This window comes from Apteryx mantelli, chromosome 8, assembly GCF_036417845.1.
Source record: "Apteryx mantelli isolate bAptMan1 chromosome 8, bAptMan1.hap1, whole genome shotgun sequence".
Taxonomy (NCBI): Eukaryota; Metazoa; Chordata; class Aves; order Apterygiformes; family Apterygidae; genus Apteryx; species Apteryx mantelli.
Window position 1 is genome coordinate 11,960,791 of NC_089985.1, and position 60,948 is coordinate 12,021,738.

At 53.1% G+C, this 60,948-nt stretch overlaps 2 protein-coding genes across 2 annotated transcripts; one reads left to right on the forward strand and one right to left on the reverse strand.

Moving 5' to 3' along the window:
• Positions 1 to 22,838: 22,838 nt before the first annotated feature.
• Positions 22,839 to 30,022, reverse strand: GLUL (glutamate-ammonia ligase). Its single transcript, XM_067300618.1, has 7 exons — positions 29,950 to 30,022; positions 28,406 to 28,596; positions 26,927 to 27,088; positions 26,352 to 26,498; positions 25,757 to 25,884; positions 25,378 to 25,577; positions 22,839 to 24,508 (listed from the first exon to the last, which is right to left on the reverse strand). Exons 2-7 carry the CDS (start codon positions 28,569 to 28,571, stop codon positions 24,190 to 24,192), a joined length of 1,122 nt encoding a protein of 373 aa, XP_067156719.1. The 5' UTR covers positions 28,572 to 28,596; positions 29,950 to 30,022; the 3' UTR covers positions 22,839 to 24,189.
• Positions 30,023 to 40,630: 10,608 nt separating this feature from the next.
• Positions 40,631 to 60,344, forward strand: RGSL1 (regulator of G protein signaling like 1). Its single transcript, XM_067300637.1, has 21 exons — positions 40,631 to 40,643; positions 41,457 to 41,539; positions 41,826 to 41,900; positions 42,722 to 42,851; positions 44,166 to 44,270; positions 44,580 to 44,741; positions 44,943 to 45,940; positions 46,571 to 46,633; positions 48,801 to 49,032; positions 49,723 to 49,830; positions 50,267 to 50,375; positions 51,214 to 51,506; positions 51,962 to 52,079; positions 52,601 to 52,697; positions 53,220 to 53,349; positions 54,596 to 54,776; positions 55,525 to 55,663; positions 56,266 to 56,390; positions 56,561 to 56,673; positions 59,802 to 59,921; positions 60,214 to 60,344. Exons 1-21 carry the CDS (start codon positions 40,631 to 40,633, stop codon positions 60,342 to 60,344), a joined length of 3,525 nt encoding a protein of 1,174 aa, XP_067156738.1.
• Positions 60,345 to 60,948: the final 604 nt, after the last annotated feature.

Consider the following 60,948-nt stretch of genomic DNA (forward strand, 5'->3'; position numbering starts at 1 on the left):
CCACCCATCTGTTCTGCCGGACAACACTGTCCCGAGCTGAAATAGCTCTCCTCCCTCTCTGTCGTTCACTCTCCGTGTATTTATAGTGTCCACATCCCTTACTGTGCTAAGCCAGACCCACCACGCTCTTCTGGTCTCCTCGGGCAAGACAGGCTCTCCCAGCCCTCCGTCCGCCCCATCCTCGCCCCTCTCCGCAGCTGCTCTCCTCTGGATCCCTCGACTGCAGACAGGCTCCCAAGTCGGGGCTGGCATTGGAGCTGCCTTTATGAAACCTGGAGAGACATTTTTCGCACTGAGCACTGCTAAAGTTTGCATTTCTGCTCCAAACCCCCTTCCCAGCCCCCAAAACTCCAGCTTTCCCACCACCTCTCGCATTCGCTGGGGACACAGCAACCCTCCGAGCCAGGCGGCCTGCATCGGAGCGGCGGCGGGCTTCCCCTGCGCGAGGCACACCGGCGGCCGGCCCCGCGCCGGCGCGAAGGCGGCCTGGTGGGGAACAGCAGGCGGGCAGCGGGGACGCGGCGCGGAGGGCAAACTTTCCTACGCGCAGCCGTAAACAAGCTGCATCCTCCCAGCGAGGCAGGGGAGGGAAGGGAGGAGGAAAAAAAACCCAAGCACAGCGTATTTTTGAGAGAAAGCAGATTCGGGCCAGCTCCGGGAGCGCTGGCAGCTGGCTGCGGGGAGCCGGCATTGTCCGTGAATGAGCGAGCTGCTACCGGCAGCCCCGCGGCCGGGGCGGGAGGTGGGAAGGGGAGGTCTGGCGCAGGCGGGGAGCCATGCTTGTTCCTCGGCCAAGCGGCTGTTCCTGACTTCAGGAGCCCGCGCGGGCGGCGGGTCGGCCGAGGCCGGGGAGGGTTTCCAAGCAGGGGCCGGTGCGGCGGGAGGGGGCCGGCTGGGAGGTGGCTCCGGTGAGTCACGGCGAGCCGGGCTGCTGCAACGCCGGTGTTTTCCCCATGTTTCACAAGCGCTGGTGCTGGCCGGCAGGGAGACGGCAGCAACGCTCACGAGCTGGTGTTCCACCCGTCCGCGCAGCTCAGCGCCTCGGAGGCACCGCGGCGGTGCCCTGTGCCCAGGCCCTCGGTCCAGCCTCTCCGTGTCCCCCCGTTGGTGCCCAGGGATACGCGACCCCGCTGTCCCGGCCTGACACGCCGGGGTGCGGCGACGTCGTCAGGCTAACGAGATCTCCGGGCAGGGAGCAGCTAATGCAGGGAGCATTCGGTTACGGGCCAGCGATGGTGTCATGTTTACCAGCTCCCTGCCGCAGATCCCGCACTCGGGGGATTCCTGGAAGCGGGCGCCGCTTTCGCGCCCCCTCCCCGCCCCGCGCAAGCGTGCGGAGTATGTGAAAGCAGAGCTCCGCACACGGCTGCGGCCAACACCGCCCAAACGGCTGCAGCGAGCAAGCACCCCCATCCCTCCCTCCTCCTCCTCCTCCTCCTCCTCCTCCTCCCCCAGCTGCATACTTCCTTTTTCCGGGCTCCAGCAAGGGGCTGGGCCCATCTTTTTCTTTTTCTTTTCCTTCTTTTCTTTTCTTAACTCTGTTTAGCTTTTCCCGTCTCTTAATTTAAAGCAGAGGTGGCCCCCCCCCGCCAATGCTTTGAGCAAGCGCCTGACTCCCAGCCCCGCGCAAGCGCTGGGGTTCGGGCTGGCGTCCCCGCCGGGCTGATCGGAGGCAGCCCGTGCCACAGCTGCCAGGTGACACCGAGCCCCGAGCCAGCCACTGCAGAGAGGGCTTTGGCAGAACAGCACCTCTTAAAAAAAGGAACAAGAAAAGAAAACACGGCTCAAAAGGAAGTCTTAACAATCCAGACAAAGCTGTTCACGAACCCTCAGCCCTGTGATGAATAAAGTCCTGGAGTCCAGATTCTCTAAGCAATATATTCATTCCCCCATGCAGGCGCGGTTTAGGGAAACAGGATGCGAGTCAGCAGCCAGCCCTTCCCCTAAGCAGCATTTGCAAACCTGGACACCAGGACAGCAGTCCCAGGCCCCAGGGCCGTGGGGTTTGCATGTCAGAGGATGCTGCAACATGTTCCCTCCGTTCGACAGATCGAGGCAGAGCAGGAAGATTTTGCCGGCATCATTTCCCCTCTCCCCTCAGCCACTACACACCTCCGTGGGGTTGCAGGTCCAGGTCTGGAGAAACCCTAGCAGGTGCAATTTGGTGAGTCACGTAGGAGTTTACACCAGGACGCCAGCGCCCTGGCCACGGCTCCCCCGCCCAGGCTAGCGCACGCTGGGACCCTGCCCCACGCGGTGCGCCTGGGCTGGCTGCCTTCCCGTGCCCCCCCTGGCATTGCATGCTCAGCGCCAGGGCCCGTCCCTCCGTGCTAGCTTGTCCTGCTGCTGCAGGCAGCAATTCAGGCTGCTTCTGCAGCCCCACGATCCCTTCCAACACGTCTTCTCCTCACCAGCGGCTTTTGCAGTGACGGTGGCTTTGCCTTGGCCAGAGCTTACAGTTGCTGGGTCAGGCAGGTCCCACCTCTATTTTTCTTCCATATCTAGGCCAGACGCCTCAGAGGGATGGCAGGGTGCCCCAAGCACTGCTACCCACTTCCTCCCGATGATAACACTTCACCGGGGATCTTGTTCTCACTGACATCCCACTGCAGTGGGATGGAAAGGCTAGGAGTGCACAAATACTTCACTTCTGGGGGGACAGAGGAGCCTGGGAAAAGCAGTCAGTTGGATTTTTCCCAGCCAGCCTTTCCAGCATCCCATTTATCATCCCAGCAACACCCCTGAGAAATGGTTCTGGGAAAGACTGGCCCAGCTGGGAACTGCAGCTTGTGCCTCTGTTTCCTCCGGTCTGACTGCTTAAGGGCATGCGCAGCACCTATCTCCTCTCTAGTCTGCATGCGTTTGCCCGTGTGCCCCTGCGCCCCTGCATGCGTCTCATCGCCAGCAGAGTAGGGGAGAGCAGGATGAGTGCTTACAGCTGCTGTTCAGTATGGTCCTCTGCCTTTATCCCCAGTTTGCAGCGGTAAATCGTTGAGGACAGGGATCACACAAGTAGTGTCAAGCAATAACCAGCTCCACGGTCTGGCACAACCCTGGGTTTACATGTACGCTTCCTCCAGCTTTGGAACAGCATCACCTCCAGCTCATTTGTAATTGCTCCTCCAGGTGAATTACTCTCATCTATCTAACAGAAGCCAAAATAACTTTTTTTTTTTGTCAAAAGCACACACGAGGGCGTTCACACCAATGCAAGAGGAGAGGCCAGAAACGCAGTTTGGACCCAGACTCAGCCCCCCGCGAGCCAAGCCGGGGCGAAGGCAGCTCGCTCGCTCCCACGGGGCGCCGCAGGACCCTCGCCGGGTCGCCGTTCCCAAAGGGCAATGCCTGCAGTTTGCTCCTGCTGCTTCCCAAGAGCGTGGCTGCTACTGCGCTCCCGAGATAAAGAGGTGCCAGCAGGCCGCTGTTTGCTAACGCTCGGTCGCAGAGAGGCCGGGGAAGGGATCTGCACAAAACAGAGCGCTGGCGCCCATGCAGCGGGGAGATAGCAGCAGCGTCACGGCCCTGGGGCAGCTGCAGCCCTGCGCGGCGGCATTGCCCGGGCCACGGGCCCAAAGCAGATTTCGGCCCCTGGAAACCGGAGGGAATGGGCAAGGGGCACAGGAAAGCATCGCTGGCCCCGTTTGGCAGGAGGGGAGCCAATGCCGGGAGACCGAGCAATTGTTGGCGAGCCTGGGGCCAAGCAGGGCGCAAATGAAGCATCTTACATAATTCTGAGAATTTTGTGTGTTTAAATCTTTCTATTTTCATGCAAGATTTCTTTTGTTTAAGATGAGCTGGAAACTGTCGTGAGTTTGCCACCAGGACGCGAGTCCCCCTCAGATATACTTACACGTTCAGGAAGACAAACTGCGAGATCTAATCTCACAAGGGCTCCTGCACACGTTTGACTTGAGACACCTGCACCGTTCCTTTAAGTCAAGTGAAACAACTGCAAGCTGAGAGTTAACCTCCACCTAACGATTGTTTCTGCAATGTGCATTTTTCCCTTGTAAACAAAGAACCAAGCACACTTTTACTACCTAATGACAAAACCTTCAGTGCAGACAAAAAAAGCTTTGAAAATAAATGGTCAGCTTTGCGAGGTGTCACCACAGCCCAGTTGGGTGGACTCTGGGGCCAAGGGCAGTAGGTACATAGAAACAAGGGGAAAAGAGAGGGAAAGGGAAGGGTGCAAAAAGGAAGAAGAGGCTCTGAAGCATTGCCGTACACATACTGCAATGAATGAATCGGGGAGCCCCCAGTCCCCCTGCAAACTCCACTCACATCTGCGTGCTTTTGTCCCCTTCCTCCACCAAATCTCCCTCCCACCTTCCTTTAATTATGAATGTACATGTACGCCCCGGCCACATCCCCATTAGCAGCCAGACTCCTGTCAGCACCTTTTATCTCCACGTGTTAACCACGTTCTTAGCAAACCACTTAAAAATAAAGGCAGAAAGACATTGCCCATAAGCAAGAATTTTCCGCACGGTAGGTACGGCCAGCCCGGGTCATGCAAAGCGCTCCACCTCGGAGCCGCGTCCCCGCTGAGGGACACGGGGCCAATGCAGGTGCAGAGGGCCAGGGAGGGCATCAGCCCTTGGCTGTATTTGGGAGCAAAAGGCGAGCGTGCGGAGCGGGGCAGGGAGAGGTGGAGGGCATGCGAGCGCTCATCCGCCAATGAGAAGCACGCGCGGTGAGATTTCCAAGTGTGGTGGCATCGCTGTGTAACTTGCACAAGTGCCATGAACGATAGCCGTGCCCCAAGGGGGGTCCATTTCTGTGCAAAGAGGTGACACGTGAATTCCTCTGCCCAGGACATTGCCCAAGAAAGGCACCTTTTGCAGGCCAGTCTAACCCGAAACATCCTCTGGCCTTGTCCCAGCGGTGCAGGCTCCAGCAAAGCCAAGCACAGCTGGCTCCAATCTCCAAATTCATCCCATGCAGCCACTAACTCACTTCAGACTCAAAAAGGCCTGATGACTCCAGCTAGAGATTTTTACTAAAAAGGGAGCAGCCCCAGCATGTCCTTTGAGTAAGGACCAACCTGCAAGTGGGATAAAGGCACCAGGGTCCCTATAATGACAGTATTGGACTGCGAGGGCCCTAACAGTCAGCACTTTGGAGATGGGACCACTGTTTGCCTTCAGAGAGACAGTTTGTCCCACGTGTGTGCAGATGTCCATTGGATAGTCAGCCTTTGGCTGAGCTCCTGGAGAAAGCTCCCAAACCATCTCTGTCTTAGCACTCTCCAGCCCCACCACAATCCAGCGGCTCCGGGAAGGTTGCAGTCAGCCTCATGCTGGACCCAACATGCTAAATCCAGGCTGTGTAGGGCAGAAGAGGAGCCCAGGGCAAGACCTTGCCATGACACTTAGTTGTGCATAAGCTGGTTTTATGTGGATCCCTTTCCTTGAGACCCTGCACCAGGGACTGAGCGGAGTGATGGGTGTCTCTGACCCATAAAGTTACCTACAGGGGTTTTAATGCCTGTCCTACAGAGTTCAGGCCTAGTGATGTTGCTCAGGAGAGGAAGATGGGTACCAAGAGCTGCTTAAGGAGGAAGAAGCGTGTTTGGGAGGGAAGGCATCGTCACCTTTGCCTGAGGGACACTTCCTTGCTGCAGCACAGAAAGAGCCAGCGCAGCTATTGCAACACAGCTAAATAGCTGTCAGGGCAGCCCAAACCGCTTCCCCAGACCACGCGCAGTGAGATCCAAAGGGTTTCCAGAGGAAAATTCCACCGCCCGCTTCCCACGCCGCCAGCCCTCTTCCTGGCCGTCGCCAGGCTGCCTCTGGCTTCCTCCGGGGCTCCTGCCACAGGCACCGAGTTAAAGAGTTGCGCTCCCGGACAGCGAACCGGTTCCCCACCACTTAACATCTGGAAGGGAAGTGTCAGGAAGAGGCATGCTGGGCACTTCCCTCCTGCACATCTGGGAATTGAGATCATTGCTTTATTGTGCTAGGGCAGAAGAGGGTTTTACTGGTATTATTATTCCAAAACGGGCCTGGAGTCCATGCGAAACAAAAGCTTCTTCCCTGCCAAAGGGAGGGCTGGCTAGAGGCAGCCACGGGAGACAAGGGCTGGGCTATTTTTCTGGGCTTTTAAATGCTACATTTTGGTGTTTAAATTTAGACCTAACTTGAAATTTTGCAGACATGAGCTTTTCTGGTTAGCTAGCAGTGTGGCCAGCATCTGCCATGCGGCACGCCGGGCAAGCACCCTTGCTTCCCCGCAAGCCTGAGCCCTGAGTCCTCCAGCCCCAGCAGCGACACGCTTCATGGTGCAGACCCCAATCACTCATCGGCAAAGAAACCCCCCCCCAAAAATGTTCCCGAGAGCAGCGATGGCTGGACAGGTCAGTGGGTTAGAACAACAAGCCTGTTGGTGTCTGACCATCGAGTTCACATTGAGACAAGGGAAGATACTTGCAAATTTTTATCCTCTCTTTAGGCAGCTAACCAACTTGACTACAGAAAACTGTCCAGAAGCACTGGAGATGTCAGGAATTCAAGGCACTGGCAATGCCCTGTATCTCCTGCTTTTTTCTTTTGGGGCACAGGAAGCCTTTATGGCTTTTGGTCTCTCGTACTCCAGGCCTTAAGCTTTGGGAGGGCACTCCTTGCCTAGAAAGGGAGCCAAGCTCCAAGCTTATTGTTTTTCGCTGCTATTGTTTTCCATTTTCCTCAACTTACTCCACAGCATAGTAACTGACTTCAAGGAAAAACCTTACTCTCTGCAGCTCTCCACTCTGTATTTAGACCCCCAGATCAGATGGACACTTTTTTCCCCCCAAATACATAATTTACAGGCTCCAGCCACAAGTTGTTTCCACAGTGCTTGAACATACCACCTGGGAAGCTGGGCCCAGTCCATAGCCTGCCAAATTCTGTCACCCCCCCCCGCTGCCGAGCTCCGCGACCACTGCTCGAGTTGGTTATTGGAGTTAAAGCAGGCACGTAAGGAATCAGGAGGAATGCTGTTTATCCACTGGAGTTCTGCAAACAATTAATACGGCCTTGTCCTTTGGATGAACCTGGGTTGATAAGGATCCTATTCATATTCCAATGATTCCTAAGAACTGAAAGTTGAATGCACATGATCAATCCAGTTCTTGTCTGTTTTATGCCTGCAAGGGGAAAACATGCTTGCAGACTTGTGTCCCTGGGGAAAGAGAGATGTTCCAAAGCTTTCAAGGCTTTTTCGCACAAATGCAGTGGTGCGGAGAAGTACCCAATAAACGAGGTGGAATGATCAGGGAACGGTGGGGAGTCACCCCTATATAACATGACACAAGGTCATTTCATACACCAGATTTCCTGCAACTGCTTTCCCCGAAACCTAGTCAAGCACAAATCCAGACCCATCATGCTGAGGGCTGATGTGTGTGACCACTATCATCTGGTTCATAAACACTAGATCAGGATATGGCTGAAGACAGGACCTTACTTTCAAAGGACATATAAGAATTTAAATACTGCAATAGGTCTTCTCTAAAATGAAAGGGCTAGAAGTTGCAGATTGTTTTTATACACTCAAACTAGAGTAATAGAATCATGCAAACAGCCTAATACCCAATTCTGCGGCTTATTACAGTCTGGGAGAAGCTGATCCTCTCTGCACACAGCTCCCTGGAGTGAACTGTATTTCACTGCTCTGTGGCAGGGTTCAGATGCTACAGGGATGCAGAGAAAGCTTTTGAGCACAGCAAGTCTCAAGAAAACACAAAGGTAGCTTTGTCTGGAGTATATCAACCTTCTTTTTCTTAATTAGTAATTTTGACTCAAAGATAAATATATAAATGTACAGAAATACATGTTCCTCTCTAGGAAAGAAACTGTAAAGGCACACTGCCATGCATGAGCTAGAAAGAGCAGAGATGCAGCCTGCTTTGTTTTGAGAACCCCTTCCCATGACAGGGTCAGTATCCACATGCAGAGAGTTAGGTGGATTCAGCGAGTTGCTTAAGCATATGCTTTGCTACACTTGTGGCTCTTCAAGGAACAGGGCTCTAAGGAAGATATTACCTGTTGAATGAGATCACCTTAATGCAAGGACATAATAAAACTTAGTTGCTCTGCTGAAGCTTTGATTGAGACTAAGGATCTGGGGAAGAGAGGTTCACTGTATTTAGATCAACTCAATTACTTCTAAAATATCCATCTTTTCCCTAGAAAATTAGCAACTGCATTTGCTTTTAACCACTCTTATTGCTTCCTTCCTGTGATGACTCCCTGCCATGACAGATTTGGCGATGTCAGAAATGCCCATCTCTTCAGATTAAAACACAATTCTGCTTTGAAAAGTGGCTGTGAAAGTGATGCAGGTGATTTGATCTCAATGACCTGCAGAAATTGAGCCCACAGCTGTATCTGCTTTACAGTACTAGCAAGGAATAAAAGGGGATGCGTGCTACCAAAGTAAGCAGTCCTGACTCAGAATACCCATGGGGAGCAGCTCCAAGTTTTATCTGATGTCTTTTCCCCATAGATGTTTCTCAAGTATGAGTTGTGCTTGGAGATGAACTTGATACTTGAATAGCAAGAATAAATCCAAAAGGAGAATTAACAAGCTATAGGCATAATGAGAACATCTTACAGTCTCAGCCTTTAACGTCCAAGGCACATCTTTGCTTTTGGTTTGCAAGAGGCCCTGTTACTTCTGCAAAGGCTTATTTGATCTCCGCAAATGGGAAATTTTCTTGGACTCTGCACCTTTGGTTTGAAGCTCCTTTAGGTCACACTCTGTTCTTTAGCTGGAAAGTGCTACACCCTCTCACTTCTACACGCTCTTCTACATAGTGATATAGGCATATATGATGGCTTTTTGAGTTTTCACTACCCTTTAATTTCTAATCAGATCTTTATGTGAGCAGTCCTTCCTGGATGCCATATTTCACAAGTACCAGGAATTTTTGTAACAACTCATAGCAATCATGGATATGCATCTTGTGTGATCTTGTATGTATCTATCTTCAACTAAACAAAAAAGAAGTCAGCTGAAAGACTTGGTTAGCAGAGGTGATCTTTTGTGCTTTACATGTTTTGGATGCAGAGAGAGGCAACTGTAACCTCCCTGCACACCTCACTGCAGAAATCACAGTTGCATGAGCACAACAACACAGAAAAAAGCCCCCGAGCTACAGGGTCGGCAGCACACAGGTTTCCGAGCTGCAACCACATGCCTCGAGCTCATCCCTGGGACGAGTGGAAGGGGAGGCAGAAAGGCAGAGCCGGCCTCGACCGTCCGGCGGTGAGGATGCGAGCCCCGGCATGCTGGCTGGCTGGCTGGGAGGACAGCCCAGCAAGGCGCGCTGCCTCCAATCACGCCGCCAGCAGCTTGTTGCTAGGGCTGTCAGGTCTGAACCTTTGGAAATTAGGTAAAAGGTCCAAACATGAAGCTCTTTCCTCCCCCACGCAGTGGTGCCCCTTGCCTAGCACAATCCCTCTTCCTGCTGAGCACTCGGAGGAAAGCAGCCGGGATCAAGAATTAACTCTTGCAGTCCCAGGGGCTTTCAAAATCCAGCATACAACATGGGGAAACAGCGACTGCAACGTGCAACGTGGAGAGACAGCACCGCAAGGAATGGGGGGACGTACGTGCTGATGTCTGAGGAGCACAGAGGTGTGAGCGCAAAGTCAGCCTCCAGGCAGCTTGCTTCCCATTTGCCCTGCTGCAATGAACTGGAGAAAAAGAGCATGCTGCCAAGGATCAGTGAAGCTTCTCTAACCCCAACAGAGTGGTTGGATTTTAAATGGATTTCATGCTGGTGGAAAAAGCTGCTTGGAGATCCCAGGAGATGGGATCATCCCATCCCCTATATGGAATTTGGTGTTTCTATGTCAAGGAGCATCATAGACCTAGAAGGATTCATCACATCTTCTTCTAGAGCAAAAAGTACAGTCCTGACATCTGCTCGCGGTGCCTCTGAGCATGTGGGTCTCTGAGGTTTTCCTTCAGCTGAGTGAGGGGGTGGCTCCGTGCTGGGGGTGCTGGTCTGACACAGGCTGGATCAAGGGCAGATCTGGCTGAGGTCAGCGTGCTGGTGATTAGAGCTAGCACCCAGCTGGGTAGCACGTCCGCACGCTGCCAACCCACGCGCTGACGCTCGCGCTGTTCCCGGAGGCAGTGTACCTGTGCCCACTCGCTCTGCACTGCATGGGCATGTCTACACCCCCTCGGGGCTCAGCCCAGACCTTTCTTGCAGCTCAGTGGCCAAAGCCATGCCTCTCCCCAGCAGGACCTCAGTCCTGCCGCAGGGGTGACCCTATCCGAGCCCCTTTCTTCTGCTGCTGGGAAGGAGGCTGCATCTCCAGGGGAAAGAGCAGCTACCACCAAACTGAGGTCTGGGAACCTCTCAGCTGTTTAGGCAACCACCCCCAAACATCTCGCCTAGATAGCGAGCCAGGTATCTTGCTGGCATGGCTTCAGGAAGCCCTGCAGAAAAGTGCAACAAAAGGATCTTTGTTGCTCCCGTCTGCTGCTGTTTTATCCCAGCCCTGCCGCAACATCTACTAGGTGGAGTCACTTTTTCACAGTAAGGCTCAAGCAGCGTTTCCGGGATGCTCCGTCACGGCGGTGGGGCCGAGTTTACTCTGGAGGGTGCTGAGTGCCAGGAAACGCCAGCCCTTCCACAGGCACCACCCCAGGAGCGGAGCCGGGAGCAGCCGCAGAGCCGGCAGAGCTCAAGGCAGGATTCAGTGTCCATGCACTCGCCGGGGAGCCCAGCGCTATCGGCTCAGCCAGATGTTTTCATTTCTCCTTCCTGGCACAGACGTCTGCCCTCATCTCTGCCTGTCTCCCCAGGGGCCAGGTTTGCCTCCCACATCATACACCCCTTTCCCAGGGCTGGAGAATTTAAAGCTGTGAAAGCTCCCTAGAAACTTTTTCTTCTCTCCTTAAGTCTTGTTTACACAGGAAAGTTAAGATGAATAAACTGTAAATGTCAAGTACTAAAAGTTTGTAGGGAGAGGACTTATCTCCTAGAGAGATAGCTAGGGAAAGCCTCAAAGAGCTTCTGACACAAATATTTCTTCAGGTCTGAAATAGAGCGACAAATCTTCAAACCAAGTATGGATCAGGATCAGGAGTTAGTCCAAATACCTAGTTTGAAGTTGGCCATGTCTCTGCTTACGCGTTTCTTGTTCTCTTACAGCCCTGAAGGCCTTTGTGCCAGTGGGTCACCTGTTCTTCTTACAGCTATCTGCTGTGACTAAATCAAAGTATTACCTCAACTGACAGTCTCCAACTTGCCCATAGCCTTAAACCAGCAGAGCAGTCACAACAACACTACTACTGCTCCTAAAGCACAGTCAGTCTTCCTGTGGATGATCTCATTGAGAAATAAATCTTTGTTTGCTACAGTGGCTAGATTTAGCTGCATCAAAATAAGACCACTTTTATATTATCATCACGCTCTTTGTTTGCTCTCTTAGCTCTCTGCCTGGAAAAGCCCACCCTGGAATAAATGCCCCTGGTTATTAAACATCTCCAACTCCTATAAGACATCAGCTGGGGGCATTAGAAAGGAAAGTAAATGCCCATCGGTGGAGGACTTTTTGCTGCTCAAGTCTTGTTTGGCTGCTCTCAGTGCTGTCAGAGAGCTTGTAAAGCGTGAGCTGGGCTTGATCAGGAGTTCATGCCTCCTCAGCCAGAACAAGCTCCCGAGACAGCCCTGCTCACAGCTGTCCCCCCGGAGAGCAGCAGGAGCCCAGGAGGACCCAGGGGGATCACGCAGCTTGTGGCTGTTCGGATCCCAGGCTGTGTTGGCACACCGGGTAGGTAGCAATAACCATCATTTTCCTTGCAAACTCCCTTTCATCTCAATGTATTTGGGATGTTAAAAAAACCGTGGACCTTCTGTTCCCCTTTTGTTTTTAATACAGAGCTTCTTTGCAGAGCAGTGCTCTGCTGTATTATCTACAGAAACAGTGCTTGCTCCAGCAGTGGGCGAGAGACTTCTTCCAGGCAGCCACACTTCCCAACCTCCCCATGAAGTTAATCATTGCATCACTCCCGGTGATGACACGCTGAAGGAGCACGCTTGCTCCTTGCCCAGCCTGCTTACTCGGTGCTTCCCGATCCTCTTCTTCCTCCTGGAGGCTCCCTGCACCCAGCTGCCCTTGCAGCGACCCGCAGCCACCATAGCTGGCCCCTGCCAGCAAGCGAGGGTCCCGCAAGCCCAGGAACCCAAGGCAGGCAGGCAGGCCAGCTAAACTGGGAACCACTGGTTCAACAACACACCTTGCCCGAATGCCCCAGTACTTCCATCAGCACAGCAGCCTCAACACAGGCCAAACTCGAATTCAGGATGCACCCTCCTGCCCGAAGTGTCATGTAGTCGCAGCCAAGCACAGCCTCCTTTAGCTCCCGACCGCAACAGTCATTATTAAACAGCATCTCATTTCGCCCTAGGGTGAGCAAAACAATATTCCTCCTTGTCTTTGCAAGAGGAAAGAGATGGGAAGGATGCAGGATGGAATAAAAATTAATGAGGTGTCTCGCCCTCCTTCAGTTCTCTCTTGCCACATAGGGTTTAATGGTTGGAAAGCAATCTGAGATCAGCAGATGTCAACAGCACTGGAAAAGCGCACCCACGCAAATGAATTATGAACCCAGCGTACCCGACCAAACCTAGAGAGGGAGTAGAGACATGTAATGAAATAAACTTTGCGTAGTTTCTAGTAAAGACAAACCAAGTCATGCAGAAGAGCCATCCATGGGCATGATTTATTCAGCGCATTTGTCTCATTTTCAGCTCACAGGGAAGGCATGCTTGTGAAAGCGCACAAGCTGCTGTTCACCTTCACAGGACGAGGAGGGGCAGTTATTCCTGCCATCTTCACCCTGGCTGGGCATAAGTCACGTGCCGCTATTTCCGCTCCCCGTGCGGCTCAGTGCTGCATCGAGGGCACATCTGCACCACTCCAGAGGAACAGCCCCAGTGCCCACGGACACGGCGAGCTGGAACCAGCAGCACAGGTATCGCAAATGACACAGCTTGGACAGGGGCATCTGCTTGCTCAACAAGGGCCAGAGGGAAGAGCGAAGCAGGGAAAAGGCTCTGAAAGCAGCAAGGCTAGGGATGCACTGCCTCAGACAGCAACCCCCCCACTCAGAGCCGCAGAGTAAGAACCAAATCTCTGAACATGACAGATGAGGGCTCTGGCAACGGTGTGGATGCACAAGAGAAAAAGAAAGAAAGAAAAAAAAAAAAATCAGAGTTTTCTTACAGAGAAAGGAAGCATATTTCCTCATTACCAGAATCTAAGAAGTGACCTAAATTAAAAAAAACAGAAAAAGAACACTCTTATCTGAGCGTGTTCCTTCTCCCCCCACCCCTGACTCCTTCCAGCCTTCCCCAGTCCCCCATAGCCTCCTCATTGCTTTTCCTGCTCCAGTTTTCCATGCTGAGCTACCCTTTAGCAAACAGAAAGAGCAAAGCAATGCTCTTGGAGGGCAGAGCTGAGCATCAAGAGGAGAAAGTATCTGAGCCCAGGGCACAGAGCAGCTTTGCTGACCAAGACCTTCTGCACACAGGACACAGGAGCCCTTCCTGCACTAGCTGCTGCTGCCAGGAGCTGCCCCTCCCAGAGAGGCCCCAGGACCTGGTGGTCCTGCAGCCCAAGGTGGGCAGCTCCCAGTCCACGGCTCCTTCTGGCTGCAGTGTATGCTCTTGGGTGAGCCTCACCAGCTTGTGGTGGCTCCGTTTTGTTTTCTGCCAGGGCGGTGCTGCCCCTTGGCGAGGACAATCCACCTGGGGCAAAAGGCAGACGTGGTTCCCCACCACCAAGAAGCATCAGTGCTTTAGGGCTAAGCCAAGCGCTGCTGAAGGAGAGGACCCAAGGCCTGCAAAACAGGAATAGCGTCTGCCCGTGCCAGGGTGACGGGTGAGCGGTGCCACGAGCACATCTGCTCCAGCTTTATCTGTTCTCTGTGCTGCCGACATTCAAAACAAGCTGTTCCCAAACCCAGAGGAACGGCTGGCGCCTGCCCTGCGGTACCTGGCAAAAGGCAGCACAGCTTACCCCGTGGGACAAGTACACGGTGCTGCTAACACTTCCCAGAAAGGCTGGATGTTTTGGCAAGGCTGGCATTCTGGTCCTTCTGCATGCACAGGCAGTGCGCAGCAATGCACACACGCACAGCCTCCGGCTGTCCTGTATGCACAGCAGTCTCATACACATTTTTGTTTTGCATGCTTCAGAAGAGGGCTATCTAGCAGCAAGCACTCGGAGGACTCCTCATGCAGCAGAAATCCTCCCAGGCAGCAGCCGCTCTTGCACCGCACAGCCAAGTTCCTCAACTCTCCTGCTCCAGCAGATGCTCTGTTAATAGCGTGCATGACTATCTCACTTGTACCGAGAACATTTCCTCCACAAAATCCCCCAAATCCTTGGCCTTGCCAAACCAGGAGTCCGATTCAAAGCCGATACAAAGCAGCTTAGTGCTGAGGTCAAACAGAATTACACCAATTTCCACCAGCCACAGATCTGGCTAAGAACGCTTGATCTCCTCCCAAAGCACAGTCAGCTGGTTGAAATACAGCTGCTGCTTAAATAGCACACAGAAAAAAAAAGCCTGCCATTATTTACAACAAAGAGGAAAGACAAGTATTGCAGCATTTGCTTTAGATTTCATTTGAGCAGTTTCTACCAGCAGGATAGGAGGGGGAGATGAGCAGGACAAGCCACTGGGTATCCGAGAGCTCTTTGGCCTAGGCTGTTGCCAGCTCCCACCCAAGATGTCCCATGACCCCAGGGCACACACTGTTTGCACGGGTGCTGTGGGAGTGACCAAGCTCAGCTCCAGCCCTTTGGAAACCCATTCACCCTGGACTTGCAGATGCTCTGCAGAGCCCACCTGGGATTGCGACATTTGGCGCATTGGACCTTTCCCCCACCCCATCCGTTTGCCTCAAGATTTTGTTTTACTAAGCTCAGCTCATCCAGCACCAGCACCCACATTTCAAGCTATGTGACCTTCACCAGCACGAGCTCCGCCAGCAAGCCCAGGCTACCTCTTTGCAAGATGCAACATGGACACCAACTGTTGGCTTTTGTTTAGAAAGAGCCATGTAGACTCATGTCTACCCATGTGCAGGCTCCAATTCTGCAGGCGATTCCATCTCAAGCGCTTTGGGGCCATCGTGGGTGGCTTGCAGAAGTGACTCAGAGCACTTCAGCTCCTGCCGTGCCAGCGCCTGGCTCCCCGCACGCAGAGGTGTGCACAGCCGCACAGGCTGTGTTCAACCCCTACCGCCCTCCGTTGCCTGTAGAAACCAAACAGCCTTCTCTGCGGCCCTGGATACTGCCCTTGATCCCTCGGCTTTTCTGAGCTATACTTTCCCCTGTGTGGGGAGGCCAGTATGAGTAGGGTTTATCAGGCACAAGCCCTACAGCTCGCACTTTGAGAATTAGATATCACCGTTACCAACTCTGTTCTCCCTCCCCGTTGGAGCACAGACCTGATGACCAAGATGACACACTTCAGTCTGACCAGGACATTTCCATGACACAGACTCTCAGCATCCCACAAATCTTTAGGATGCTCTTTGGTCCCAAATCACCATCCATGGCGTATCCCCTGGCTCCTACTCTGGTACATGGGGTACGACCTCAGCTCTGAGTAACTTTATTCATCCTGGAGAGACACTACAAAACAAAAACAGAAAAACCCCACAACTTCCATGCCAAAATAATCTCTTCTCTTAATGAAATGCTTCCTCATAGGTCTGCAGCGACAGTTACGGTGTTATTTGCTAATCACTGGCACAGTTATTTGCCAGATGGGAAAGCATCCATGCTACAGTGAAAGCATTTTAAAGAATGGATGAAAAACTTGCCAGGAGAGCCGACCACAAGGAGAGGTGGAAAAAATGGAGCCATTTAACTGCCCTGCATGTGTTATCTGGCTGGGTGGAAAATTGTCTGAAAATATCTTGTGTTTCAGAGCAAGCACATAGCTTGCAGTGATTCAGCCAGCTGAAGCCCTGGCCTCCTAGCTTCAGGGACAAGCTGAGCCCAGCTGTTCCAAGGCAGCCTTTCCTAAACAGGGACAGCATCCTGACAACATCGTCCTGGGCACAGCTCTTCCCATGTCGAACTGGGCTTGCTCGGGATCCCCTAAACAAGGAGAGGGTTGGACAGATCACTTTTTGTGGGTGAAGCAAGTGTTGATCTGAACTCCTAGCATTTTAGGCCACCAGACGCCTGCATGCCATCCTGCTTCCCCGAATCCTACAGGTTCAGCTCAGCAGGGGAGGAGCATCCTATTCTCTTGCTTTCCCAGTATTTTAGGCATTTTGGCCAAGCCCAGGCTCAGGACAGAAGCAGCTGGACAATTCAGCCAGCTGCTCAACATCTCTGCAAGCCACACGGTGTCACACGACTTTGTGATGAGAAGCAAGCAACATAACACTGGATTTAATTAATAATTCTCATTTTAACAGCATGTTTAGCACTGGGGAAAGCTGCCAGCAACAGTTCTGGAGTTTAGTGCCTCATTCACCTACAGGACATGAAAACACATGGCAAGGAATTAGTGCTGGCAACTTCATCTAAAACCTGAACAGGGCGGGAAGAGGACCTCTGCTTCTGAACCTGTGCAGCCCATGAACTCCAAACAGGTCCAGAAGCTCATCAGTCCTGAGTGCAGGGGCTGAAGGCAGGTGGCTCAGGCTGCCAGGGAACCAACAATGTCCTGCCAAGCATTCACTGCTGTCCCATGCCCCACACACAGCCAGGCTGGTGCCACAGGGCCCCCAGGGTTGGGCCCTGGGGCACGGGATCCCCAGGGGCTGCCCCAGATCCTCCAGCTCTCAGGCTCTGGTGTAACAAGGGATGGTGCAGGTCCTGCAGATGGGGCAACCTGGGAGGGCAGTCGATGGTGGGACAGCTTGGGCAAACTGTTAGTTCTGGTCTGTTCTTCTCCAGGCTCTGCAACCTACCTGCTAACCATGCCAGCCTGGCACCCCCTTGTTATTTGGCTTTACTGCTGACTTTTTGCCTACACTTGCAGAAGTCTCCACTTCTGCTTTGCTTGCCCCCTCACCTTTCAGAACAAGCCTAACCTAAGCCATGGGGCACTGAGAGGTCACCAAACAGAGAAGGAGCGGAAGGTCCCTGAGGCATGGTGTGCATGCCTGGGCCAACTCTCCTAACAGCCAGGGAAGGGGCTTGCTAAGAGGAGTCACGGGCACAACCTGTTGACAGAGGAAGGGAGGACTCTGCACAAATGAGCCGGTTCCACCTGGGGCAGGAGATTAAAATCCTCTGCACAGTGCTCCAATTTCTCCCAGCAAACCAGGCAGGGATTAAACCCAGCAAGAGAGGAATGTGGCTCCTTCCCGCTGCGGATTCCAAGTTGGCACCGCATCCCCACTCAAGACACAGGTTACATAATGCAGCTTATGAAAGCAAAATAGCCTGGCTGTGCCAGCCTGTCAGCAGGCCAGGACGGAGGTGGGGGGGGGGAAAACCCACCACCGCCACAGACTAGATTTCTAGCTGTGGTTGTGCTCTGCGGGGTAAAGCTGGAGCAGCCCCTGTGCGCTGCCACCCCAGCACCCTGAGCACTCTTGCACCATCTTGCAGGAGAAGGGAACATCATAGGAAAAGAGAAGTGGTGGGGGAGAAGGCTTAGGAGAGGCAAAATGCCCAGTTCTCCTACAAGATGGTAAAAAGCCTGCACAGGCTGCCGCAGCCCTGGTGTTCTTTCCTAAAGTTGCAAAACATGGCTTTTCCCCAGTTTCCACCTCTTCCCCTGGATTCCTCCACACTCGGGCAGGTTCCCATTGATTTTGCTGGTTAAACCCAAAGCAGGTGGCAGCTTGCTAGATTTCTCTCCAAAGCCAGAGGCTGCACCATTTATTCAACAGAGATGGGGACACCAAAGAAGAGGTGCATGGTGGGCACAACAGGAAGGGTGGGAGCCAAACCCCAACCACCCTGAACAGCTTGGAGCCAGATTCCTCAGTGGAAAGACCAGACTGTTTGTACAAGGCTCAGGGATGAGGGTTTTCAATGGCTGGAATATGTCTGAACTGTGGGCCAGGCTTCTGGGGCAATTACTGACAAAAACAAGTCTGTCCCAGCCCTCTGCCATTTACAAGCACAAAGACCGGACACGCACAGCTGAAACCAAATCCAGGGCGGCAGCAGGAGAGCGGCAGCCAACCTCACCCCCAGCAGTGCAGGTAGAGGCTCTGAGGCTCCCGACCATCGGACATGGGATCGTCAGTCCCCGAAACGCCTCCTGACATGTGTCACCTGCAGCGGCGCATGGGCTGTTCCCCACACCCAGTTTTGGGTCAGTGATCAGGTCTCTGCTGGCCACACCGCGTACCGGCCAGCACATAACTGCTTTGATCAGCTTCTCCAAGAGAACGGTTTATGCTGGCAAATAGCCAAGGCTTATCGCTACAGCCCAGCAAAAGCACCTGCAGAGCATCTCCCACACAGGCAGCTCCTTCGGGGAAAGGGCCCATATTCCCAGTAAAGGGAAGGTGCTGTTACAGCCAGTGCCCCTTACTGATATTTAAGTCCCTTACAGGCCGTGTAATGGCAAAGCAGCACAGCAAAGGTCTGGTCATGAAAGACCAGTGCCTAATCCCAGTGCCAGAAACCTCGTGGAAAAGACAGAGTAGTTCTCAAGAGCAAGGGGCTTTAAGTGATTTACAGGCTCTACATTTTCAGAAAAGTGAGAAATTGGGCCAGGATTGTCTGGGGGCACCATTTCATTGGACCCTTGACGAAGGGTGTGGGAACATGACAAAGCCTCCAGGTTTGGGGGGCTAACCACAAGAAGCACCCAGCTCCAGGTCCCTCCAAATACAGGGTCAGACACCTCCAGAAGCAACCAGGAGAGGCTCTGACCCATGTTCTCCAGCAGGGGAAGGAGACCCTGGAAACATGTCGGTACAGTGGAGAGCAGCAAGGCTGGGGCTGCCCAGACCCTTCTTCTGCAAGCTCTCATGCATGTTCATTGCACAAGAGATAAGTACAATCCCTATACACCCAGCACTAGGTCAGAGCAAAGTCACGAGGAGCTTAGATCACCATCATTTGTCCGTGAACTGGACAATTAAGAAGTGATGCCTTTAAGCATCCAAATGGGCCAAATGAGTTACATCACTCGGTGACTAATAGCCATCCCCCAATCCACATGACTTTGGGAAAGCTATTTGCTTCTCTGAACCTTAACTCCCACAAATGGATTCGCCCCTTTATCAGTAAACAGGTCCAAAGAGTTTCCATACTAACGTTACATGCTCATTATTCCCATTCCTCAGGCACAGGGGACCCAGTATAACCCAAAGCCTTTTCCACTCTGCTCTGCCACCAGCGCTGGCCAAGCCACCCCTCGAAGTAACTCCGGTCCAAATCACTGCATGAGGGAACAGACTCAGGACTCAATTTGAAAGACGTAAGAGCCAGTACCATGAAACAGGCCACTGCACGTAGGTGGCCAGTCACTGCTGAAGAGGCAGGATAGAGCCAGAGGAACCACTAATGTGCAGAGGACCTGTTGATGAGCCGCCGTGGGTCTCAGCCCGGCATCCAGCTGGCCGAGTAGCCAGACAACGTGGCTAACTCACCAGCATGCACTTGCCACACAGACCTAAGGAAATCAGGGCTGGCAGCTCTTCCACTCCCCTTTCAAGAGCTCCCACCTGGCACACTTGTTTCCCAAGTAGGTGTCTTCAGTGCAGTTTAATCAGTAACTGAACAAGTGGGATGAAATCCTGGCTCAACTGAAGTCAAATTATTGACATCCATAAAGGCAGAATTCCCTCCCCTCCCAGCTCCACCAGCTTTCTCGGCGTGATCCTGGGAGCACAGGAGCTACCAACCTGCCACACTCAATCTGGATCCCCTCGCCAGGTCCCACACGCTTTCCCTGAGCGATTGCTGTCCTCTTTCAAGGAGGGGAAGGATCACCAGCCCCACTCCTACCGCTCCGCACCGACCTGCAACCAAACAGATAAACAACAAGAGTTAATCTCAGCCGGGGCTGGGAAACCCCCTCCTCTGAACTCCACGTGATCACGTGAGTTATCCAGAGGTGTCCAGAGAGTTTTATGGTTTCAACCAGGACTGTTTATTTGGCTGAGTTTCCAGGCTGGAAACACACAGGCTAATTCAGGTGTTTGTAATTCTTCCATCTAGAGAATTCCTTGTGTGTTCAGAGGGAGAAGGGGGCCGGGCATGCAGCGAGGCCAAGGGCAAGCAAGCCTTTCCGCTCCCCAGGAATTCGGGCAATCAGATGAGCCGCTGGACCTCCGGGATGCATTTCAACAGAGCAAAGTAGGGTTGCTCTGATAACGTAAGGCTCAGTCTTGGGGGACTTGGCCATGCATTCAAAGCCGAGCGGCTTTATTACAAGCTTTTACGGGCTTTCAAAGCTCCTCGTGGCTTGCTTTGTAATTTGGAAATTCAGAGCTCCACCATGATGTTACAGGCCACAGTCAAGGCCAGGACCGCACAGACGCTCTCCAAAGACCCCTGGCTCACAGGGCTCAGCCAGACTCCCCTCAAGAAGTGCCCCCATGGCCCCGCTGGAGAAATAAAAACAGCTTTGCCTAACAACGACAAGGAATGCCTCCCTCTCTCCAAGAAACAGCATCCAAAAGACAGCTCAGCAAAACTTTACCCACCTGAGATCAGCCTGTTTCTCCCTGAGAAAGTCTGTTCAGGAAGGCAGAGATAGTCACAGCCAGGGGCTGAGACTGCACAAAGATATGAAGGCCAATCTGCCAAAAATGGGAGTTCTGGAGAGTTCTATTCGATAGCTCCACGGAAACACAAAAAAGGGAGACTGGCACGTAGATACCGAGCTGTGTTAGGGACTGTGAAACTGTAAAAGGTCAGAAGAAACCCAACCTGGCTTTCCTAATTCGTAAAGCTTTTCAGGAAGAGAGCCTCACATGCCCAAGGTAATTGGGCTGGCACAGCCAAGTGTTAAAAGAAGCTGCAGGAGTGATCTGCTGCAAGCTACATGTGAAGTGAGTTGTGGCCAATCTTGTCTTGATTGCCTTAAAATTCAGCTATGGGGAATTGGGGGGAAAATCTTGGCATGCTAGCAGATCTATTAATCATTTTGGAGCAGCCTTGTCTCATAAGCTGGTATTTGATTAAAAGGGAATGCAACCAACAAGCACTTCAAAAAGCTGGTGCTATTTTTGACTGCTTCATTCAGAGCAGTCAGTGGTTCCCTGGCGCTCTGGTGTGCCTAGCAAGCCCTTGGGGCTGATACTTGCATTTTTTTCTGTACAATACTATTTCTGTGTCATTGTTTATTCACACGTCCTTAAAATACAAAGAAAAAGGATTTGCTTCCTCCTAAGAGGCTTAGATTAAAAGCCAAAACTTTTTATATAATTACATTAGCAGTAAATTCAGCTTCTGGGAATTTCAGTCTCAGTATCTTCATGTTGTAAGAGCTCACCTTTCTACCCTGCATGATTAGGAAGAAACATTTAGGTAACTGCAAAGCAGGCTCAGCCATGAAGTTTAGGCAAGAGTCAGAAAGCAGTTTCTAAAGGAAAGGAGTTTTTTCTTCTAATTGATTGTTATCATTGTTGTATTTTTTTAATATTCATTTGAAAAGCCATTTTACAGCACAATATTCATTGTTTCAGGCTGCTTTTTAATTGGGTAATTGTGAAGTGAATGGCTAAATGCTTTTTCAGCTGAGAACAAGAGATACCATTAAGCATCGAGCACCTGTCCTAAACTTATATTCAAAGCAACTGAAGAAACAGAGGACTTAAGCCTGCTCCCATCATCACACTGATGGCCAGCCTGGAAGATAGCATCCTACCCTGCCAGCTCCCAGTGAGGACACACCGATGTGACTCCACCTGGCTCTGTGGATACGGAAGGGACTCGGTGCCTGGCTTGCCTCTGCCTCGAGCAGTGTGCCACCACAGGGCTCCCTGCGCGGGAAGGGCCCGTTCATAACCAAAGCCACCGCAAGCCATTAAGTAAACGAACTCCCCAGCTTACTGACAGCAACCGAGGGGGACCCAGATGCTAATGACTGTTCTTAAGGATGCTCAGCAGGAACCAGGCTCAGCGCTCACATTTCTGGCTCTGGCCTCCTGGTGCGACCACAAGCGTGGGGAGCCCTCCAGGGAAGGAGGTTCAGGGTTGGTCTTAATCCAGGTTTAAGACTGGGAGGCACTGAAGCATTCAGCCCTGCCCCAGAGCCTGTTAAAACCTGCAGGAAGCACCTCTTAGGGAGCTGGGCAGCAGTGCCACAAAGCGAGTAGAGGACTTTGACCCCTGGGAGCAGCCAGACACATCCAAATCCTCACTTCCTTTTCTAGATGCCTGGGTGTCTAATGAGGGCTGATCCGATATAGCAGCATTTCCCTCCGCTGAGAAAGCAGGAAAGGGCCCTTCTCTACCCAGCCCCTATTTTCATGAAACTTGGTGGCATTTTATTTCCTGTGTGATTGCTGCATCCTGGGACAATGGTGTTGAAGAGTGTAGGAAGGTACACAAACACCTGGGCTGAGCATGCAAGTCTCAGGCTGGAAACCTGCAAGCCAAGTCCCTTTCCCATACCAAGAGAATCCCACTCCAGTCACAGCTGAACCACTTGGGGAAGCAAACCCCCCCCCCAAAAAAAAAAAAAAAACCCACCACAAACAAAAAAACTTCCATCTAGAAAATTCCCATTTTGCTGGAAAGCACACAGGGCATTCTTCAGGAAAAATAAATGAAAAGCCAAAGCCCACGCAGTATCAAGGTCAAACTCCCTTCAGATAGTGAAGAAAACACGTACAAAAGAAGTTGCCAAGATGAATCACAGAAAGGAGGAGGGAGTCAGAATTAAGGTTTTGTTCTCTCTTTTTTATTATATATATATAAAAAAAAAACTATTCTGAAGAAGTCCAAATGCAACGGAATATAACTGGCACCATCTAAGATACCTAAGTATAAAATCCCGGAACGTTTAAACCCCCTGGCATTAGTTGGGAGGTGCCAGGGGCTGGCTGGGAAGGCTGATTGCTTCTCCATTCTCAGGAGCACTGTCATGGCTGGATGGCAGGCAGTCTGAGAGCCAGGACACAACAGTAATATCGATGGTCTCTGTAAAACCATTCAGTTTTAGAAACTAAGAACATTACAAAAAAAAAAAATCTAAAACTTGTTTCTTTATCAAAAGCCCTGCTTTAGTGACATGCTAACCCCACTGGAAAGGTAAAACAACCACAACTCTGTCCAGAACATGGTTAAGTTGACCAGCCAACTCATAGTTCAGAACACCTTTCTCGTGTTGATCTACACACTGACGAGCAGTTCACAGCTGCTCGAGTTTCACTGATAAACATTAGTGCTGGCTTCCCAAGTCTGGGAACCGGCTTCCTGCAAACTGCATGCCATGCTGAAAATCCTCATCCAGTTCTCCTCCACTGAGCCCTCCAAGCTCACCCTTAGTCCTACCCGGAGGCCCTCCAACAGCAACCTCAGGAACACTGCCTGCTCTAGCCGGCCAAGTCATTGGAACGTCATCTTTTTTAAAAAAGAAAACACTTTCATATATAATTTTTTTTGTTTTTATATTTAAATAGAAAAATACTACTTCACTCTGTGTTATGAGCAGGAGATCAGTTGACTTCCAGTGACAGAACAAGGAGTTCTTCTAAATGCTCCTGTGCTGAGCTCAATACTAGAAGATTCCTGGAAACCTTAAGGTGGCCAGAGGTGGAAAATTCCTCCATCACGCCATGCAGGTGGGAGAGAGTGGGGCTCCATCACAGCTCTTATCTTCCCTTCTCCTCAGAAGGGCACTAACCTTCGAGAGCAAGCAATGAGGCTAACATCCAAATATGACTTTTAGGGAAGCCAGTGGTAACTGTAGCTTTTCACTTGTCTGCTGGCTTTTTGCTTGTATGTGGTCTGTCCCTGGAAGCCAGTGGATCCCCATCAGATGTACAGATGAATTAGACAAAAAACAGTGGTTAAAAGTTTTCTAACACCCTCTCCTCCTGTCTTTTGAAAAGTCAATGACAAATAGACATTGATAAAACTAAAATTCTCCCTCCTCCCCCACCCCAAGACAACAAGAGTTATTGGGACACGAAACATGGCATCTTGTGCCCTCAGAATTACATCTAGAAGGGAAGTTTAGGGGCGTGGGAAGTGTGGGGGGAAGGCGGTGTCTGTAGGCACAGTCCGCTTAGTTCTTGTACTCAAAAGGCTCGTCTCCAGTTTCGTTGAGGAGACACGTGCGGACAAGGGCCTCCGTCACAGCGTAAGGATCACAGTTGGCAGAAGGCCGGCGGTCCTCAAAGTAGCCCTTCTTCTCATGGCCTACGTTCCTGGGGATGCGGATGCTGGCGCCGCGGTTGGCCACGCCAGCAGAGAACTCGTGGATGCTGGAGGTCTCATGGAAGCCTGTCAGGCGCCTGGCGTTGTCCAGGCCCCCTTTGGGGTCGTAGGCACGGATGTGGTACTGGTGACGCTTGCCCAGCTTCTCAATGGCCTCTTCAATGTGCCTGCAGAAGGGGCAAGGAAGAGGGAAAAACATGGTGAGCATCTGAGTGTAACACCTGGGTCACACTGCACTGTTGTGTCCAAGTGAAAGATTCATCCCTCTCCCCAGGCCACTTCATGATGAAGCCTTATGTCCTACAAGGAACTTTTGTCAACATCTGCAGTGGTGGGGGAGGGGGGTCTCTCCCCTCCCACTTATTCTGACTCAGGTTGGTTTTTGGACGAGGATCCCCATGGTCTGAGAGGGATGACACCAGTTCAACTCACAGGCAAATCCCACAGGCTGTGTTGCCACTGGGGAACCTGTCCTCAAAAGGGGAGATTTCTGTTCTGACACAGAAGTTTCTATTCAAGAAGCTACTCAACACATCAGTCCCTAAGACAACTTGGGTTTTACATTTCCAGGATCTTCATGTTTAAGAAACGCAACATTTGCATCCAGCCTGGCCTAAAGGGAAACAAATGCTCTTTCTTCATGATCTAAGCTCAGCATAGGGTTTTTTCTTTAATGGTTAAGGTCCTTCCCCCTCACACACCATCCCCAGCATTGGCAGGTCCAGAGCTGGACAACCTGCTAAGAATAGCTGCAGCCTGTCCATCCATACTTCCACCAGCATGGATGGAGCTGTACTGCTGGCTGAATTTCCCACCCAGCACCAAGATAAAATGCAGGGGGAGGGAATGGACAACCACACAGAGTAAAATCCAGGAAATCCAGAGTTCCTGAGGAATAAAAAAGCTCATGTATAACACCAAGCAAAGTGACATCTCCCATGTGGGCAAAGCTCTGCAAAAGGCTTGCTACTTCCAGTCAGGTCCAGCTTGCTCCCTAGCAAACGGATGCCATGAGCCCAGCTCAAAAAAGACTTACTTGAGACCTCCATCTTCCCTCATGCTCTTGGTGCTGAAGTTGGTGTGACAGCCAGCACCATTCCAGTTCCCAGGGATGGGTTTGGGATCGAAGGACACAATGACCCCAAAGTCTTCGCACACCCGATGGAGGATGAAGCGTGCAATCCAGAGGTGATCCCCCATCTCAATCCCTTCGCATGGTCCCACCTGGAACTCCCACTACAAGAAGGGACAATCAGGGGCTCAGTGGTGCAGACACACATGCAGCGAGGTGCTGCTTGCCCCCTTACACCTTGATCGCTGTCAAAACCACATGCCTCAGAGCAGGCAGCAAAAGCTCCTGCCGCACAGGATTCTTCTGTACTATCTCATTCCACAAGGCATCTAAAACAGTTTACCTGGGCTGGCATCACTTCTGCATTGGTTCCGCCAATTTTCACTCCAGCGTAAAGGCATGCTCGGTAGTGGGCCTCCACAATGTCTCTGCCATAGGCTTTGTCTGCCCCTACACCACAGTAGTACGGACCTGCAACGGCACAGATGGAAAGCAAGGGGAACATGAGCTTCCAGTAGGAGGAAAGTCTCAAATTCAGCGAAGACAGAGCACACAAAACTCCCAAAGTTTCAGGGCATATGGAAATGCCCCAGCACTCATTTTTCATTGGAGTAACAGAAGAGCAGAGCCCTAATGGAGGGAGAGTCCCTCCAGTAGTCTGAGCTTGTGCTCTGTAACACTGGGCAAGAGTTTCAGTCACCCGCAAACAAACTGAACAGCACGTTTGAATGCAGCCAGTCATCATCTTAGCCTTTCCGTGACAATCTTAATCTCATGGGTTAGTTTTAGCCAACATCCTACTTGCTATGGGAGACCTTCAGTTCTAGAAACACCTTGAATCTTTCAGCTCATTTAAGGCATTTCAGCCATGTTGCAAGGATTACAAAACAGCGTTCAGTATTCCTGACTTGTTCCAGTTCCAACTCCTGGAAGGTTACCTTGGGGTCCAGGAAAGCCATTGGAAGGCCAGCCAAATGGATGCCCATCTGTCCCCAGAAGAGTGTACTCTTGCTCCATCCCAAACCAGGGGTGCTGGTTGGACACCATATCCATAATCCGCCTACAGGTGTGTCGGAGATTTGTCTCTAGGATGGAAAAGCAGCACAAGGCTCATTAGTGTCTTCCTCATAGCCCAGAGCAGAGGGATCCACTCCCAAAGCACCTGCTTCACCTGACTGAGGCTCAGGAACTCAGGCCCTAGTCGTTCTGCCTGTGAGCCATCTCTACCTTCATTTACCACTTCTACTTCATTTACAATCCGAGTCCCAGCAGTGTCAGTGGAGAGAAGCGTCCCAAGACCAGGCCTTTCTCCACCACTAGCGCTTTGTTTGTACTTTATTTTCAGGGCAGCGTTTATTTTTTTGTCCGGCATGATGCTAAGGGCATGAACAGCATTTGGACAGGTCTCCTGTTTCCCCTTCTTCTACTAACAGCTTTCGCCTGCCAGCAGGGACAGGCCCCTTTCCCCTCCTCAGAAACGCCACCTCCACCAGAAGGGAGAGGGCCCACTCACCTGCCGACTGGCGGTTGTATTTGAAGACCTCGCAGAGAACTAGCTTATTTGGGTCCTTGCGAAAAGGGTCCCGGAACATGGCAGCAGGCCGCAGGTACATGTCGCTGTTGGAGCCTTCGGCCTGGAAAGTGCTGGAGCCATCGAAATTCCACTCAGGGAGATCTGGAGAGGGGAGAGGAATGAGCCGCTGTAAACTGAGGTCCTGGACCACCAGGGCGACGGGCTCCCCACCACCACTCAGCGCTACGGAGGAGCAAGTGCTCGTCAAGAACAGGGCCGCAACAGGTTTAATCCCAGCAAGGGCAGGAGAGCAACTCCCCGGCCTTGCAGCCACCCTGGGAAACACCAGGAACCGGGCTGCTGGCCAAGACCCAGTTAACGGTGCAGCACCGAGGACATTTCCCATCTCGCGGCAAAGGGGGCCGAGCAGAGCACGCAGCCTCCTCGCAGAGGCGCCCGGGCGAGCTCGGAGAGGGCAGGGCACACGACACGCTGCAGCTGCAGGAAAGAGGGGAGAGGAGCTGCGACACACTCCTCCACGCCAGGGCAGCCAGGACAAGGTGGGAGTGCAAACCACATGTGAGGCCATGTAGGCTGAGTCTCACGCGGAGGGGGAACATCAGCCAGACAGGCCGGTACAGTCTGCAAGGAGAAGGCGCCAGCTTCACCCCCCTTGCCCACCCCTCCTCGCTGCCCTCCAGGTCAAAGCGCAGCCAGAGCAGCAGCAAACTCTACCCAAGCAATGTTATCTCCTTCATATCCTCGGGGGAAAGCAGGAGGAAGGGAATCAAAGATTGCAAAGGAGCTGTGCCAACCACTCCCTTAGAGGGAAAAGGGGGGAGGAAAAAAAGAAAAAGAAGAAAAAAAAGAGAGATAATTCTGCTCAGTCACACACAGTATTTTCATTTCATAACTGTCTCCAGCCAGCACCATGGCAACCTGGGGAAAATCCTAATGCTATTATTGTGTAAGCTGGGACTGTTTGTTCTGAGGGACACAAGCTCTTAATTACACCGGATAGCTCCATTCTTTCCCTTCCACTTTCTTCTGCCAAACTACTTCCGGCCAAAACGAGTACTTGAGAGTCAATGGGCTGCGGATTCCCTGCCAACAGCCCCCTCCGCAGCGGGCAAGGCCGGTGCAACACCAGGGCTGGGCTCCCAACCCCTGGCATCTCATTTAATCACCACATCTGGAGAGCTGGGAATGTCCCCCCCAAGGCATCCGAGACAGAAGATAACCGGAGGGGGATGAGAAGCTGTGTCTTCACCTCTTCTCAAACAGTCTTTCATCTGTCTGCTGCCCACGCTACCCTCTTCCTCCCCAGATACCATCCTTCCACCGTGAAAAGGGAGAAAGTCATCCTTCCACTGGAGCAGCCAGGCACTGCTGCTTCCCCCGAAGAAGGTGGTGTCCCCTGTTGCTGCAGTCCCGCAGCTCTTTGGCAAGGAGCTATGAATCCTGCACCTGCCCCCTCACCTTCGAGGCTCTTGGGCTCGTGGTCCAGTGTGCGGGTTTTGCAGCGAAGGTGCTCCCCAGTCCCATCTATCCAGATGTACATGGCCTGCACCTTCTCGCCTTGCGGCAGCTTCATGTACATGTGCTTGATAGCTTTGCTCAAGTGGGAGCTTGCTGAGGTGGCCATGGTTGCAGAGTGGAGGAGAGGATACCTGCAGAGAGGACACAAGACCCAACCCCAACAGTGAGCTCCAAGATTTTCATCCCCCGTTCACTGGGGAACGCGAGGGAGCTCCACCACAGAGCTGGCTGTGTCTTCCACTGGTCCTGTGCTGCAGACATCCCATCCACACACAGAAAACACAACAGGTCACACTGAGACACCGACTGTACCGCAGGGACAGCTAGGAAAGCCCTGCTCCTACAGCAATCTTCAAAGCCTCCTGTTAACAGCCAGACTCCTACCCATGTCCTGCCTTGGCAAGGGAACAAACTGGGTCTTATCCACCAAGCAGCAGACTTCAAAACTGCTTCTCAGCCTATCATGAACTTTTCAGCTCCTGCACATCCCTGTGCTCACCGTTCCTCTGGAGCAGGGCTAGTATCCAGGAAAGATTAGCTGGGGCTTTCTTAATATGCTTGCTTCAGCGGGGGGCCTGCCAGCCGGAGCTGCCTTCGCAGATCAGGTGGTCTGAGGTTATGCAAGACCGACCTGGAGCAGGAGGGAGTGCAAACGAAGGTGACAGGCAGTGCAAGCGACCCCCGCGGGAACTGTCCCGGCAGGGACAGGCAGGGGGAGGCTGAAGGAGCTCCGGCCCAGGCGGTGAGACCCGCAGCATCCCAGCAAGCCCAGCACAGCCTGGACTGGGCTCCCAGGGACAGCCCAGCCTTTCCATGTGGCTCAGGACTGTGCCAGCTGTGGTCCGCTTGCGTTTGCGGGGGCTGGCAAATGCAGGCGATACGGAAAATCAAAGCAACGTGGAAATTCAGTGCTCCGACATCCTCTCACCTGCCCCTCGGCAGGCAGGTCACGCTGCCCCGGAGCGTGCCTCCCTCCCGGCAGCGGGGCACTCCGCACCCTGCCCCGGGAACACCGCTCCCACGGGGCCAGGACCCGGCCCTGACGGGACAACTGTGACCCCTTGTCACAGATCCTGTCTCTTTTCTCCTTACGGAGGAGGCACCCTTCAAGCAAGCAGCCAGCGAGCCTTGTAAAAAAAACCAAACAAACAATGTTTGCTTGCACAGAGAAACGGAAAAACAGAGCTGCCTCCTGTCCTCCTGCCTCCCCAAAGCTAAGCGAAAGTTTTCCCCTAGAAGGTCTGTTTGCAGGCTGGAAAACACCCGGAACGGAGCAAGGGCAGAGGCCGGGACACACCGCAGCTGCGGTGCCTCTCCAAGGGACGGGAAAGCACAGCAGTGCCGGGGGTGGGGGGAGCAAGGCAGAGGCACGGAGGGGGGCTGCACCCCTCTCCGAGGGTGGACGGACGGACGGACACGGACACACACACACACACACCCCGGGCCCCCCCCCCGGGAAGCGCGCGCGCCCGCCGCCCCGTTACCTGCGCGGGCTGCGCTGCTGGTCGGGCGGGCGGGCAGAAAAGCTCCGCTCGGCGCAGGGCTCCCAGCCCGGCTCGCCGCCGCCGCGCCCGCCCGCGCCTTTATGGGGCGGCAGCGCCGGCCCCGCCGCCCCGATTGGCCGCCCCGGCCCGCGCCCCGCGCCCCCGGGGCCGGCGCTGGCGGGGCCGCGGCGGGGCCGGGCCGGGGCCGCCGGAGCGGGGGGGGGGCGCGGGCAGAGCGGAAAAACAAGCGCGGCGCCCTGCGGAGCCGCCGGCCCCGCCTCTGCCGCCCGGCGAGGAAAACAAAGTGCGGGCGCGGATTAACTCCCTCGTGCTGGGCTGCGCGGCACCGCCGGCGGGGGCCCGCCTGGAGCCCCCAGCCCCGCCAGCCCGGCTGCCCCCAGCCCGGTGCCCCTCCAAACCTCCCAGCCTGGAGCCCCCAGCCCCGCCAGCCCGGCTGCCCCCAGCCCGGTGCCCCTCCAAACCTCTCAGCCTGGTGCCCCTCCAAACCTCCCAGCCTGGAGCCCCCAGCCCCGCCAGCCCGGCTGCCCCCAGCCCGGTGCCCCTCCAAGCCTCCCAGCCTGGAGCCCCCAGCCCCGCCAGCCCGGCTGCCCCCAGCCTGGTGCCCCTCCAAGCCTCCCAGCCTGGAGCCCCCAGCCCCGCCAGCCCGGCTGCCCCCAGCCCAGTGCCCCTCCAAGCCTCCCAGCCTGGAGCCCCCAGCCCCGCCAGCCTGGCTGTCCCCAGCCCGGTGCCCCTCCAGACCTCCCAGCCTGGAGCCCCCAGCCCCGCCAGCCCGGCTGTTCCCAGCCCGGTGCCCCTCCAGACCTCCCAGCCTGGAGCCCCCAGCCCCGCCAGCCCGGCTGTCCCCAGCCTGGTGCCCCTCCAAACCTCCCAGCCTGGTGCCCCCAGCCCCGCCAGCCCGGGTGACCCCAGCCTGGAGCCCCCAGCCCTGCCAGCCCAGGTGTCTCCAGCCTGGTGCCCCCTAGCCCTGCCAGCCTGCATGCCCACCAGCCTAGTGCCCCCCCAAACCCCCAGCCTGGTGCCCCCTAGCCCTGCCAGCCTGGGTGCCTACCAGCCTGGGTGCCCACTGGCATGGGTGGCCCATAACCCTGGTAGTTTGGGTGCCCACCTACCCTACCAGCCTGTGTTTCCACTAGCCTGGGTGCCCCCTGGCCTGGGTGCACCCTGACACTGCCAGACAGGGTGCCCACCAGCCTGGGTACCCACCCACCCGACCAGCTTGGGTGCCCCCTGGCCTAGGTACCCACTTACCCCACCAGCCTCGGTGTCCACCAGCCTGGGTACCCTCCTACCCCTGCCAGCCTGGGTGCCCACCTACCCCACCAGCCAGGAGGCACCCTCATCCTGCCAGCCTGGGCGCCCACCTAGCCCTCCCCAAGCACCCGTGACTCTCCAGCCGAGGGCTTGGCTCTTTCTGGGGGTGGCCAGGCAAAGGGGGGCTGCGTTGCCTCCCCACCTTGCCCCATAAGCTGGGAGCCGTCCTTTACGGGTTATGAATTGGGCACCAAGGTGGCAGGGCTCGCAAAGGGCTTGAGAGGGAAGAGGGTCTCCTACCCCCTCCCCGGGACAGCCCGCTCTTCCGGCCGGCTCCCTCTCTCCGGGGCACCCCGCTGCCAGCCCTCCCCGTTCAGGGCTGTGAGGCAGAGACACACCACCAGCGAGGAGGGGACAGAAAGCAGAGGGAATATGGGGCATTTCTTTCCCTTTTTCACCCTCCTCCCCAAATCCCTCTTCTCAATAGTTCTCGGAACTGTTCCGAGATGGGATCAAATCCAGGGCTTTCTGCAGCGTTTACATTAGCAGCTGCCTCTGCATAACTCCCAGGCATGAAAATAAGTTGCCCTGGATAAACAGGGCAGCGGAAGAGAGGGAGAAATTGGAGCCCCCCTCAAACCCGGGCCCCGGCTGTGTTTGTGCCTGTGTTTCGGGGAGGGGGAATAGGCAGAGCCTGCGAGAAGCCCAGCTTTTCCCTTGAAGCAGGAAGCAGGCTCCAGCGCCTGGATTTACAGCCGAGTCCCTTGCTCTAGGAGACACTCGAGGGAGGAGAAATTCCCCACCTCTGCAGTGGGTCTCAGAGCACCCGCCACAGAGGCACGCAGATAGCAAGGGGCGCCCGGGAAAATCCAGGGACTGCCCAGTAGTTTTCCACCCTGGGAGCTCTCTCTACCATCCCCGCTCCTGTTCAGCCCTTCTCACTTTCCAGCCTGGACATAACGGGCAGGATACAGATGCCAGAACTAGCAGAAGGAGCTGCCATGTGTGTACATGTGCCTACGCGCACCCACAGGCACCTGGGCAAGCACACGCCACCCAGCACGCCTGCCTCCGCAACAGGGCCCTAGGCGGCCCCCAGACCCCATCCCCACATCAGCCTCAGGAGGTTGACACCAAAATTGCTGGTCCTCCCAAAGCCGGAGCTCGGGGGCCCAACCCTCCTCGCCGTTGGGGCTGCCGGGGCAAAGCCTGCGCACAGCCAGAGGCCGGGGTGGAAGTGTCCGGGGAGAGCTGGATGCGTGGCCAGGAGGAGGTGGTGTAACTGCTGGCTAAGGACTTGCCTTGATTTATTGCCCATCTCAAGAGCCAGCTTCCCACCCTCCCTGTGGGCAGGACCGGGCTAATTCTTCACCACCACCTTGCAGCAGCCACAAGCCAGCGTTAATTGCCCCAAGGCTGTCCAGGATGGAGGTGAAATTTGGGTGTTTTTCACCTTCTACCATTGCTTAGGCAAGGCAGAGCCCAAAGTGATGTTCATTGCCTTCCCCCGATATCCCAGTTCCTGCACGCTATGTATAAAGCAAAGTTTTCAATATAGAGATGCCCTGGAAGAGCACACAGGGACCCGCAGCCTTTGGGGCTGAAAAGCAGGTGCGGAAACGGTCAGCACCCCAAAACCACTCTGGGAGGGGAGCAAGGTGTCCCCACTGCGGTCACCTGGCGTGGGCGCCCGCTCGCAGGCAAGGCAGAGCGAGGTGACTGGCGACTGAACGCTTTCTCACTACGGGATCTCTCCTTCCCTGACAGACCCTGCTCTGTCCCTCCATTCCTGCACACCCACGTCATTCCTCATGTCACCCTCCTGAATGCTGTGTTTTACCCATAGAAACTGGCCCAGGGTCACTGAGCAGAACCTCAACCCCAGATACAGACCAAGTTCAGCTGTGGTCACCTGAATCTAACTGTTTGGCTGAAGAAAAAGGAGGAAGGATCTGCTGTTGAGACCCAGTCAGGCCAGATATGAGCCGTCCAGAGAGACCCAGCAGCAAAATAGCTCCCATAAAGGGGGCCTGTCAAGCTCTGAGCAGTGTAAAGCTCTGCCCAGCCCTAGGTTGGCCGAGAGGGTTTAATCAGGACACTAACAGCTCTGATAGCTCCGGTTTCTTGGAAATGCTCTACCTGCAAATTTCCGAGAAACTTTGGCCACCAGAGCTGGCTCCAAACAAGCCCAGGGCATTTACGGGGGGGAAGTCGCTTTGGTGTAGGCTGCCCCTCACGCTATTCTAGTCATGGGGTCAGGGACCTTCTCTTTTGCCCGCTGAGCTCCGAACAGCCCGGAGGGGAAAGGCAGCTTGCAATCCTCTATGCACGTCCCCTCTCTGCCTGTCAAACGCGCAGCGGCCAGCAGAAATCCCCGAGGAGACCCCTGGCCGCTGGGAACGGTTTCACCGCCGGGGCGGCTGGGCCCCGTGGCGTGTGGCTCCCGGCCCCGCTCCACGTCCATGCCCTGGCCCCGGCCCGGCTTGTCCTGCACAACATGTTTACGAGACAGCGGAGAACAGCCTGGCCCCGCTGCTACGAGGCCAGCGCCCTCTCCCGGGAAGCTGGCCGGGGAGAAGAGCCCTCTTCCCTCCTTGCAGGGCCCTTTCCAGCTTGTTTACTGGCCTGCCTTCCCCTCCTTCTCTTGCAGGCTGCGGTTTTTTTGGGAAACACGGATCAGCCTGTCCCTTCTCCCAGCTGCGTGCTCCAGTGACCCTTATTGTCATCAGCGTTCAACGAGACAAAAACCTCATCAGGGAGCTGGAAAAGGCACGATGCCAACAGGTGACACCTCCCAGGAGTGAATTTAAATCAGCCTTCAAAGCCTCCGCTCTAAATGCACATCAAGCCAGCAAAAGACAATGCCGCGCTCCAGGGGCGAGTCCCGACTGGCACATGTTTTTCTTTCCTCCTACTATTAATTCGTGGGAACACCTCTATTCGCCTGCCCCGACACTTCCCTCCGGCTCCGCTTATATCCTGCAAGAATTGCCAGGGCTGAAAAGCCCTGGTGAGCTCGGAGGGTCGGTGACGGCTGGACTTGCAGCCTGCTGCCTCCGAGACAGCAATTCAAAGCCAGGCGCACGGCACGGAGCGAGGCCCTGGCGGCGAAAGCACGGCGCCCGGTCCCTCCGTGAGAAGGCCGGGGGCCAGGACGGTTGAGTCTCACGCAGTCCGCATGAGACGTGTGCCCTCTCCTGCGCCCACCCAGTCCCACATGAGCTTGGCACCTCTTTTCACAGGGGGCAGCAATGCCCTGGACGGGGGGAGCCGGGTTCCCCCTGCCGTGTCGGGGCTCTTCCCCAGCTCCGCAGGGAGCCCCGAGCCCAACACAATTTTGGGGGGTGGCTCCTTACTGAGAAGCCTCTAGTCAGAGCTGGCCACCGCGAGGTCTTCAACCCAACAACGTGCTAGCACGATCCACTAAGGGCAGGCACCCAGCACCTTTCACCAGCGCTAAAACACCTCTTAAATCAAAATTAATGATTTCCTTTTGAACAGAGCTATCCCATGGGGAGAAGGGATGGTCCGTTGTGTTCCCACAGGCTAGCTCCTAGAAGAAGGCCTGATGCACCTGAAATGCTCCCTGCTTCTAGCAAGGGCACAGCTGGGAAGGAGGAGAGAAAAGCGTCTCTTTTCTCCCAGGCATTCCAAAATTCACATCCATCTGTCAAAGCACACTGGGCTGCAAGATCCCCTGCAAAGTTTGACCCACCCACACCCAAGCAAGGACAGGTGCAGCTGGATGTCCTGACAGTGCGTCGCCTCTGTCTCTGCCACCGCCGGCTCGCCACCGCGGCTGGGCACAGCAGTCTGCTCTCCCCCCTTGCGCATGTCTGCGCATGGCCAGCTCACCGTGCCGACCGCCGCCGGGAGCTGGGCTTCAGGCATGGCGATTTTGGGGAAATTAGCCTAATGCCCCAGCAAGAAGAGCAAAGTGCTTAATTAACAAGTCGCCCCGTTAACAGCCAAACGCCAGAGCCACCGAGCGAGGCCAAGGATAGGGAGCTTGCCGCATGGCAGAGGAAACACCTGTGCCGTGCGGACTGACCTTGCGCAAGCAGCGGTGGCCGACCGGTGTCCCCACGAGTGCTGCGGGAGGCTGACGAAAGCCCCCAAGGCAGGGAGGCGATACCAGCTCACCCGATAAGCGAGCAAACATTGCAGGCTCCGCAGCGGGCCCATGCTCCCTTTGAAGATGCTGCCAGGGTCAAGGGTAGCTGAGGGCTGGTCACCAGAGGGCTTGCAAAGGCAGAGCAGGCTGACGATTACCTGGGCTGCAAAGGAGGACAATTTGGGAAAGCAAATTAATAAATAAAAACGTGCAGACGCACACACTAAAGGAAGGGCCCTCCCCATGCAGCTCAGCTGCAATACGGGCAAATGATGCATTTAGGGGAAGAGGGACCTTGGAAATGCAAGACCCCAGCAGCCAGGAAGGCCTGGTGCAGAAACCCTCGGTTGCTGGCACCTGTTTCCACCCTTTTCTCACCCCATTGGTGGCCCCATACCCATCGTGTGCTTGCTGGCACATTGGTGGTGGTCACTGTGGCCAGCTGCCCGCTGGTGCCTGGGACAGAGAGGGACTGCAGGACCCCTGCACACCTTGCTCTCCACCCTCGTGTGAGACGTGGCGTTGCCGCACGGCCACGCCGGTCCCTTCCCACGCACGGGGCCTCCTCGTCTCCCCTCGCCCAGCCCGTGGCCAGGAGCTCTTTGCAGAGGGGGCATTGCAGCAGCCAGCTCGGGGCCCATCCCAGACCAACCCTGCAGCCCAGACCTACCTCTTGCAGGCTCTGCCTGGCATGCATGTAGACCTTTTGCAGAAGCAGAGTGTCTTCAGTAAGCAGGGGACGCTGCTGAGAAAAAGCACATGCTCTCCTTCAAAAGCGTCCAGGGGAAGCTGGAAGATGAGAATGTTAGTGGCAGGCAAGATCGGGGATTTGAGACCTAGAAATTGCTTGGCTCCGTTTGCTCTGTACAAGGGTGGAGAATATCCCAGGGATTGCTAAGCGCATGTCTTTCCCTTGCAGTTGGCAACTGGTCTCATTCTGCATTGGCAATTTTTTTTTTCTTTCTTATTAGTATTATTCATGCTGCTAAATGCGTTCCTAGCTAGGTCAGGGCCCTATTAACCATGGCTGGCAGATTAAGTTCAGCCTAAATACACTTTGCAGCTTAGTAAGTAAGGGTGCAGAAATGCTCAGCGCTCTGCCTGAGTGGGCTCAGTGGCAGGATCAGAATCTGGCCTTGTAAATTAACACAGGTAATTGCTATGTGCTATTGTCCGTGCACCTTGTTTGTGGCTGAATGAGGCCCCCGTCCTGCCACCACACACACTTAACCTAGACTTGGGAAGTCAGCAGACCCAGGCACACATCTAAGGTTGCTCGAGCGACTTCAGTTCAGCTGGAGAAGAAACAAGCCAAATGCAGAGCTTGCGCAGGGACTGTCAGATGTGAAGGATCAGATCCCAGCCTTCACGGTAAATGCCAGGCGAGGAAACTACAGAAACACGGGAATAGGATCACAAATACTTCTAACTAACATAAGGGTAAGGAAGTCCCAGAGGTGTCCTCGCTGAGCCAAACAAGTCTTACATGCCCAGCAGACCAAGCATTAAAATTACTTTAAAAAAATCCTAACACATTCAAGAACGAAATCAATAGTTAAAGCTGAACTACCATACCTAAGACCTCACACAACTACAGTTTAAGGTGTTATGGGCCCTGAAAGGATCCCACCCATTTTTGACAACACACATGCTGTCACGTTACTCATTGCAGTCTTTGAGGTGTCTTAAATTACTTGCATGAGAACAACCTGGGGGTGCATGGGAATAAAACCAGGCTCCCCCAAAGCTTACTCTGGGTATATGATCCCTGTGCCAAACGGACGCCAGGTTTTACAGCCTGGCCATTGCAGAGGAGGAGTGAAACGGGCTGGGGCCAGCACAGGAGGGACGGAGGACAGCTCAGCCCGAGTGACCACTGCGGACCACCGAGGAGCACATCCCGCAGAGGAGAGGGAAAATGGGAGCAGGCGGCTCCTGGCTTTCCCTGAGCCCTGCACGAGTGCCGGCGGGACGTGACGGCAGGCATGAGCTCAGGGAACGTGCAACCCTGTCGCTGGCTGCCCCTCGGCCAGGCACCGCAGCCAGGCTGGCCAAGGCCCCTCTGACCCCACGTTTGGGCAGCCTTGGACTTTGCCTCCATGGTGAGCCATGCCAGGTTATATTGGGCAAGGATAAGAATACCGAATGCGTCCCCTTCGCAACCCCGCCAGCGTAAGGAGGGCTGGTTACGAGCAAACTGCTGGTGGCCTGACGGAGGTGCCCAGGGCTGCTGCAGGTGGGCTGCTCCAACGCAGGTGGGCAGGTCCCACAAGCAGCAGGGCGAATAGTTTGGGCTCGGCCAGAAGGGGAATGAAGCCCATCTGACGTGCGTGGTGTTGCAACGCTGTCCTTATCTGTTTGTACAAAGAGTCCGGCCACTCTGAGCACCTCTTTGAGCCACCTGCTAAATCTGGTCTTTGCTCACATGCCCTCCTCCTTTTTTAAATAGTCGTCTCCCTTGCGGAAGCTAAAACCATCTCTCGTGCCTCTGCCGAAAGGTTTTCCTGGAGAGGAGCTGTCTCTTTGCCAGCCTAACACAGTAATGAGATAAGCCACAGCAAACAGAAAAGCTAGAAATGCAGAAAGAACAGAAACAGGGAGCCGGGAAAGGGGCAGTGCTGCAAGGAGGGGAGAGGAAAGCGCTGGTTGGCCTTTCCCAAGGGGGTCTGTCCTCGCGCTAGAGCTGGCCAAGCAGTGCCGAGGCTGGACTACAGCCCCGACGGCTACCATGCTGCAAGAAGACAACCTGAGCGCTCGCTGCGAGGGCGGCAGGCTCCAGCCCACATCAGGCTAGGTCCTGCCAGGCAGCCTCAGCTTGAGAAGAGACTTTATGGAAATGGCCCCATGCATTTCCATGGTAACCACATCTACCTTTTCCAGAGTACAACCTGGATCCTTTTCCAGCAGAAACCGGCACAGTCTCCCTAAAGCCAACCCAGAGCCAGACTGGGATCAGTGGAGCTACACCGGTCTCTGAGGATCTCATTCAGATTTGTTCAGTCACTAACTGAAAAACATATTTTTTTGACAGTTGCAACCTGCCCCTGAGGACTTTGGAGCCATTCGTGTGTGAGACAGCCGCACCAGCTCTCCCCTACCCTCTCCCTTCATCTCAGGCTTAGCAGCACGAATCCTTATGAATCTGTAGTCAAAGCTACTCTGCACCAGGGTCTCATGTAACTCTTTCCTACTGCTTTACCAGGCACCGCCGTACTCTGTGCTCACCCAAAGGAAAACATCCCTGAGGAGAAGCTAGAAAGGCTCGGTGTCCTTGTGGGCACAGGGTGAACGTACGCACCGCTCTGTAAGGAGGCTTTAACAGCTTGAATTGCTGCAGTGCAGCTGGTACCTTGCTGCAGGACGGGACCCTGACTTCACCAGAGCACACGTGTTTGCAGAGGCAGTACAGGCGTGAGCTCTAACACACATCCCTGCGTCTGTCGTATCCCTCCCAGCCTGGTATAGCAGCACGACTGTCCTCCTTGGGCACTGTAGCAGAGCGATGTGCAAAGAAATGAGCTCACTCGCTCAGGGCCACAGAGCGACTCAGCGCCAGGAGCCCGGGGCCGTGACTCAGGGCTCCTGACATCAGCCCCGTGATTAATCTGCGAGACGCGCTGTTGTCTGCACCACTGTCCACCCTGGGACGACTGTAAAACCAGAGGCTGCTCCTCATTTCTCACTCAGGGGGATGAGGCAGGATTATCCGCCCTGGAAAGAAGTTGTCCCTGTATTAATTGTGCCTGGCGAGTCACTAACCCATCTGCTGCAACATCCCATGGGAGACCCGAGATCAAGAGCCAGGCTGCTGTGCAAACCAATTTCTGGTGACAGCTTTGCATTCCTGATTTGACAGCGCCACCTCGTGAGATGCCCCCGGATCCTCTGCGCTGTGACAAGGGCGCAGGGAACGTTTTCTGCATGAGAGCCAGGATGGGGCTGCGCTGGAGATACCTGTGATCTTTAAAAGAGTTGGCTCACAAAGGGAAATCGCACATGCAGGTTGAAACAGCAGGGACAAGCTCGCTCCAGGGACTGCAACCACAATGACAGAAGGAGTCTGACAGTCACATAACAAAAGTGCATTTTGTTAACGGCCAGACCAAGGAAGTGCAGCACTACTTATAAACACAAGGTTCCCAAAGTCTATCCTGCAGCTCCCCTTAGGCAAGCACAGAAGAGATGTTCATCCAAAAGAGGCCACAACCCCTCTGCTTCGTGCTTTGCACAGGCCACAAAACACTTCCCACCTCTCGCAGAGCACGCTGAGCCACGCACAGGTAGGTTCACCTCTCTTCAGGGTGCCCAAAGCCCTGAGGGCACTAGTAGCCCTGCAGGCAGGTGGCCACTCCAAGGCAAGCGCCAGAGGCATCAGCCTTGCTGCAGACAACCTGGGTTGGAGCACCAACCTCCCGAACACAGACAGAGCCTGACCTGCTCTGGTTTTACGCACAACCAAGGCAAGGTTAGGGCTGTTGGGGTCTCATCCCTTGCCTGCTTTTTCTGATCCTCTGGTTACAGGTTGGAGGGTGGCATCTCACCGGGGTCCTTCTGATTTGGCTCTCCCCCCATCCTGCCAAGTGCCACTTCTTCTCCACATGGACTTGAATTCAACTACTGCTTCCACACACGCTAGCCCACATGGCTCTAGGCACAACTCCCTGTTAGCATCCCCTGTGCCTCTCCAGCTTGCCACAGCATTGCTGCCAGGTCTGACACCACAGCATTACAGATGAGGAGGATCAAATATCCCTCTAGGGAGCAGATCCCTTATCCAAGTGGAGAAACAGGTCACCACTGCAATAGGGAAAGATGCAGTTCTTTCTTTCTCCTCTTCCTGCTGGCGTCCCTAAGGTTAGGTCTCTTGGTCCCAGACCAGCTGAACCAGGACAGCTGAAGAGGGAGCTGGGGTTTGTTTTGTCCAGGGCACGCTTAGCAGGGTCTACTGGGAAACTTCAGTCACCACCTGAGCAAACACACTGACAGCAACCACACACCATACCCAGGTGTTACCAAGAATCTGATCTGAAGGCCAAGAAGGTTGCCCAAATCATTACATGGTGGAGGAGAGGTTTCATTTTGGGACTGTCCAAGTGTACTTGCAGGGCTGGTAATTAGAGAAGAGACATTTCATTGAGAACCCACCGGGAGGGCAGCAAAGCCTGAGCTGCGGAGAGGAAGGGGCCGGCATGCTGTGTCTCCACGGAGCTCAGCAGCAGCAGGGCAAGCACATCACAAAGCAGTGCCACGCTCTAGAATGTGCTCTGCAACACCGGGTCCCCTGGGCATGGCAACATGACGGCCACCGGTGAGTTACCTTTCCTGGAGGCTTTGGTTTCTCCAAGCCCATCCCAGCAGGGAAAAGTCAAGTCCTAGGATTCAGAAACCTATGTCCTGTCGGTGACACAGCTATGCTCTGTGCCTTCACCAAGGTGGGCATTTTCAAGGGCATCCTTCCACCAGTAGGCTGCAGCCTTTGCATGCCAATCTGCCCCCTCACATCCAATCACTCAGAAGTGAATAAAACTTCACAGGATAGCAGGAAGTCTTGGGTACTACTAACCCTGGCTTTGAGATCCTGGGGAGACAGGGTGTCTGCAGTGAGTCACTGTCACCCTAACCAGAGCCATAGTCTGCCTCCAGCCTAATAATGCTTGGTGATTTCTCTGAGCCTACTACCACCTGAAGAGGAGCCCTCAGGACATCAGCATGCCAAGGCAGAGAGGCTGGAGCAGCTGCACCAAAGCACAACAACCATTGCCTCGTCGCACTGGTGGGGTTGCTCCTGGGGTCTGGGTAAGGATAGAGGAGCACAGCTCCTCTCCTCCCAGCCACGGTGCCTTCTTTATCCTGTCCCACTGATGTTTTTCTGAGAGAGCAGCTTTACACTTTCTAAATAATCCTATTGGGCACCCTCTGGCTTACAGTGGAGTAAAGCCTGGAGCTGATGCAGTTTGAGCTAAAGCATTTCAGGGGCTGCCTCAGATCCAAATCGTCCCCTGTGTGCACAGGGCAAACCCATACCACATATCCCCTTATTCCAGCTTCTCAAAACTCTTTTGGTTCGCGTTTCTGTCATGCCTGGCAACAAACCCCAGGTAATTTTCTCTTCCTCCCCTAGCAACCATAGCCTCTACGAACATGGGGGTTCTACTGCAAGATGATGTTTTTGTCGACTTTTTCAACACATTTCTGAACCTTCCCGTAAGTTCACTCCTCCCATAAAGCCCAGCACCTTTCCGAACCTTTCTCAGGTGAATTTTCAGGCTTCTGTAGTGTTAGAGGCCCCAGGAAATTTGGGGATGCACCACTTTCAGGCTGGTGAACCAGGAAAATCTGAGGCACTCAGCTTGGAAGAGGTAGTGGAGACAGAGGTCTAAAAGGGAAGATGATGCCCTTCTCCTTATGGAGGACTAACTAGAGTAGCTGGGATCTAGGCTCCCCTGTCAACCTTCATCTCTTTCAGCTCTCCCCTTTTCTTTTGATACAGATTTTTGGCCAGACACCCATTTACATCAGCAGCACTGGCCAGTGGGACCTCTGGCCAGAGCTACCAAGCCACCTGGTGAGAAGATACCCCCGTCATGAGGCAGGGATCCTGCAGGGGAGGAGGAGGGGTGAGGAAGGAGGTGGGAAAGGGCACCAGGCAGTGAAGGGGAGAGACAAAAAGCCAGTTTCTCATTGCTGAGACGACTCTGTCTCTCTCCTGCCTGTGCAGCCAGGGATTATTTCAAACCCAAGCATCACATTCCTTCTGAGCTCCAGGAGGAGTAGAAGCAATTTAAGGCCCTGGCAGTGGGCAGCCTATGGGGTCAGTCCAGCACTCAGTAGACATTGATGGCTGGAGCTCAAGGAGTGCATGTGTGAGGCAGCAGGGAAGGAGGCACCTTGTGTCCAGGGTTCCCCTTACGTCACGAGGAGCAAAGTCCTATCAACCCTCAAAGTGGCTCAGCCCCCACCCAGGTGTCCCTCTTTCCCATGGCCACAGGCATGGCTTGCTGTGCTCACCTCCCCTAGCAAAAGGGAGCCTGCATCTCTCCTCGCTGTCTGAAAGCCGCCGTTCCCTCCTGCCTGGGCTCCTGGGAAAGAGGCAGGCTGCACAGAAAAGCAGCCCTGTAGGGAAACCTGCAATCCCAGGTCTAACAGGCAGTGGGTTTCCAGGCAGAGCTGGCGTCAGCCTCTGGGGACCCAGGCAGAAGCGATAGCTCAAACGTCCCCATCTTTCTCCAGTGCAGGGGATGTCTTGCACTGCTGTTTAGCAGCAGGGTACCACGCCTGCCTACTTCCCCCCGTGGCACGGGCCCATTACTCACCCCTAATCCTTAGGCAGGAGATAGCTCCTTTCTCACAGCCTCCTCCTTTCCTCGGGGTGCGGGTGCGATGCAGGATCCCAGTCTCCCGGGTTTACTGACTTGGTTGGAAAAGCACCGGCTGCCTCACTTCTGCAAATCCAGCTTGTGCCTTCACTTCGTCCTCTGCCAGAAGCTACTCAGTTTCATTCGGTCGGAGGAAGCAGGTGAGTCATAACGACACTGAGGAAATCAGAGCAACCACGCACGGGGCGGCTTCGCCGCCGAACGGGACTTCCTTTCGCCGTGGCTGTCGCCGTCTGGTGCCTGCTGAGCGCAGCGGGACGCAACGTAAGCGCGTGCTGCAGCTCTGCTTCCGAGACACGCTTCGGAGAGAGGGGCGACCTCCGAAGCGCAAGGGTAAAAAGGCACTGTGGGTCCCATTTTAGGGACACAGCAGCTCCTAGGGCAGGCTTGCCAAGGACTGATGGGGCTTTACCCCTCAGCCCTGTTCCCATTAGTGCAGGTTCACTCACTTCGTGGAGGTGAGCTGCAATAGCTGCTTAACATCAGCCACAGGATTTCCCCCGTGGTTCATGGGCGAAGCAGGTCTGGAGAGCACTTTTAGACCCACACTGAGCTGTCACTGTGGGCATAACCCCAGGGTCCTTAAATCGAAGCTCATCTCTCTGCTGCAGCAGTGGGGCCGCAGGGACTGGCAGGTGGAAGACTCTGGCCCGCTTGTTCACAGCAGTCCTCTCCGATCTCTTCACAAGTAGAGAAGGATTTCAGCCCAAATTCAGCTCGTCTTTCCAGTACATGGGGAAGCTAGAGTATGATATTGTCAGAGGCTATCTACAGGTGGTAAGCTGAGATTATGGCATTTCCAGTTTGCTAACAGGCAAGGTAGCCAGAGCTTCAGCACTTCATTGGATTATGCTCCTCTTGTCTGGTGTGTCCTATGCTGGTAAAATACCCTGCTGGCCTCTCCCATGGGCTGTCCTGTGGACAGAAAACTTGAATCATGCTCGGAGACTTGCCCCAAAAAGTCTGCTGCAACTCAAGTAAGCATGGTTACAGCTACCCATCAAGTTACGATGTTAAGCAAAGGCTTAGACTCAGTAAGTCATTTCAGGAAAAGCAGCAATTTATTATCAAGGCCCAAAGGCTTGCTTCTTTGCTTTTCCTGAATACTTTGCTGCTGCTTCTCCAGCTGGGTTTAACATCAAGATGAAGGAGTCTGAGAGGAAGTCCCAAGTGCAGGCAAAAAAGATGGAAATTTGCAGGGGGAAGAGGCAGGATGGAGTAGCTGGCAGGTTATCATGGGCATGAGCAGCTCCCACTGCATCTTGTAACCACAACCCTGCTCAAAACTCGCATTTTCCATGTGATTCACTGGGCTCCCGGCTTGTAGCACTGCTCCCTCCAGCAGGCTGCATCAGGGGGGCACTGGAGGATGCTGGTGGGGCTGGGGGACTTTCTCAGGGGCTGTCCCTGCATGCACCCTTGCGACGCTGTGCTCTGCACTCTCTCTCCAACAGCAAAACTGCTGAACTGGCAGAGCGCTGACCAGTGGCTGCTCGAAAAGTGCATCAGTGGGAGCCGGGGCATGTGGCGCTTTCGGGCCTTTGTCCACGGACTGGCAGGTAGGCACGGGGTGCTCTCCCAGCCCTTGCTCAGTGAGCCGCTGGTGATCTCCCCAGCAGGATACTAGCACAGAGCTGGTGGACTGGATAAGCACTGGTGAGACACAAGAAACTATCATCTTAGACACCGCTCTGGAAGGCAAACCAACAGCAGAGCTGCAGCTTGGGTACTGCAAGCCAGGGAGAGGCGTAGCCCTGGCTCCTCTCTGTACTGCTCCCTCAGCTTTAAAACAAGGGATACTTTGCTCATCAGCAAGGCTTTCAGGGACTCCCTCCAGCCCCCTCCCTCTGTCTCTGTCTGATCCACAGGGGAAGAACTAACCAAGTTCTGGCTCACAACTGAAAGGCTCCTGGGGCTCGACAAGTCAGATGCCACACAGAGAAAGCTCTACTTGTCCTTGCTCCACGCGCTGAAGGCCACCCACCTGCGGGAAGGCTCCAGAGTTGTCGCTCTCTGCAGGACACCCGTTGGTAAGAAGCATCAGAGCCGGTGATGAGCAGTGCCCTTTCAGCGGGTCTGACCTTTTTCTGGCTGCTCCCAGCCTTCCTACAGCTCCCTTGCAGAGATGGGATACCATCACCAATACTGCTTGGCTGGGGAGCTCCACTGGCACAAACAGGTCTGGATGGGGCTGCCCCCAGCATAATCCTCTGTGTCCATTTCAGAGCCAGTGCAGAAAACCACAGAGTGGCGCATGCAGCCCATTGGCACCAGGAGGGAGACCCTAAGCAAGATGCAGGCACTGGCCCTGCTTAAGATTCAGAATTACTGGCTCCCTAACTTTTTCATTCACTGCAAGCTGAGCATGGAGAAAGAGGAATCGTGCTGGCCTCTTCTGCAGGAATATCAGGAACGATTACAGGCCGACTCACAGGAGTCCACAGGCTCTTTCAGTCGTCTCTTTACAATGCATATTAAAAAGAGCCAGGCTTTGTCAGGGCCCTACTGCAGCAAAAAGGCCAAAGAGGAGATCTGGACTCTCATCAAAGAGGGAAGAGGGACCCAAGAAATGAAGATGCTCAGGAGTTTTGGGGGGCAATCACAAAAAAAGCCGGGGCCAGCCAGGACCATGTGTAGTTCAGACACAGAGAAATCATATCTGGATGAGGATACTTTGGAGCTGATTCCTCAGCAGTCAGAGCATCCTGCAAACACTGCCTTTGGAGACAAAAGAGGAGAGACCTCTCCCAAAAGCTGTTGCCCTGACATAGAGCACTTCCTTCAACCGGAAGAGCTCTGTGAAGAGCAATTGCTCTCTGACATGCTTTTCTCTACACCGGTTGTCCAGCCGCCATCCCTGCTAGCCCTGAAAAGGCCAGTCAAGTCCTCTTCCTCCTTAAGCTTCCTTGCTTGGGCCCTGAGTGCTGAGGGCTGTGCAGGACAGCCCTTCAGGGAGTTCTTGAAGCGCAGGAGGCGACCCGTGGAGACTTGTCTCCTGGACCTGTGGCATGACCTTGAGGATTTTCTGTGCGTGGTGCTGGGCTGCAGCGGAGAAGGCAGTTTCTTGCTGCGCCATTTGATAGGGGTGAGGATATGCAAGACTTACCTGGAAAAAGGCTCTGTTCAGCATCTTCCCCTGGAGATGAGGACTCTCAGGAACTTGCAGGACCACCTGCCTTCTGGAGAAGGCATTCCCTGGATATTCAAAGCCCAGGAGGAGATTTGCAAGGTACGGAGTGGCACTGGCGGTGCTCAGGCTGAGCTGTACTACTGGCGTTCACCTCCCTGGGTTGGTGGGAGGACTTTGGGGCTGTTTAAGAAGATAGGTGCTCAAGTTCAGAAATGGGGCACAGAAAGGAAAATGGAGAAGAAAAATCAGGAAGGTAAAAGCTTTTAGTCAAAAGTCACCTTCTGCTTAGAACCAGTAACCAATGCATGACAGATCAGCGGAGAGGAGCATCCCCAGTGGTTTGCTAGGCTGTGGACCGGAGAAGAAGCAGTCATTTAGCAGCCAGTGACCTCAGTCATTAGACACACAAGCCAAGGGCCTGGGGATCATGGTACAGCAGCAGTGCTTTTCCATCCGAGTCACCGGTTCCAGCACAACGTGATTAAAAAGCATTTACAACCCAGGCGTTGCTGGGCAGCCCCAAAACAGAGGGTATGGTGGGATGGGGAGCCATGGAGGCAGCAGCGGTGAGCCCCGCTCTGTTCTGCCCTTGCGGCGCCCGGTGGCAGAAGGGGAGCAGGGCTGCGGGAGCCCACTCCCAGCCCCACGCTCCCTCGCTGCGTGCCCCTCGCCGGCTGGCTCACAAGCACGTGCTACTGATAGCCCACCTTGCCTCCTCCTCCTCCTCAGGTGCTCGAGGTCTTCTATGATGAATTTCTGGCTGAAGATGACGAGACGTTCCTTCAGTTTGTGGTAAAGGGGACATGGTGGAGGCGGGGGGGGGGTCCTTGCGGGGCATGCAGGAACCAGTGGGGTCTCAAAAGGAGACAAGAGGGATGGGAGGGAAAGGCCTGCCGCTGCAGTGGTCCTGCACCCCATGGTGTCCGTGCTGCCATGCTGCTGCTGCCTGGGCATGGGAGCAAGGCAGAATCTGCCCTTTTCCAGCTCCCCAGAGCAACGTTCCTTGGCTCCTCCACCACAACTTCCCATAACTCAGCAGCTGCAGTCCCGTGTCACAGGCACGTAACTGTTTCACAGGCAAAACACTTCTGGGAAGAAACTCTGCCCCTTTTTTCCTTGCCTACAGTAAATACTGCTGTAAGGCTGACTCATGGGCAGACACACATGCATACGGCCCTGTCCCAGAAGCGGTGCCTGGTCAACATGCCGGGGAAAGAGGGCATGCAGCATTTTGGCCTATGATTCAATCGCACTCAAGTTTTCCACATATTTTTTCCACTGTGTAAAGGAGTGGTTTAAGAAAGCAGAGTCACATAAGCACTCATCTTCCAAACTATTTCGCTTCCTGGCACTAGAAATTCCACTACGGTTTCATATTTCTCAGCACCCTGAATGCGAGCCTTACACCATGAAACCTCCTCACAGACAGAAACCCCAGAGCATCCCACCTACTCAGGGTCCCTGCAGAACCTGCACAGGCAGCTTTGCTCACTGCAGCCAGTGTCTGCACATCAGCCAGCAGGGTTAGTCAGGGTTAATGCCCAAAGACCTGGCTTGCGGAGAGATCTAGGCATCTCAGTCAGGGAGAACTAAGTGCTTACAGAAATGCCACTTAGCATCTGTCAGCTCCTGACCCTGCTTCATTAAATTCTCTTGGTTGTAAGTTAATTAGCTGCCCAGGTTTTTAAGCATCCTTTAGCAAGGAAATTACTTTTCAGAGCACAGACCAGGTCTGGGAGTGCAATTAGCACTTCAGCAGGTGCCGAGGCCATGCTACCTGCAGGGCACCATGCCCTAGGCCAAACTCATTGTGGGTTTCACTGCTCTGATGGCAGTGGAATTGCTCAGGGGCTTAGCAGGGTTATTTTTGGTGCTCGCTCTCAGCAGCATGTAACTCAATCAGAAAAGGGCTGCTCTTACCCCGCTGCTTGGTGAGTCATGCCAAGTGCTCGCCAGTGGTGAAGGGCCAAAACCTGCAGGAGGGTCTCAGCAGCACAGTCTGGCTGCGGCAGGGAGGGAGGGGGGCACCCCCAGGGCCAGAGCCCATCGCAGGGAAAGCAGCCAACCCAAAGGGCACGTGAGGTTACCTGCCTGCTGCTGACACCTTCTCAGTTGTTTTCGGCCCTCTTGGCTGGCTGTTGGCCTCTTCAGGAAAGCTGTAGCCTTTTTCTGTCTGATCTACCTGGGGAACCTGCTGCACACCCTTGTATGTTCCAGCCGCAGGTAGACTTGAGCCAGCTTTGAACAGCTGCATAATCAGGTTTAAGGCCTGTGCTGAGCTTTGTACTCACATAGATTTCTTCCAGGCGGCTTAAAGACAGAGTGAAGATGCAACTTGGGTAGATTTGTATTCCACTGCCTAATAAAATGTAATTAGGGCTGTTTCAGAGTATATCCTAGTCATCAGCTGTTTTCTTGGAGGAATTTTTTTCTGCCTGACAGAGTAAGGTACACTAGGTGAGCTCCTTCAACTGTGAAAGTCCTGTGGCCAGGAATGCTGTGGATGGTGGTGTCTGAGTTGCAGTGAACCACAGACTCTATACATGACCTTGGGCAACCACACGGTCTGCAGTGAAATTCTCTATGTATAAAATGAGATAACACTTCTCACCCCCCCCACACACCTGTTTTCTGGAAGAAGTAGATGGGTTATTTAGACTATACAGTGCCTAAGTCTCCTTATACAGCAGTTTACAATATGGATTTCCATGCACTACTGGCATAAGAAAATAATAAACTGAGCATTGGCATCCAGAGCATCCAGACAGAGCATCAGCTACCATCTGAACTCTGCCTGCCCCTCTTAACACTATATAGCCTTGAAAATGTTCAGGCTTGATTTTTTTCTGTAACATACAGGACACCCAAAATCCAGCTAGGCTATCAACTGCAACGCTGGAGCAGTTCCTCAGATGGCGTGTGGGCTCTGTGTAATCACCCTCTGCTCTTCTTGCTGTAGTCTCCACAGAGCAGTTTCCTGATGCTCGAGATGCAAGGACGCACTGTTGGGAAAGATGAACATTTCCTCCTAATCAAGCGGATAAATGAATCCTTGAAGTTGAGCCAAGCCCTGTATGGCATGAGGGACCTGGAAAATCTCTCCTCTGAGCACTGGCAATTAATTGCCACTCAGGACCTTCGGAAAGGGGGCTCAATCCAGGTGGAGCTGGAACCTCCGGTGTGCAGAATCGGTAAGAGCAGTATCTGAATGTCTTCCGGGACTGAGATTGACTCAGACGGACAAAGCGTAGTTCATGCCTCCATATTGACCAGTGCCACTAACAGAAAAGTTCTGGCACATGGCTGTTCTGTTGGCGGTATATGGAGAACATGGAGCAGGTTGGGACAGGGTATCTGGGAGCCATGAGCTGTAATCCAAGCTTTGGCAATGACCTGTGGACCAAGTTCCCTCTTGTCAGCACCAGAAGCAGCACATGGCACATCCCTGCACCAGCCTCGGTCACCAGGTCAAATGGAGGCTACAGCAGAGAGAAAATGAAACTCAAAGCCAGGAACATCCACTGTCACCACACTTCCACACCCTGACCTGCTCCTGGGGCCCCTGGGGCTGACCACACTGCTGTAAAACTTCAGCTTTGTCTTCCCCCATCATCTTTGGAGAACGACACCAACTTTCTGGGTACCTGCCAGTGCACTGAGAGTGACAGCAGCCACCTGTTGCAACTCTTGGGTAATTTGTAGGGTCTTGGTCATATCTGAGAAACGCAGTGTCATTAGTAAATGATGGGAACAGGACAGAGAAGGAAAAAAGGGTGAGTAGTGATTACAATACAGCACTCTGAGTAAGTGCTGATGGGCTGTCTTAGCCAGGAGGAATAAACATTGGATCCATCCCTTCTTCTCTCCTTTATCTTACACAGATTTCCAGAAGATGACGTTTGATGAACTGGCTGTTAAGAATCCCTTGCTGGCTATGGATCTGCTAAGCGAGAATTACAAGCTTTTCTGTCTCAAATTTCCATCACTTGGTGAGTCGAGTCTGGGCGAGCTAGAACCAGGGCAGGCTCACAATTGGCACACCCTTGAAGGTGCCCCAGCGTACCCTAAGGAGACAGGGACAAGCAGGGATCTTCCCCACTTGCATCCCATCATCTGGGAGAACGTCTCCAGAAGGAAAGAGGTCTAGCCACCCTTGAAAGGCATGTCCTTCAGGATGTAAATCCAGCCAGAGAGGGTGGGAATGGTAGGGCTTCTCTGAAGCAGACACTGAGGAAATCGAACCATGCAGAGGTGGAGAATTCCCACAGCATCCAGCGTATCCTGAGCTGGCTTCACCATGCAGACATCAGCACGGTGGTTCTGGAGGCAGCCTGGGCTTCTTTTCGGTTCTCTGTCCTGATGACAGTTGTGAGCAGGCTCTAGCAGTGATCTGAGGAAAGGGCCAAATCTGTTCTGTCTCAACAGCCTTTGACCTCAACCATGAAAAGAAGAGGACCTTTCCTGTGAGCAGAACCAAAATAAACATGCCGAAGTCCACTGTTGTCATATTAGAGAAGCCAGCTGCAAGACCCAGGTCTGGCATTTTACAACACAGGGCTTTGCTATTTTCTGACATTTCCACTCTCTCAGGGAGATTTTTCTCAGTACTTTCCTGTAGTGTCACTGCTCCCTGCTTCAGAGTTGGGCTCTCTCAGATGTAGATATGGGTGACCTGTGGGTCTAAACTGTAGGGCTACTGGGGAAGAGGGGAAAGGAGAAAATGTTTTAACACACCCCACACCCTATAGGACAGATTTACTGCCCACATCTTGTGCATGTCTTATGAACTTGATCCTAGATCACTCTCTGACGTGCCACTTATACTACAGCCAGGCAACTCCCAAACTCCAAAGTGTTTGAAGATTACCCATGACTGAACTTAAATCCCTGTCCTTGCTGACTGTGAAGATGTCCCATAAAGCCCTCTACCATCCAGTAGTAAATTCCTGCTCATTCTCAGCAAGTATGACAGGGAAGCACTACGTCCTCCTCTTCCCACCGGTCCTTCCTCATGGTATCCCATCCTTACCTTCCTCCTCCCTGTGGTCTCTGTATAGCTGCCCTGGTCCATTTGCAGGTTCTGAGGTCTCCAGCGCAGAGCTGAAGTCCTGTCTCCTCCTTAGTTCTCTGGTTAAAGACTCCTGTTCTGACCGAGATCAGCTCCTCTGCACACATAGCAGCAAAGCTGTTGGTTGGGTGCACCTACCATAAAAAAAAAAGCAGCTTGTTAGGAGAATCCCACCCTGGATTCCCAATGGCTCAGTGGATGGGCAAGGCAGACGAGAGGCTATGCTCTGCCAGTACCTTTGCTAGTCCATCTGCTTCACAGATTATGTACCGCACTGGTCCACAAGTTTCTATCTCTTCTTCAGGAGTCTCTCTCATTGGAGAAGCAGGCCTACAGGTCCTGGCTATTTTCCATGGCACTGGCAGCACAGAGAGCATCTCTCCTGGTGTATCCTCCTCTGCAGGCACTTCATGGAAGTATTGCGCAATCCTGACCATTTGGAGTTCTTCAAGCACTTCCTCAAGGAGCACAACACAGATGGGCCACTGAGCTTCTGGCTGGCTGTGGAAAAGCAGGCTGTAGAGACCAACCCCAAGAGGCAACGCATCCTCATTAACAACATTGTCAGAACCTACTTCCATGCCAAAATCCCAGCAGGTATGCACCCTCCCACCCTGTGCTTTACTCGAGTCACGGTGGGGGCCTTTTTTCCCTGAACTGGATGCAGGCACCTGCCAATTCTCCCTTCCCTGTCCAGTGGGGTACGTGTTTGCTCAGACCTTCCACTCCACTTATATTTCTAGGAAGCCAATCTACTTCTTTGACAGCATCTTCCGAGAGCCGCAACCTGTAATTCCTGCAGTGGCAGAAATAGCTCTTCCCTGCCTTGTCTCCTTTAGATGCTCTTTTAGATGCTTCACTCCTGAAGTGTGCAATTAGCATGGTATAAAAAGGAAAAAGGATGAGACAACCAAGTTCAGCAAACAGCAGATAGAGCAGGGAGAGACAGAGCAGGGTACCACTTGCAGATGTAAGGACAGGAAGAGTGTTTTCCTGGTGGTTCAGGAGCGGTTGGCAGCAGCGGGCAGGCAGTGACTGCACATCTCTTTCAGAGGAGCTGCTGGACTGCTGTGCTTCTATCATCAGAGAAATAAGTGAGGCCAAAGTAGTCAGCCCTGCCATGCTGATCACAGCACAGACCTTTGTCCAGAAAGCAATGGAAGAACGATGGTGAGCACCTGGTTCAGGCTGCGCAAGGCTGGTTCCCAAATTGGGGATTCTTCCTATGGGACCCCCTAAGTGACAGGCAGTGACTGTTACATATTTCCATATTAAGTGTCAGCCAGTGTGTCCAAATCCAAGCCAGGCCCTCACACTAATATAGCTGTTATTGAAGCTGGTGATGGATTTACCTGTGCAAGGACAGCAGGTTTTTGTCCCATAAGGACCAAATCGTTGCTGTGCTTCAGGATCCTGTGTTGGAGGAGGGGACATGCTACAGATAAGCAGGGTGAACACTCCCAAACCTGCTGCCTGCAACAGCAGAGACCAAGGGAAGGGATCCAGTCCCAAGTTTCTTCCTGCAGCCTCTTCCATGAACAAAAGTCCTGTGGGACCTCAAGCCACATAAGCCTGGAGATCCCCGTCAGGTGCTCCCCACCATAGCTGCCCTTCTACCAACCTCCCAAGCCATCGTCCTGCTGGTGTGTCTGGCTGCCATTCATGTTCTCTCTCTGATCCCCATCTGGCAGGTTTATGGATTACCAGGACCTGTTCCCCCCGGACAATATCTGTAAGCCTCACCTTCCTTTGCAGCATGGGATGGGAAACTTCAAGAGGGACGATCTGGTAAGGAAAGACTCTCTCCTGGAAGGCTAGGGCTGTTGCGCAGGCAAGAAAGAGAGAAGATGTTGCTGAACAAGTGGCAGTCACTTAAGGGGTGGGGGGTATCAAACTTGCAAGGCACCCGGAGGGTTGCAAAAAGGCAGACGCTAGCTAAACCTTTAATCTTGGGAGCTCTGGTGTGGAACTGGAGTCCTGCTCCAGACAGAAGTGACTAGATTTAGTCAGGACTTGCCAATTGATTCACAATAACTCCTGTGAAACTCAGAGTCCTGAAGTCCTGAGGGAAACCCAGAAATACTGAAATGCAAAGCTGATGGCTGGGTCACAAACTGCACTTCCAGGACTGAGCTCTGGTGCTTGAGTTCACGGTGGCAGGTCTGAGCAGGAAGGGCTCTGCCCCAGCCCCACTCTCCCTGGGAACAAGCTGCATCGCTACTGCCACGAGATCGCGCTTCGGTCCTCCACTGCCTGGGTTCCCACGGGGCTCTGGCGTGGGCTGACGCAGGCTGTGCCGTGTCTCCGCAGAGGAGGGCCTGGGAAGCCATTCGCGGCTGCGTCAAGAGCATCTGCAAGTTCCGGAGAGAAATGAACAACGAAAGAGCCCGTGCGGAGTTTGAGGACTTTCTCCGGAAGGAAGTAGGAAATCGAAAGGAAAGTATGTCTAGACTCCTGCCACCCCCCTCTGCTCCCTCCCCAAGACAGCCCTGGGTTTAGGAAAGGTAAACAGAGGAAGCTCATGGCTCATCTCTCATCCCCATGTCCTCTGTTGGCGGCATATAAAGAGCCAGAAAAGCAGGTGTCTCGGGATGACTGATATTGCTGTGCAGGAATCTGCTCCGAGTGAGCAGAGGATGGAAAAGAGGATGGAGAAAAGGTACAAAATGGGGTTGTCCCTCCTAGGTGAGTAGTTCTGCAGGTAGGCGTTTAGGCTGACCCTTGACACCTAACCCCAGTGCTCTTAGGCATCCAATGCTAGCTTAGAAAGTGGCCATCCTCTTCCAGGCACTCCAGGGACACTGACACTTGGGTGCTGGAGTCAGGAGATGAGGCCCAGAACTTCTCACAAAACACACATACATGTTCATGCAACAGCTGGCTTTCTGATGCTAGGGCCACACCTGCTGCCCCTCATTTCTCTAAGTCCATGCAATGATGCTGTTGCACAGCTCTCACACATAATGCAAATGCAGCAGTTTGCATCCCTTTCCCAAGAACTGGGAGGCACTAAGTGAAGCTACAGTGAGACAGGCTTGAAATAAACAAAAGGAGATGTTTTTTCATGCAACAGGTAGCTGGCCTATGAACGATTTGCCAAAGGATACAGATCCTGAAATTTTATGCAGGTTTAAGAGAAGACTGGAAAAGCTGGTAGAAAATAAATTCACTAAAGCTGCTAAATAAACAGAAACCCCAACTAGCTCAAGAAGCCCCTGGGTATGAATATTTGGAACCTGGAGAGTATTGTATATGGGGGAAGTAACAGCTGTTTTCCCTTTCCATTTTCCTAGTTATCTGCTTGTGGCCTCTGTTGGAGGCAGGATATAGCATATCCAATATGTTAGGCAGACAAACAGACTTTATCTAACCTACTGTGATCATCCTCCATGAAAACAATGAACATAAGCACTTCAGGGGTATAAACAGGAGGATGGAGGGAGGAGATTACAAAGCTAGGGGGAGGGCTGGACACTGAATGGGTCTGAATTCCCTGGAGAGTCCTACACGCTGCAGGAAGTCTGTAGTCTACCTAGGTAGAAACAGCCTCAGCAAATTATTTGCATATAGGAAAAGCAAGCACAGGTGAGGTGAGAAAAATCAGGATTCCTCAGGATCAAATGCCCAGTTGGCCTCAAACCCAGTGCTGGAAGAAGCAAGATACAACAGTTCTTCTCCCCTCTCAGACTTGCCCATCAACTCAACACAGAGCAGCAGCGCCACGGGCACTTCCCACTCACATATGACCTCTGCCAGCATTCCACAGGACAAGGAGATGGTACTAGTGAAACGTCGTCTCTTTAAGAACCGGCTCATTACTGTCAACTTCCTCGTCAATGATCTCCACTTTTATCTGGAGATTGACAAGTAAGTCCTCCTTTCCACCAGGTTCTCAGGTACCACCAAGTCTCCTTTGGCTCAGGACCCAAACCCATCCTTCAGGTAGTGCCTGTCCCATGGCAGGGGATAAAGCCCGAATCAGTGATTCATTAGCACGCACTAAGGTCTGCACTGCCACACCTAAACTCCTATCAGCACCTCTATGCAAGGTTTGTATCTGAACATCACCCTGCAGCATAAGACACAACCAAAGTTTCACCCCCATAGGTGTCTATATCTAGCCTGCCCATGTTCACCTGCCCTAGAGCCCCGAAGAGGCCTCCATTTCAGCCAGAAAGAGTTTCTGTTTGTGTACCTTAAAAGCATCTCTGATATAACAGTCCCAAGCAATCTAATGTTTTACCTAAGCCTTTCTTGACATGCCAATTGTGGCATTTCTCCATTGACCTCTTCTGGTCCTGTGGCAAACCTATAAAAGCAAGCTGTGGCCAATGCACAATAGCTTAGCAGTTATTACACTCACCCATGTGCATGAGACCAGGTTTCAATTCCCTTCTCTTCCTGAAGATGAAGAAATATTACATCCCCTAAGCAAATGCTGTGACTAGGAGGGCATTAGAAGAGGGAAGTGGCTTTTCATCCCTCCTGTTGAACTGTTCCACACTTTGTGGATTGCTTTTTCTGGCCCAGTAAACACTGAACTAAGCAAGAGCATGACTCTAGCCTAGCAGTGAGAGCACTTTTCTCAGAGCAGGACACAAACACGTCTTCACAGGTTTTCCAAGCTGGCTGATTCAGCTAAAGCTCTAGTGGACTGCAGCAAGCACCAAGACCAGGAAGTTGCCTTTCTCAAAAACAAAGTCGCCATCATCAGCGATCTCTTCCTCGACTCTGATATTCCCCCCAAACTGCGGGTAAGAAGCTGGGACCCACCCAGGAAGCCTGGAGGCTGCTCTCTGTTCATTGCTCAAGAACATCGCAGAGCAGCTGCCAGCAGATGGGGGGAAAGAGGAACCGGACAGAGGTTTGAATCTGCTCTAGCCAAGCATGCTCTGAAATTTCAGGACATGCTCTAAGGGCTAGGGACTTCTGCTTGGGCTCTGTGGGAAGGGGACTCATCCATCTCGAGACCCACGCTGACACTTGACCCAGACCCATTCAGAACAAGTGTGGGCATGGAGACACCTCCCTTCCAGCCAGGGCTGAGGCACCAGGACAAGCATTGCACTCTGATTCATTCCTTTCAGTCCACAGATGTCAATGTCACTGTGATCCCCTCCCCACCGCACTGCAGCCACCTCTTACCCCACAGCATAGCCATGGCTCTGCCAAAGTTCCCTTTGGAAAGCACAGCACGGTAAGATCAGCCCTTGTATTCAGGACAATCAGCCAGGACGTAACTGGTTTCTTCTTGGACGCTCCTGAAATGTAATGCAGTCAGGAAGAACATCATACCTCTGGGGTCCCAAGAGTGCCACAAACTGCTTTGGTTAAGTGAGTTCTCTTCTGTGGCCAGGTGAACATTTCTGAAGCACAGAAAGATTTAATCTGGAGTTTATCTTCCAAGAAGATACTGGACCGCAGCCTCTACTACGGGGCCACAATTGTTATCTTCCCCATCCTGATGCACTTCTGGAAAAGGTACCTATCCCACTTCCTAGAATTGGTAGAGGTTGTGTGGATGCCAGCCTCTTTATCCAGCAACATATTCTGACACAATGTAGATGCAGATGAGACACACTCGTGAGGAGCTCAGCTGTAGATATCTGCTTGGAGGTTTGCTGTCTTTGACTTTAGTATTTCTTGTGCAGGTTCTGCATCAGGAAGGCAATGAAGGGCTTCCGGGTCCCCCAGAAAAAAAGGACAACAATCTCTTTGCCCATTAAAAAAACCTCCTCCAAATCACCTGTCATCTACAGTACAGGTAAGCTGAGTGCCTGTTCCCCCTGCACCACATTTGTCCTCTCAGTCCTGTCCTTCCAAAGCAGAGGTTTCCAGACCTAACTTTCTGGTGTTTCACAAAGGTTCATGGAATCCAAAGTCCACAAAGACTTCAGCTGTGGATCCCCCTATAAGAGCTAAACTCCTTCCAGTGCTGGAAACAGCCTTATTGCTGCTATTCATTTGTGCTTGGTGCTTCTTTCATGACATACAAGCTGCTTGTAGGACATAGACCTGATGGTCAAACTGTTGCTCTAGTACCCCTACCTAGGGACCGTTTCCAGAAAATGGGGGGGGGGGGGGGAGTAATTCTCAGAGAAAAACCAAAAAAGCCTGACCGAGTCTTGCCACTGAGTTGAAATATACTTGAGCCTCTCTTCCCCAGTTTGGTCCCACACGAATTTTCACCGAAATACTCTCAAACCTCACATCCCCCAAAACGTCTGACCAGCCAGCTGACCAAGCAATAACGACATTATGGCCATGCCAGCACTGCGCAGTGTGCTCTGCCACTTCACACAGCTTTGAGGCTGTACGTGGTGCAGGCCTGTTGGAGAATGGAGCATCCTTGGAACCATTCCCACCTGTCAAATTCAGTCAAAGTTGCCCAATGGGTTTAGAAATTTTTTTGGAGAATAGGGAAGTGGGTGCAGAGAATTCATGAGAAAAGAACAATTGCATAACTCTTGTTTACTTCAAAAAACAAGTTAAAAATACTCACTGCTCTAAAACAGAAATTTAATCAACCAATCTTTCAGACTGCAAATCAGATGGGAGCAGGAAAAAGAGAAGAGGCTGCCCAGAATCAAGCAGCCATACGCCAGACTTAGCAGCATTACATTGGGGATGCTTTGAACAGCTAGAATGGAGACAAGGTTTCTTTAGGATTTGAGGGGACGCTCACTAGATAGTAGACTGGCAGGTCCTACATGGACTGGCTAGAGTAGAGGCTAATACCTGAGGGAAAAGAGAATTTTTGCCTCCTCATCCAGTTATTTACTTTCAACATACTAAAGAATGCTAAACTGTGAAAAACACAAAGAAAGTAGTATTAAGTGCTGTCATTCTACCTAATAACTTGGATTCTTAACTGAATATTCATCTGGAAAGCATCTAATTGATTTTTCATTTTCCCTTTAATCAAAATAGGCACATGCTAATCTTGCTTCGATGGTAGAATGGTCAAATATCTTGTGTTCTGCTCCCTGTAATTTAGTACTATCAAGTTTTGGTCAAAACACTTGTAAATCTTAGATATGAACAGCCAGATGCTTGAGTCACTGCTCATCATCTGAGCTAGGGCAATGGATCCCAGTGGTTGTGTTTCCCTCCCTCATTGTAATTGCAAAGACAAGTCCATTAGCTTAAACCACTCTCACACCTTGAGTTTTCCCCTCGATAAAAGATGTTCAGCGTGAGTCTCCACTTTGTACAGCGGCTTGATATAGTTTCTGTGCTGAGGTACACAGCAAGACATATTGACCCAAGAAGTAAATGGCAGCTGAGGCAAAACACAAAACCGTATTATTCCTAAAACAAATCCCTTACTTCCCAACTAGACTAACAAATAATTACCCCTGCCTTCCCCACTGCACTTCTAGGGCCATCTAAATCATAGCTGCTTTAATGTAAAACCTCATTGCACCACTGACCTCCAGAAGAGACAGATCTCACCCATCAGACATGTATTCTTAGCAAGCAACAAGCCAGAACTGTCACCTTACACAGGAGCTATCCGTTGCGTTTTCTGGGGTAATAAACAAGCATTTGTCAAGGTCTTCAGGAAACCAATGGAGAGAGAGATTCAGTCCGTGCAAACCCTGACAACCATTCACACAGTGACAACGCTGCCCAAGCACCGCAGCCTGTGTTTAACTACACAAAGCCTCAGAGGGTAAATACCAATCAGCCTGCACTTAAATGTTGCTCTGGAGAGACAGCACAGGAAGATGTTGAGATGGGAATGTGAACCTTCTCACAGTGAATTTAATCCTGCAGTGAATGTCCCTGGAACAACCTCTTGTCCCCTAGCCACAATTCCTTGTGGCACCTGCTCCCTGACAGGGATAAATAACCAAAGCCAGAGGTGGATAAAAGTCCATCAGCCTCCATTGGTATGTCATGGAAAGAGACATGTAATCTCTCAGACCTATTATTTCTGCTGCCCTATCCTGTGTCACTCTCATATTCAGCCTAGCTAATTGAGAAGAACAGTTGCTGTCATGCCTTTGCATGGGAGAGCCAAGTTAGCTGCGGGATACAGCACGGACTGGCATCTGCTTTGTGTCACCTGCCAACCTGCAGGCCAGCTCCGATTGCAGAATCCCTGTTGTCTACCAGAAGCAAAGCCAATCAACATGCAATCCAAAAATAGCTGCTGCTTGTGACTGCACTGATGCATGTGCCACTCTTTGCTTGGAAGACTTGTCTGAACCTTATCACACTTTTACAGATAACTTTATCTAAGAATCTTGCTTTTCTGACCTCTAAGGAGCTTGCTTTTCAGCTAGGTAAAATTGGTTATGTTGTCTTTATAAGGCACAAAAATTGCTAGGGAAAATATCTATTAATTCCAGAAAAGTCCTCTTATTGCCCGTGTCTTGCTTTTGTCTGTTGAGGCTTGAGGAGGTGATTTGTCTGTTGAGGGCTGGTCCTTTGCACAGAAGCTGGGCAGGGCACCGCTCTTCCTGCCTGGGAGAGCAGTACGCACACAGTTAATAGGATGCCACCCTTGAATTCATCTTCCAGCTGGTCACCAGGTGTCACTGTGGCACTGTTTGTGGCTTTATATCGCTGGCAGTGAGCAGAGGGGCTATTCCCTGCGGCGACTGGATGTGTTACCTGAACCCCACGTTTAATGTGCGTGGGCACAGTACTCCTCTCGGGAGGAGCCACCCCCACGGGCACAAAGCTGAGCAGGGCTGGGGGCACATCCGTGCATGGGGGGCAGCTGGGTACACGCGTGTCCCTGTCTCTCCAAATGCCATTTCATCTGAAGGGGAGAAGGCATCCCACTGCCCTCTGCCTCGTCCGGGGGAGCTGAAGGGGCCCTCGCTGCAGCCAGCGGAGCGAGGGAGCAGGCTCTCCGGGGCTCACCCACTTACTGACCCTGCCGCTTCCTCTTCTCCTCACGAGGCGAGTGCCCGATCATTCAGTTCACGCTGCTGAACGGGATCCAGGTCCTGCTGCCGCAGGCTCAGAAGAAAAAGGAGCTGTCCAAGAAGCAGAAGGGTGAGTAGCTGCAGAAACCAGCATTCCCCCTCTCCAGTCCCGCTCCAGGGAAGGGAGCTGGGCTTTCAGGGCTCTCTTCCGCCAGCCCGTGATGGGGAGTTTGCACCTTTTGTTTTTCTCAGCTTTAAATGAAAGTCTCCAGAAAGGGCCGTTGCCTGGCACGTCTGCTTTTCCTGTCCTGCAGCGCAGGTGGGTAACTGCTAGGGCAGCTCACACTGGCCACAAGCACCAGGAGGCAGGGGGGCAATGACTCTTCTCTAAAATCTAAAGGCAACTGCGTGGGTCTGTGCAGGATGCTGGCTGGCCCCCACAATCTCCAAGCAGAACCGAGGACGGAACCAGAGTAAAGACATCTCTGCCTTGCTGCCCTCCTTGAACTTGTACCATAGGTACCAGCAGATCCACAGTCAGTGGAGTGACTGACAGGAGGAAGCAAAGAGAGGAAAAAAATAAATCTGACCTTGCATCCTGACCTCTAAACTAGACCTGACATTCAGAGGTGCCCAAAACCCACCGCTTCTGTTCACATGAGTGATGGGTGGACTTTGATATACCAGAATAGTCAAAGGACTAAGGGCCTCAGTTCTTGCCTGCAACTAGGGAAACTTTAGCTGTAGCTCACATTGCATCTGTTTACTCAGAGCCAGCCCAGAGGAAGGTGACTGCTAAAGAGACAGTGGTCTCTCAGGCACGGGAAAGCCCAAAGAGTCTAGAGGGAAACATATGGAAACAGACTGTGGACAGTGGGAGAAGGCAGTTGGGATGCACTGAAGCTCATTCCACATCTGAGGAATGACAGTGTCCACAGCAACACTATCATTGCATGGGTCCGAACAGTATTTTCTTAGATCTGCGGTTGTTCCAACACAACTGTGTAGGCTGGGCTGGGTGAGCAGTCCAGCTGTCTAACTCTCCTTTTCTTTATTCCTTTAGGCAGAAGACCTCAGCTTAGCTAAGAAGTTTATCTAACCCATCCTGGCCTTTCCTCTGTGCGCAGCGTCGGCCTTTGTGCACGTGGCAGCTCTTG

Bases quoted from the DNA above. Each gene is read 5' to 3' on its own strand.
- GLUL (XM_067300618.1), bottom strand. From the start codon at position 28,571: ATGGCCACCTCAGCAAGCTCCCACTTGAGCAAAGCTATCAAGCACATG. The intron at 27,089-28,405 runs GTGAGGGGGCAG...TCCCCTCTCCAG, and splicing joins CGAGCCCAAGAGCCTCGAAG to ATCTCCCTGAGTGGAATTTC. The intron at 25,885-26,351 runs GTAACCTTCCAG...GTGCCGTTGCAG, and splicing joins TGGCTTTCCTGGACCCCAAG to GTCCGTACTACTGTGGTGTA.
- RGSL1 (XM_067300637.1), top strand. The intron at 45,941-46,570 runs GTACGGAGTGGC...CCTCCTCCTCAG, and splicing joins CCCAGGAGGAGATTTGCAAG to GTGCTCGAGGTCTTCTATGA. The intron at 56,391-56,560 runs GTACCTATCCCA...TTTCTTGTGCAG, and splicing joins CTGATGCACTTCTGGAAAAG to GTTCTGCATCAGGAAGGCAA.